Raw genomic sequence first — 72,089 nt, 5'->3', positions numbered from 1 at the left:
ATTTTCCTGTAGCATAAATCAGTTGAAGAGAGTGCTTTTTCCTGAGAATATCCTGTATTTTACAGGATACTCTACAACCTCACAAGGTATTATCTCTCAGGTAAAATAACTGAAGCTCCAGTAGGTCATTCTTCCGTTTTTTTAGGGCAGCTGCTTCTGGATGACACAGTGCATAATAAGAATAGTGAATCCCTGGGATGCCTGGGTGGCTCAGTTGGTTAAGCAGCTGCCTTCAGCTCAGGTCATGATCCCAGGGTCCTGGGATGGAGCCCTGCATCGGGTTCCTTGCTCAGCGGGGAGTCTGCTTCTCCCTCTGTCCGCCGCTCCCCTTGTTTGTACACGCACGCTCTCTCTCTCTCTCTCTCTCTTTGACAAATAAATAAAATAAAATCCTTAAAAAAAAAAGAATAGTGAATCCCATGGACATCAGGCCATTTCTATGTTTCTTTCATAATAAAATGAAAGCAATATTGGGTGAGATGCCCTGGTAATATATAGGCATTCTGGAAGTGCACTGATGGTGGTGCAAACAGAAAATGGTGAGTAGGGAATGTAAATCCAAATCCTGAGTGTGTGTTTATTCCAGCGAAAACAAATTGCTGCCCTCAGTAACAGTCAGGTGGTGTTAAAAAATTGGACAGCAGCAGTGGTTATAGCCAGTAAAATACATTCAGCCTCCTACCAGGGAGCTCAATGGTCTTATCTAGTCTGACGTCACAATGGGGATACCTGCTGCTGGACTTTGGGTGATCACTGGACCAATAACCAGATTATCCTTGGGAAGGGGGAGTCTATATTATTGGTCTCATGGACACTATGTATATGGCTCTATTGAGCGAGCACCAAAATTAAGAGACTTCAATAGGGAAAGATTTTAATGAGCATTTATATAGTACATACATATATTCACATCCTGGAGCTATTCCAAAAGATCTATCCATACACATTTTACCTAAACCTCCATGTTACCTTTCATTTAGATCCATGACCATCTGGCCAATCTACCAGTCTGGGTCCATCACTTGATTTAGATTCTTACTTCTGGGCACCTTTCCTACCTGTAAATACAGACAAAAAAAAAAAAATACAGACAAATAGATACCTATTTTGTTATGCATATTTACCTGGTGTGCCACAATGAATTATTCTGGACCAGTAATGAGCCAAAGGGTATTTCTCAAATGATAGATTGTTTCTTATAGAAAGGATATAGCTTTACTCTGAAATTCTAGATCATATCACTACCCCTATATATCATATCTTATTTTGACTTCACTCAGGCAAAATTAGATCTACTTGGTTATAAAGTTGCTTGCATTGTCTCTGGCCAAGTCAGAGACCCTTCTTTTGTTCTGGGACCCCACAAAGTTGACAGTTTTCTAGTCATCCATTCAATGTACCAGACAACAATGCCCAGATCAGTATATGATGCCTCCAAAATCCAATAAATTCCATCATCTGTTGTGATTATTCACCAGCTGTAGAGGCAGTTAGGTACAGAAAAGTGTTCTTTGTTTTGCAGGTAATATCCCAACATGTCTCCACTGGATCCTGGAAACTTCACTGAAGTGGACCTTTGTGGTCTTAGGAAATTTATATTCTGCTCTCTATGACAAGGCTTTCAAACAATCTCTGTAATGGAAGAGTATTTTTAATTTTTACTTCCTATCTGTCATGGACTGGTGTACCTTGTTTAACTCAACTACATGAGACCACTCACCTCAAGCTTGGATGCTGCAACATTGTCAAGTTGCTATAAAAGTTTCTAAACTCTTCTCTCATTCTGGACCAGTAACAGAAAACTTGCAAATTGGGTCACTTTGAGTATCACTGCTCCAACATTAAGGTGAATTACCAAAGCATATTAGATACTTCCCTTTTCTATTCTTCACATCCTATCAGGATAATAGGATCACGTCAGTGACCAGTGTTATATCTTGAAGGATGCTGATATTGTTAAGGTATCAGGTGACTAAACTGTATCAGAAATGTGGACAATTAATGTTCTGACTCAAGATAGGGAAGTTTTGCCAGTGCCTTGACCATGTGAAAGAGACAGTGTTTGGTGTAGTCTGAATATTAAAATAGGGAAAATCCTTTCCCAGAGCAACAGGGATATGTTAGATGATAGATTCTGGATTGACTCACTCCAGGAAGAGAAGTCACACTTTGAACTTCAAATTAATCACTTAATAAGTTGCTGTGTAAGTGTAAAATAAACCACAGCAATTAAAGGTTCTATCTTCTACACTTGGTAAACTATAGAACAACATAGGGATGTGGTTTATAATCTCTGAACTTTAAAAATCTTTAAATCTGAAATTACCCCAGGGCTGGACTGTGCTATTGCTTTTGAATTGCAATTTCGGTGGGACATGGGAGCTTCAGAGGCTTCCTTTTTGCCTTTTCTACCATAATAGTTGGGACACCAATATGAGGATTCTAGCAAGTTGATGAGCATTTCTATTCCAACCACATGCTCAGATCAGTTTTCTACTGGGCCTACAATGAAGTGTATGCAAATTAAAATTCTATTTATTTCTTAACTCTTATTAACCTCACTCTGACTTCAGTGACATTCAGCGACTCATGTTAGTCTCTTTTCATCAGACTAGGAAGATTTTATTTGGTTTTATTTGCTAGCATAAGTATGACTTTTCTGAGATGATCAATTCACCAGTAATAAAGATCTCTCTGGGCCCACCAATTTTCATAGCTGTACTAGCTTTGCTATCTACTACAGTACCAAAAACTAAGTTAGCCTCGGCAGGATGAATGACACTATTTTGCCTCTGCCATTCTATGCCTTTCCAATCTCCATGGTAATCAACAAGCTCATTTCAACTGCATTGTCTCTTACCAGCACTCCTCATGCAGATGTGTTTAAGGCCCTAGAGAAGAACATGTATACATTCTGGTCCTTCCCAAGGAACATAGAGGATGGGCAAATAAGTCATGCATTATAAATCCATGCCAACATTCACCTCTTTCAAACATATTACATTTTCCCCCACATTTTAGAAAAATCTCTGACATCTCACATTCATTTAGAATAAGCCACAGTTAAGACCAGGTTATCATAAACCATTCAAGTAAACTATTAGAATTATATCCAGAGGCTAATTTGGTGTATGAGCCTTCTCCTCAAGTCTTTTATTTAGTAACAGGCCCTCCAGGGCATTCATGGATGTAACTCAACTGAAGGCTGAAAATAGGTGGAAAAGTAAAATATACATGAAAACTCCTTGAGGCAAAGAAATTACGATGTTTTCACCTAATGTCATAATTGATATCAAAGTTCAATTTAGGATACAGAAACTACTCTATATTTTAAGCAGAAACAAAACCATACAGGACGGGAACTCAGGTCTTTGGTTTTACGTACATAGTAGAAAGAGCCTCTCTGTGATCCAGAGATCAGGAAGTGGCTCCTACACCTGCGCTCTGCTGTGGCTGCTATCTCAGCTGCCCTCCACCCAAAGCTGGTGGCAGATGATGGAATCCCATGTCCAGCTGCTGCAAGGAGTCATATCCATTGGAGCTAACTCATGTGCCTACCCCATCTTCTATAACTTCTGTGCATCTGCTTAGTAGAACCAGGGATTTGGTGAGATGGCTTTTAGCTTTCTAATGTGAAATATCTCTCTATCCCCTCCTTGCGTTCTAGGACTCTGACCTGCATTAATAATCTTTCTTGTCCAATGACTTACAAATAGGTTTGAATAAAAAGGGGTGCCAGGAGTAGATAGAAGTGAGGGAGGGTAGTGAGATCGGAGTGCTCTTTTACTGTGAGGTTGTTGTAAATTGACTGCATCATTTTTACCAAAGGCTGCAGCTCCCATCTGGTGGTTCTCTCCGAATAACTTTTTCTGACTCTGGATTCTGGTAACTTCTCCATCTCCTTATACCTTCAGGCTTTTGAGTGATAACAGCACCCAGTTTTGTGGTACTGTTTCCTTTCACCCTGCCCACACGTCTGTCAATAATCACTTTATTAAACGTTCCTCAAATTACTCAATTTGAATGCACCATTCATTTCTTGCCTGGCTCCTGATCGGTTTATTCTCCAAATTCAAGTATAGTAAAACAGCATGTGAAAGAACCAATGTAAGTATTTTTCACACTTGACCCATAAGGTCAAACTTGGAGTTTTGTCTTTGCTGGAACAAAATTTACAAAATCATTTAGCCATACAGCTGGAAAAGACAGAATTTTTAGAATGGACATGGAAAGTTGTGTGGTCTTCTCCTATGCCTTGAATTAAAAATGGGTTAGTTCTCTTTCTTAAGCTGTCCAGAGTTATTAGAAATAGGTCTGCCCACCTGCAGATCTTGAATTCCTCATGCCCTTTATGCTGACATGTGGCAGTTTCAGGAGAAGCCCCAAAGCATTGTCCTCAGTGGGCAGGCTCTTCCTGAGATACAGTGGGCCTCAGTGCATGGCAGATATGGTTGTTGTTGGAAAATTACTCTAGATCTAAAATTTATACTAGGGGTTAAACTTTTTCTAAGACTGAAACTTAAAAAAGATAAGGCAAAATTATAATCATATAAATAGACCTACAGGGTATGGAGACAGTCTCAGAATATGAACAGTATTTATTTGCCAGAGAAAATTGTGCAATTTCTGTGGAATCTGCTAGGAAATTCTTTTCCTTTCTGGCTGAGATTTCTTCCTGGAACTTATAAATAAAACACAACACAAAACAAAACAAAAGAGCAGGAATTTTTTTTTTAGATAGGTAATTAATTCATTAAGCTAGTAGTTATAATTTTTCTACTTTATGTATAATAGGTATAAGATGGGACATAAACAGAAATATATTTTCCAGAAAAATATGCAAATATCAAGAATATAAGGCAATCAATGCTAAGAGTGATATGAGTAACTCAGATAGTAACTACTTGAAGACGTTTTTGTAAATTATACCTTATTGGTTTGTTTTACGTCGTATGCCCATAGTGCATCATTGGAATGCATTGACAATGTTTTTAAATCACCACAAAGCTAAAATAGGAAAATAATAATGATAAACAATATGCCTACCTTAAAAAATAAGAAAACTTAAGAAATTTTTGATAAGGCCTTGCTAAAATGCAAGACAACATTTGCCCAATATGAGCTAAAGGTCAGTGTTTTTTCTCTCTGGTAAATGTTGCTTTGGGAGGAAAATCAAGGAGCACTATCCACTGCACTTGCTTTGAACAAAATTTCCATTAGTAGAACTATAACAGTACTTAAGTAGTTTCCTTCCCCTTGCATATTGCCACTAGGTTTAACAGCCTTAGACATTTTAGAACATGAAAACAACTTTTAAAAGCAAAGCCTGCCTTGAACTTTGTATTTCATCAAATGGAAACTCTACGTGCATTTCTAAACCCCCTTGGCTTCCACTTCTTAAAGGACAAAGAAGATGAAGATGCTGGTCTGCTTACCAGGTGTTTTTGTTGTTTATTTTTTATTTTTATTTTTATTTTATTTTTTTTGACCCAGTAAGTTGTGCAGTTCTCATGGCAAGCTTCTGGATCTTAGCTAACCAGTTCTAAAAGAAGTCATCACTGAATTCTGGATTTGCCTTCATACCCTCACACTTATGTCCTACTCTTTGCTTATCTCAACCCCAAAACTAACCTCTTCTGAGATCACTGGGAATGCTCTTCTGATGAAATATGGAGAGGTTTCTCACCACTCCTTCTAACCTGGGGTCATCTTCTCTCTTCTGGTTCTTCCTCTGTTGGTATTTAAGTATGCCCAATTCTCTCCCAAGTTAAAAAACAAACAAAAAGAAAGAAAGAAAGAAAGAAAGAAAGAAAGAAAGAAAGAAAGAAAGAAAGAAAGAAAGAAAGAAAGAAAGAAAGAAAGAAAGAAAGAAAAGAAAGAAAGAAAGAAAGAAAGAAAGAAAGAAAGAAAGAAAGAAAGAAAAGAAAGAAAGAAAGAAAGAAAGAAAGAAAGAAAGAAAGAAAGAAAACAAAACAAAACAAAAAACTCTCCCTCAACCCTGTATATACCTCTAGCTACTCCTCCTGAGGAATGTTGTACAGTGTCTTCCTCAACACCTCAAATCTCACTTAAGCTTCCACCCCTTGTAACTGCCTTCATTCTCCCCTAAATTTAAAAGCACCAAGGTCAATGATGACTTTCTTACTGTCAAGTGAAATGAGCCTTTTACAATCCTTATTTAGTTTGACTGATTAGGAGTGTTTGAAACACTGACCACCATTCTAAGATTATTAGATTAATATTTTTGTCTTAGTTTGAAATATATCACATTAAAAGTTGTGGTGTTTGGGTTTCTTGTTTGTTTGTTTGTTTGTTTGGGGGGTTTTCTGGGTTTTGTTTTTTGGTGGTTTTTTTTTGGTAAAGATCCAGAATGCCTGGTTTCAAACTCTACTCCTCCACTGAGTAGCTATGTCATCCCAGGAAAGTTACAAAATTCTTTAGCCCTTCAATTTCCTCTACCATGGGGAATATGTTAGGTTTATGGTGATGATTAAGACAGTTAAATCAAGCCTGGAACAGTACTCACCAGGTTTGTTGTAAACACTCAATAAATGTTGGCTCTTGTTATGTTTGATCATTTGATTTCGTCATTAAAACTTGTTCCCTCAGCAGTCTTCCTGAAATCCTGGCCAATGAGATTGGATGACACTTGTAATTTGAAAGACAGATTTGGTGGCATAGACCACAGTTTACTACTTAAAGGAGGCCCAAACAAGAAGAGGAGGTGAAGGAATCCCAGTTCTATCAAAGAAGACTGACATGGAGTTGAAGGTAGGAGAATAAAATAATTAAGGGTGTGTTTAGATTTCTGAGAGAAGGAGTGTTAGATAAGTTAGAAGGAACATTATTTTGGTGGAGTATCGACTTCACTTCCTGGCCACTCTACGTTCTTGAGTGGTGTGGCAAGATTCTATGACTTCTGCAGCTTCAGTCCATCCCCTGCCTGAGGACTGAGAAAGAGTTAAGATGGGAACAATTGGGCTGGTCATGATGGGAATTAATGAGCGCCTCCCAGAGGCTGGAGTGTACAACCCAGCCTCAGATATCTGAGGAGGACCTACAACAGCCTCAGGAATTTGCAGTGTCACTGAGAGCGCTAAGGAGGGCTGTCAATCCAGATGGGTTACCAGGTTGATCAAGCTAGGAGAGACCAGATATTGAGGTATATTAGCTGCTGACTCTAGCTTTGGAGCGAGAGCAGTACCAGCAACGGACGAGCAGGAGGGCAGGGTGGACACATTGCTTAGATCCAAAGACTTTTTCGTTCTGAGCTCATAAGGTCCCTTGAGACCTGATGATTATCTCTCCTACTTACTTCTTAAATTTCTCTTCTTTAGGTCTGGAATAGGAACCTTGCCTGAATTCCTATAAAAATAACTATCTCTCTTCAGGCTTCAGCCTTTTCTGCTTGCAACCTTTTATAACACTAGCCAAACTGAGCTTTCCTTCTTTTCAGACGATCTTTTAAAACCACAGATCTGATTTTGTGACTTTCCCACTAAATACACTTCAGAAGCACCCTTCATTTTCCTCAGAAAGCCAGATCCCTTGATATGGTTTGCAGGATCCATCAGAACTTGTGGGCTCCTCTAGACTCACTCCCTTGCCTCTCCTCCACTTTTCTCTGCACTCTCATTCTTTTTAGCCTTTAAAATTATACTGGAGGACATAGCTTAGGTGAAGGCATATGGTTTTCTAACTCTCCCTTGAAATAAATGCATCCTTCAAAGTATCATTTGTTCCCCCACATGTGGCCAAAAGCAGAGGATGACAGTGGGCAGTTGAATCCCCAAGGACAGATAAGGAGGAGGAGCCAACGTGTACTTTTCCAGGTTCTTCTCAACAATGCACCAATCAAGAAAGTCACTGTACTCCCCTGGGAAAAGATAGTGAGGGGAAGGGACCAGTGACCAGGAGTATTATACTACTACTAGAACCATAAAGCCATGGGCTAAGACAGCCTTATCCCCCAACCTCCTAGAAAGAGGGAGGACTCACCCTGTTCGATGTCCTATTTCTACCAGCTAGCATAGTGACTGGCATGAGTTGACACTTAGAGTAAATGTTCATTGAATGAACATCTTCAATAGTTTTGATATACACCCACCTTTATAGAAGATCTAGGCCAAATGACCTCTTGAGATGTTCTTTCAGTGTCATGAGCTAACGGGTTAAATTCTGAGTGGTTGCACTTTTTTCATAATGAGTTACTATATGGAGATCACAACATAGTGCTCTACAGTTCAATCTAGTCAGATTGCTTGTTTGTCTTGTCCAGTGGTTTAAAAGATTTCAAATTAGGATATCAAGAAATTTCACATAAACCTATGGATCTTTACTGTGTCTTGAAATTTTAGAAGATATGATAAAATGGGCTTATATTCCCAAATACCATATACAGGGTGTTTAAGATTTGAACAGCAGTTGCCTCTTTACACGGGGTATGTACTTTCATGCCTGCCTTAGTGTCTAACCCCCACCTCCTGCCCCACTTCCTGCCCCCACCTTACTGTCCTATATCTAGCCTCATTCTATCTGATCATGTTTCCTTCCTGGCCCTATAAACATTGAAATTTGTGACTCTTGTACAAGGTGTCAAAAAATTGCAAATTTAGGTTTTCCTTGCCATAGTCAAAGCACATTTTTTCTCTAAAATAGGTAGTACATGTTTTATCCCCACTTTTGCAAACTCAATGGCTATAATCAACAGGCTTCATTGCTCTGGAATAGGGCTTCATAATGAATTAAAGTTTCATTTGATTTGAAAACAAATCTTCCTTTATTAGAATCTCTTCATTTCTCTTCATTTATAAGAATCTTTAAGGAAACTCATCTATTGCCTAAAGCAAGGTGTATTTGATAATGGAAAAATCACTTGATTTCCAGAACTCAGACCTCTTGCTGTTTAGAGTTTGTCCATGGGTGTGAGTTAAGACCTTCCTTTGCCTAACAATTTGTCTGAAAGGTGGTATTGCTATCCTTATAAAATGAGGGCAGTGATTCATATTGGCTGGGGTAAATGGTATGTTTGCAAAACACTTTGAGTTTTTCTTATCAAAGGGGCTATACAAATTTTCTGAAAGGAGTAAGGAGATAATTGTGATCCTATGATCATAGAAATTCACATCACACGTGAGGAGGCAAGATGAGTATTTATAACAAAAGCATTCACAAGGATTCGTGTAATTCAGAACCAAGGTAAAAGGGTCTCATGTCAGAAACGGCACTATTAGAAAACAGATCATTATAGAGATTGTTTAATTAATTCTTTACGGTGAGGAGAAATGCCATAGACACTTCATTATTTTGATACTGAAACCACAATTGGGAGCTTTCAAAATGTGTATGTGAAACCACAAATAGATTGCCTCAGTTCTTTGTGAAGGGAGCTTCTATTTCTCTATTCTAAAGCACTATCTGCTAGGGATGTCCTTGTAGTTCTTTCTTAATACATTTTCACACTTTGTTCCTGTGTTTGGGGGTCTGTGTTTGTGTGAATTACTAATTGTATTTTTCATAATTGAAGAAGTCATATCCTCAGAATAGGATGGGGAAATAGGATGAAAATAACCAATAACTTATCAAAATTATTTCATTCAAACCAAAGTGGTGCTCGTTGCTGGGAGAAAAGATTCTTAAAATAAACTGCTATTTTATAGAAGAAAAAACAAGCTCAAGTCCAAGGCTTTGATAATTTTTATAGTTTCTACTTATTTATTACTTTAGATATTTTATGTGATTCATGCTTGAGATGGTGATTTTTCTATAATCTTTCCATTAAAAAGATGAATACGTAGAACCAAGAAGGTGATTTTAAAATTGTAAATGAATTTTCTTAGCTCTCTTTTTTTAAACTTATGTTTAAATTATTCACTAGTCTGGAGTGCCAGGTAGATCACTCAGTTAGGCTACTGACTCTTGATTTCAACTCAGGTCACGATTTCAGGCTCATGAGATCAACCCCCCTCTTTGGGCTCTGCACTGGGTATGGAGGCTGCCTAAGATTCTCTCTCCCTAGGAGGGGAAAGATGGCGGAGGAGTAGGGGACCCTATTTCAACTGGTCCCTGGAATTGAGCTGGATATCTACCAGACCACTCTGAGCACCCATGAAACCAGCCTGAGATGTAAGAAGATCTGGATCTCTACAAACAGAATATCGCAGGCGGTTGGTTTTGAGGTACGAAGCGGGGAGCCGTGATTGTGATTCTGCGGGCGGAGATCAGAGGATAAATGGCAGAGGGAGGGTGCCTGGCTGTGGTGATCCTACACCACCAGTGAGCGACAGCCTCGTGCGCTGGGGATGGGTGCAGACTCGCAGACCAGTAGTGGCGGGAAAGGACTTTAGGGCAGCCCCCGGGGTGGGACCAGACCGGCGGGGTCGCGTGCACGCAAACCGCAGCCAGCCGGACAGAAACCGGAGCAACGGTAGCGCGCAAGCGAACTGCAGCCTCAGAGACAGAAACCCGGTGCGCCGGGGTCCTGCGGGTGAACTGCAACCCCCGGGCGTGGAAACCCCAAGCGGTGGAGTCGCGCGCACACGCGAACTGGGAGCGGCTGGCGGTTTTAGAAGCACAAAGGGCAGAGACGCGCCCCGACCTGGAGGCAAGACTGGGGGCGCTGCAGAGGGGCACACAACCCAGGCTGCTGCAGTTTATAGCAGCACGGACAGAAACGGAGACGGTGTGGCCTGGAGAGCTCACTGAAGAACAGACTGTGATCTCTCTGCTCTGAGGCAGAGGGTTGGAAACGGTCTCTTCTGCTCTGACTCGTGGAAGAGACGCGGAAAGCCACCAGGGAAAGCCACCAGAGAACAAAGCCCCCAAAACTGATTCCCGCTGAGCCCATCCCCCGCCACAGGGGCGCAGGGCAACTCCGCCCAAACAGGGTTGCCTGAGTAACAGCGCGGCAGGCCCCTCCCGCAGAAGACAGGCTGGGAAAACAAGAGGCCAGCAACCCTAAGGTCCCAAGAAAACAGGTGCATCTTGCTTGGGTTCTGGTCAATAATTTCGACTCTATACATTCCCTCAAACACCCATCAACAGAATGACTAGGAGGAGGAGCCCCCAAAACAGAAAAGACTCAGAGATTCTGACTTATGCTGCAGATTTACAAATGGATGCAGACATAACCAAGATGCCAGAGATGGAATTCAGGCTAGCAATTGTGAAGACAATGGCTAGAATGGAGAAATCAATTAATGGCAACATAGAGTCTCTAAGGGCAGAAATAAAAGGGGAATTGGCAGAACTTAAAAATGCTATCAGTGAGATCCAATCCAATCTAGAAAATCTAACAGCTAGGGTAACTGAGACAGAAGAGAGAATAAGCGATCTGGAAGACAGTATAATAGATAAAAAGGGAAAAGAGGAGGCCAGGGAAAAACAACTCAGAATCCATGAAAATAGAATCAGAGAAATAAGTGACACCATGAGGCGTTCCAATGTCAGAATAATTGGAATCCCGGAGGGAGTGGAGAGAGAGAGAGGGCTAGAAGATGTATTTGAGCAAATCGTAGCTGAGAACTTCCCTAATCTGGGGAATGAAACAAACATTCGCATCCTAGAGGCAGAGAGGACCCCTCCTAAGATCAAGGAAAACAGGCCAACACCCTGGCATGTAATAGTAAAACTTGCAAATCTTAGCACCAAGGAAACCATCTTAAGGACAGTTAGGGGGAAGAGATTCCTTATGTACAGAGGGAGGAACATCAGAATAACGTCAGACCTATCCACAGAGACCTGGCAAGCCAGAAATGCCTGGCAAGACATATTCAGGGTACTAAATGAGAAGAACATGCAGCCAAGAATACTTTATCCGGCAAGGCTTTCATTTAGAATGGATGGAGAGATGCAGAGCTTCCACGACTGGAAGAAGTTGAAAGAATATGTGACCACTAAGCCGGCCCTGCAAGAAATATTAAGGGGGGTTCTATAAAAGGAGAAAGACCCCAAGAGTGATCTACAACAGAAATTTACAGGGACAATCTATAAAAACAATGTCTTCATAGGCAACATGATGACAATTAATTCATATCTTTCAATAATCACTCTCAACGTGAATGGCCTAAACACTCCCATAAAATGGAACAGGGTTGCAGATTGGATAAAAAGACAGGACCCATCCATAAGCTGCCTACAAGAGACTCATTTTGAACCTAAAGATACATCCAGACTGAAAGTGAAGGGATGGAGATCTATCTTCCATGCCAGCAGACCTCAAAAGAAAGCTGGGGTAGCAATTCTTATATCAGACAAATTAGATTTTAAACTAAAGTTTGTAATAAGAGACACAGAAGAACACTATATCATTCTTAAAGGGTCTATCCAACAAGAAGATCTAACAATTGTAAATATCTATGCCCCCAACATGGGAGCAGCCATCTACATAAGCCAACTGTTAACCAAAATAAAGAGTCATATTGATAACAATACGTTAATTGTAGGAGACCTCAATACTCCACTCTCAGCAATGGACAGATCATCTAAGCAGAAAATCAACAAAGAAACAAGAGCTTTGAATGATACATTGGACCAGATGGACCTCATAGATATTTACAGAACATTCCACCCTAAAACAACAGAATACTCATTCTTCTCAAGCGCACATGGAACTTTCTCCAGAATAGACCATATACTGGGTCACAAATCAGGTCTCAACCGATACCAAAAGATTGAGATTATTCCCTGCATATTCTCAGACCACAATGCTCTAAAACTGGAACTCAATCACAAGAAAAAATTTGGCAGAAATTCTACACTTGGAAGCTAAAGACCACTCTGCTCAAGAATGTTTGGGTCAACCAAGAAATCAAAGAAGAACTTAAACAATTCATGGAAATCAATGAGAACGAAAACACATCAGTCCAAAACCTATGGGATACTGCAAAGGCGGTCCTAAGGGGGAAATACATAGCCATCCAAGCCTCACTCAAAAAAAATAGAAAAATCCCGAATTCACCAACTAACTCTACACCTTAAAGAACTAGAGAAAAAGCAACAAACGACACCTAAGCCATGCATTAGAAGAGAAATAATTAGAATTAGAGCAGAAATCAATGAATTAGAAACCAGAAACACAGTAGATCAGATCAATGAACTAGAAGTTGGTTCTTTGAAAGAATTAATAAGATTGATAAACCACTGGCCAGACTTATCCAAAAGAAAAGAGAAAGGACCCAAATTAATAAAATTATGAATGAAAGGGGAAAGATCACGACTAAAACCAAGGAAATAGAAACAATTATTAGAAATTATTATCAACAACTATATGCCAATAAACTGAGCAATCTGGATGAAATGGAGGCCTTCCTGGAAACCTATAAGCCGCCAAGACTGAAACAGGAAGAAATTGACAACCTGAATAGGCCAATAACCAGTAATGAGATTGAAGCAGTGATCAAAAACCTCCCAAAAAACAAGAGCCCAGGGCCTGATGGATTCCCTGGGGAATTCTACCAAACATTCAAAGAAGAAATAATACCTATTCTACTGAAGCTGTTTCAGAAAATAGAAACAGAAGGAAAACTTCCAAACTCATTCTATGAGGCCAGCATTACCTTAATCCCCAAACCAGCCAAAGACCCCATCAAAAAGGAGAATTTCAGACCAATATCCCTGATGAATATGGATTCCAAAATCCTCAACAAAATCCTAGCTAATAGGATCCAACAATACATTAAAAGGATCATCCACCACGACCAAGTGGGATTTATCCCTGGGATGCAAGGGTGGTTCAACATTTGCAAATCAATCAATGTGATAGAACACATTAATAAGAGGAGGGAGAAGAACCATATGGTCCTCTCAATTGATGCAGAAAAGGCATTTGACAAAATACAACATCCTTTCCTGATTAAAACTGTCCAGAGTATAGGGATAGAGGGAACATTCCTCAAGCTCATAAAATCCATCTATGAAAAACCCACGGCGAATATCATCCTCAATGGGGAAAAGCTGAGAGCCTTTCCCTTAAGATCAGGAACACGTCAAGGGTGCCCACTCTCACCACTATTGTTCAACATAGTACTAGAAGTCCTAGCAACAGCAATCAGACAACAAAAAGAAATAAAAGGTATTCAAATTGGCAAAGAAGAAGTCAAACTCTCTCTTTTCACAGACGACATGATACTTTATGTGGAAAACCCAAAAGACTCCACCCCCAAATTACTAGAACTTATACAGCAATTCAGTAATGTGGCAGGATACAAAATCAATGCACAGAAATCAGTTGCTTTCTTATACACTAACAACGCAACTGTAGAAAGAGAAATTAAAGAAACGATTCCATTTACAATAGCACCAAAAACCATAAGATACCTCAGAATAAACCTAACCAAAGAGGTAAAGGATCTATACTCTAGGAACTACAGAACACTCATGAAAGAAATTGAAGAAGACACAAAAAGATGGAAAAATATTCCATGCTCATGGATCAGAAGAATAAACATTGTTAAAATGTCTATGCTACCCAGAGCAATCTATACCTTCAATGCCATCCTGATCAAAATTCCAATGACATTTTTCAAAGTGCTGGAACAAACAATCCTAAAATTTGTATGGAATCAGAAAAGACCCCGAATTGCCAAGGAAATGTTGAAAAAGAAAAACAAAGCTGGGGGCATCACGTTGCCTGATTTCAAGCTATATTACAAATCAGTGATCACCAAGACAGCATGGTACTGGCACAAAAACAGACATACAGACCAATGGAACAGAATAGAGAACCCAGATATGGACCCTCAACTCTGTGGTCAAATAATCTTTGACAAAGCAGGAAAAAACATGCAATGGAAAAAAGACAGTCTCTTCAATAAATGGTGCTGGGAAAATTGGACAGTCACATGCAGAAGAATGAAACTCGACCATTCTCTAACACCATTCACAAAGATAAACTCAAAGTGGATGAAAGACCTCAATGTGAGACAGGAATCCATCAAAATCCTTGAGGAGAACATAGGCAGTAACCTCTTTGACATCGGCCACAGCAACTTCTTTCAAGATACATCTCCAAAAGCTAGTGAAACAAAAGCAAAAATGAACTTTTGGGACTTCATCAAGATAAAAAGCTTCTGCACAGCAAAGGCAACAGTCAACAAAACAAAGAGGCAACCCACAGAATGGGAGAAGATATTTGCAAATGACACTACAGATAAAGGGCTGGGACCCAAAATCTATAAAGAACTTCTCAAACTCAACACCCAAAAAACAAATAATCAAGTCAAAAAGTGGGCAGAAGAAATGAACAGACACTTCTCTGAAGAAGACATACAAATGGCTAACAGACACATGAAAAAATGTTCATCATCATTAGCCATCAGGGAAATCTAAATCAAAACCACACTGAGATACCATCTTACACCAGTTAGAATGGCCAAAATGGACAGGGAAAGAAACAACAAATGTTGGAGAGGTTGTGGAGAAAGGTTGTGGAGAGGTTGGTGGGAATGCAAGTTGGTACAGCCACTTTGGAAAACAGTGTGGAGTTTCCTCAGAAAGTTAAAAATAGAGCTACCCTATGACCCAGCAATTGCACTACTGGGTATTTACCCCGAAGACACAGATGTAGTGAAAAGAAGGGCCATATGCACCCCAATGTTCATAGCAGCAATGTCCGCAATAGCCAAACTGTGGAAAGAGCCGAGATGCCCTTCAACAGATGAATGGATAATGAAGATGTGGTCCATATATACAATGGAATATTACTCAGCCATCAGAAAAGATGAATACCCAACTTTTACATCAACATGGATGGGACTGGAGGAGATTATGCTAAGCGAAATAAGTCAAGCAAAGAAAGTCAATTATCATACGGTTTCACTTATTTGTGGAACATAAGGAATAACATAGAGGACATTAGGAGAAGGAAGGGGAAAATGGGGGGGGGAATTGGAGGGAGAGATGAACCATGAGAGACTATGGACCTGAGAAACAAACAGGGTTCTAGAGTGGAGGGGGCGGGGATTGGTTAGCCCAGTGATGGGTATTAAGGAGGGCACGTACTGCATGGAGCACTGGGTGTTATACGAAAACAATGAATCGTGGATCACTACATCAAAAACTAATGATGTATTGTATGGTGACTAACATAATATAATAAAATTAAAAACTACAAAAAAAAAAAAAAAGATTCTCTCTCCCTCTGCCCCTCCCCCCTGCACACTTCCTCTAAATAAGTAAATAAATAAATAGTCTGATCATTTCCATGAAATAGTTCTTCAGATGTATTTTTGGTCCTATAATTTAGGAAGGCAGCTAAAGATACCAAGTATTCTTTCTTTGGTATTTGCCTTTTTTTCTCCTCTTTCCTTAGATCCAATTTGGCTCTTAAGAGAGTCTTTACTAGTTGCATGACTGGTAGAAATACACTGTATAAAACATTGCCTTAAGAGAGATGTGGACAAGCATTAATAAGTGATAGTAAGAAGAAAGTAATAAAAATTTTTGGTACACATTATCACCCCTTCAATCATGAGATATATTTTAATCTTACATTCTGTGTTCAGTGTCTGAAACTGGGCAGAAAGTATTAAAAATAGCAGAAAAGTCCTGGCAAGAGCCAAATTAAAGAGTGAATAGTTAATGAGTGACTTTTGTGAAGTTATTCATATCCTGTAAGTATAGCTCAACATAACATAATATACAAATAACTTTGTTTGAAAAAATACTAAAATAACTAAAGGAAATATATATCATTTCAAGTGCCATATTCTATGTGTTATGTTGACTTGCCCTAGATGTCCTACAAATTCACTCTACCATTGTTGATAAAATTAAATGAATTAATAATACACAACATTATTAGAAAAGCTTGAAGATTGTTTAAGTCTTAAATTATTAACCAGGGGGTTCTGACTTATGTTCCTTTCAAGGGGTTCTGACTTATGTTCCTTTCATGGGGTTCTGACTTATGTTCCTCCTCCCACCACATACCCATATATTCCATATATGCCATAGTTTGGGGTATTTCATTGAATCTAATTTAGCAAAACACCCAATTCATCCTTGTAGAAACTAATAGTAACTCAATTAAAGTCCATTAAAATTGAATACCTCCTGTGTACAGCCATGTTCCCTATCTTAGGATACGAGATAAACAAGACAAGATACCACCCTCAAGGTGATCCAGGATGTGGGACAAAGCAAGCTAGAGCATAAAGAGGAACGATAAGTGCTATGGTCATAGCCAAACTGTCTTCAAGAGACAATGAAGTCTTCCATGGAAGAAACTCCTGAATGACTCACAAAGGTTATGAGGAGGTTAAAGAAAAGGCAGAGAGAATAGCAGTGACAATGGTCAGAAATGGGAGAGAACTTGCCAATTGTTAATTCTGGGCAATAAAACTGCTTCAGAGGGTATTGGGAGTGAGAAAGCTGGATTCTGGCCAGGTCATGGAAACCTTTCCCTCTTGTATCCTCTGAATCGGGGAACAGGGCAAATCTCACACATCTTCCAAGCCTGAAATCCTGGGGTTATTTTGGCTCCCCACTTGCTAGCACTTCCCACACCTAATGGATTAAAAGATGTTGTCAGTTCTACCTCCTTGAGTATGTGCACAGATCTGATTTCTTTTCTCTCACATATTTCTGTTGCTTTAGGAAAAAAAAGTTAATTGTTGGTTTTCTTTTCTTTTCTTTTCTTTTTGGAGGTAGTTTTCTCTAATTACTTTTTAAGATTGTCTCCTATTCTTTGATTTTTCAGAGATTCTATTATAAAATGCCTAGATGTGACTTTCTTTGTAATTTTCCTACTGGAGGTTTATAAATTTTCTTGAATTTGTGACTCAATTGTCCTCAATTTTAGAAATTCTTGGTCATAATCTCTTCAAATATTGCTTGTGTGTTATTCTCTAGCTCCTCCTCTTCTGGGACTCCAATTACATGTATGTTTTTCCTTTTTACTGTGACCCACATGTCTCTTATGATCTTTTCTGTATCTTTTTAAAAAATTCTTTATTTAAATTCAATTTAGTTAATATATACTGTATTATTAATTTCAGGGGTAGAATTTAGTGATTCATCAGTTGCATATAACACCCAGTGCTCATTACATCATGTGCCCTCTTTAATCTCCATCACCCATTTACCCCATCTCCCCACCCACCACCCCTCCAGCAACCCTCAGTTTGTTCCCTAGTTAAGAGTCTCTTATGGTTTGTCTCCCTCTCTGTTTTTATCTTATTGTCTTTTTCCTTCCCTTCCCCTACATTCATCTGTTTTGTTTCTTAAATTCCACATATGAGTGAAATCATATGGTATTTTTATTCTCTGATCTTTTCTGTACTTTACATCCTTTTTCTTTTTCGTTATTTAGTCTGGGTATTTCCTACTGAACTTTTTTGAAGACCATGAATATTCTTCAGCTGTGACCAATCTATTGTTTTACCCACTTTTTGCTTTCTTAATCCAGTTTTGGTTTTACTTAGTTCAAAATTTCCACTTGATGTTTTCTTGCAGACACCAGTTCTTTGATGAAATTATTCTTCTCTCTGTTTGCTTGAGCATAGTAATCATAGATAATCATAGATATAAAAATTTCTGGGATGCTTGGCTGCTCAGTCAGAGGAGTGTGTGACTCTTGATCTCGGGGTCATGAGTTTGAGCCCCATGTTGGGTGTAGAGATTACCTAAATAAATAAAACTTTAAAAAGTTTAAAAAAACCAAAAAGTTCTAATACTGTTTCTTTTGTCTTTTTCCACCCTCTCTTGTTCATGTGTCTTGGTTTTCCTGATAATTTTTTATTAAACCCTTAGACATTGTGTATGAAAAATTCTAGAATCTCTAAATGTTAATATTTTTCTCTTTAAGAGATTTGTTCAATTTCGAGAAGGAAGTTAGTGTAGGTATATATTATCTTAATTTAATCAAGGGTTGAGACAAGTCAAGACTGGCTTCCAATCTTGGTAAGACCTTGTCTATATTTCTGATTTGCTGTTAGAGAGTAGTCCTTTGGGGATCCCAACTGAAAGGTCTGGATGTTTACCCAGGCTCTCTCTTTTTTTTTTTTTTTTTTTTTGACCGTCCCTGAAGTCCAATTTTTATCTCTCCAGGACTGTGATATTGCCAGTAGTTCTGTTCAGGTTCTCAGCCTCCTGACAGCTGCTTTATGTTTTCCTTCTCAGACTCTCAGTCTGCACTGCTTTTGATTTCAATGAATGCCTCAGTGGATAAAGAGGCTCAGACTATTTGGCTTACTTGTCTCTTCTCCCCTTCTCTCTTGTGTCTTGGACCCTCTCCATACCCATTATGCCTACTGATTCCTTTGAATCTCATCTCCCAAACAAACTTACTACTTCCCATTGCCAAACATTCTCCTCACATCCCTCATATTTCCCTCACATGGCTCCCCACACTGACTCAACTCCTATGCCAGTATGTTAGTCTGATTGTTCAACATGTAGTGCTTGTGTTTTAAGAAGGGTGAGTGATAACTTCTCTGAGAATCTAACCCCAAGTAGACACCCTCTGTGAGCTGTCCTCATACCTAGTGTGTATTTCTTTCATAGTGATTCACTGAGATATTTGTATAGATATAGATATAAAACCATCCTCTACTAAGGACTTTACTAATCTGCAAAATCCTTGAGGGAAGGACTGTTTTCATCTTTATATCCCCAGTACCATAGTACATTACATGACTTATAGTGAAAAGTCAATAAATATTCATTGAATAAATGAACAAATTTCTACTGATATTTCTATTCTAATATACTAAGTTGTTTCTACTGATGTTTGTACCTCTATGATAGTTACCTGATGACTTGCGGACTCAAAATGCTCCTTAGGTCAATTTGCCAATTCTATTCAGTATAGTCAATCTAAATAATCCATCAAAATCCAAAAGCATCTTGCTTTTTTAAAAAACTGCAAGTCTGACTCTTTAAATCCATCATCCTATATGAGAAACAGGGAGATTTTACACACAACTCTTTTGCTCTTGATAATTATTGTGGCCTATTTCACTAATTAGTAAGATTACGGAACAATTTAAAATTTTCTGCAGAATTTGTTCATTATCATGAGATACTACCTCCGTAGAGAGGAACCATATATAGGTTGGGTTTAATGGATCTCATTATTTTGAGGCCTTTTTCCTAATATCTTTGTAAGAAACTAGTACTAATATGCTTTTGAGGAACAACTTCTGATCCTAGAACCTGAAAATCCAAGCCCTATATATTCAATTCCTCCAGTGCCCTGAGGATAGTACAGATTATACCTGTTACATTCACCACTGAATTCCAAGATGTTTTCACAAAGCTTGGCATATAGTAAGTTCACAATATACTTTTGTTGAATATAGTAAGTTCACAATATGCTTTTGTTGAATTGATGACTAAATCAATGATAAAATATTGGATACAAGTTCTATAGTTGTTAACACAGTGGAAATAAGAATTTTCCTCTAACCCATCAGTTACAGGATTATTAAGAGTCCCGAAGAAGCAACTGAATGTGATGAATAGTGACTTTCGAAAGCAAGATTGAATATAAAATCCAAATCATTGTTTTAAGCAGATATAATTTAGGATTTTTATAGACAATTCCAAACAACCTTATTTAACACATTATTTCATCTTTCAATAACATTCTTGTTCAAAATTGAGCTGTTTGCAAGAAACTTACCAAAGCATTTACAATAGAGCTAATTGATTGGTTGCTCCAGCCATCCAAGTTTTCTGGGCCGAGGTCAACTGTTCTATGCTCTCTGGTACATAACTTTGGAATTTTAATAGAATACTTAATGAAACATCTGAGGAGATCCCTAAGGAAATATTCATTAGAAAATTTTGATCTATTCTATAAGCGCTTCCTTAACAAAGATATAAATCAAACTAGTTTATTGTCATAACAAAAATTTCAACTTATCCTTTAATTTATCTGGAATCTAAAAGCTATAGATGTTCAGTGAATAGCAGAACACATTTCTTGCAAGAACTTAACCATCTCAAACTGTCAGGGGCATGGCAGGTGCTGCTGATGGATATTAGGAGTGTTCAGAAGCTGGGCATCACAACCACCTGTGCAGTGATCTATATCAATATAGAGCTCAATCACTCTGTATCAAGATAGATTCTCAGACCTCCTCTGCAGATTCTGATCAAGGGTTGCACAGACCTCTCTGCCATCACAGAGAGGTAAAACTCTGTCCTTTTTGTAAATCCTATAGAAACCCATTAACCAATTTCTCTTTACAATATATCTTGTTTACCACCCACTTTAAGATTAGCACCTTATATATTTGCATACTCTACATTACATGCTTTCAAATGAGATCAGAACATTTGAAATTAAAGGATGAAAACCTTTTTTTCCAGATATATTCATTTTAGTCCATGTCCACGGAAATGGCGAGTTCTGACCATTTTAGGTCTGCCTACGAATATCCTCAAACACGTGTCAGTCAATAAAGTACAGATTTGGGAAGAGCTTTTTGCCTCTTTGTTACCATAGTTGTTTTTGTCCAACACAAACCTGTGAAAGCATCTGCGCTTTAGCTTGTTTACTGTGCATTCTCAATGCCTACAAATGCAAACAGACAGATTAGGAAAATAGGCAGCCATTCCTTTTAGCAGGGCTTGTGAGTACCACACAAATTGCACCTCAGATGCCTTCAGGTGTGGAAAGAACTGCATCTCCTTTTGTGTAATTGTGAGGCCAATAATTAGCTTCAAGCTAAAGAGGGACTAGCAAGACTTCCTCTCTGATCAGACAGAGAGATAAGAGTGAAACACTACCTGACGGAGTTTGTCCATGGTCCTCAGACAAAATGACGATTTTAATGGACTATGGTAAGCTCATTTACCTTAGAGGTGAAGGAAAACCCTTCACAATGAAACATTCCCAAGAGCCTGGGAATTTAAAGCAAGTATCAAACATATTTATTGCACTTACTGAATGACAGGGAAATTGGCAGATAAGGGGCAGTGAGCCAGCACTGATACATTACAAAAGGAGTGCTTTTTTCCCTCTGTGCTTTGGAACACAGAGGGAGGGGGAAAACCCTGCTAGCGTTAGGGTTGAAGAGGGTACATTGAAAAAGGAGTGTGGAGCATGGTACACGGATTGCAACTGCTGGCTTCCTTCCTTGGGGCGTGTCTACAGGCAACATTTGAAGCTTGCACTGGGGAGGGGCTGTCTTGAAGCTGATGTGAGACACCTAAAAAGGAGGCTCCAATGGCTGTCATCCATGCTTGTGTTGGGGATGCGTTGTTGAAGTGCCCCGTCACTAGGTTCCCATCAATAGCTTTCTTGGTCTCACACTCAGAACCCTACAGTGGAAATAGAACACCTCTGCTCTTTTACGCTGCACATGAAAGAAACAGAAAAGAGGTAGGAGTGTTCTGATCCTTTAAAGCAAGCTCCCAAGTACTTTACCGTCTTGAAAATCCTTGTGAAGTTTCCTCCTGACGCACACACCTCTGAGCGGCATTGTGTGCGGTGCATTAACTCGGTGCTTGCTCTGCACTTCACTTGCTGCCTGGTTGAAACAGTCACTTTTCTGAGCCCTTTGTGCCAGGAGCCCCACGCTCCAGCCTGGCAACAGCATGTCCACAGGGGCAATGGAAGCCAGCACTTAATGTGGATTGTTGGTAGTCAGAGAGAGTCTCAGGTTGACTCTCTGCTTTTCCATAAATAGTCTTTTGTCCCAAGCAAGTCACTTGGCCTCCAGGCCCTCTGCGTCTCTATCTGGAAGTCAAGGGTGTTGGACTGGTTAAATTTTAAGGTGCATTCCATCTCTCTAATTTTAGAATTCTACGTGGCAAAATCATATCGGTAGGCAATATTTATATTTGAAATCCTCCCTTGTTCCTTTTGGCAGTCCTTTTATATCCCTTCATGGAAGAAGATAACTTTCCATGTGTTATTTAATTTTTTAAAGAGTTAAACAGATTCTGTTCGTGTGTAATTTAACATTGTAATTGCATACAACTCGGCTTTCACATATTCCCAAGAATTTAGTCAAGTTACCACTTAAATCTCATCAGGCTTAAACCAGCTCTGATTTTATTTCCAGAATTATTTACACAGACCAGAATACTTGGATCAAAATGTAAATGACAGTTTTGAATAGAGATTTGAAGTGTGTTTTGGTCACCCACACCAGGAGAGACTGGCTGAGCTGTTTTGGGGAAGCAAATCATTCCAGTATCCCTGCAAGGTGTTCTCCACTGTTTGGCAAGACAGCCCAGGGAGGGGAGGTCAGCATTTAAGCTGAATCACCCAGCTAGCCAGCAGCAGAGTGGAAGGACAGGCCAATTGCCTCCCACTCCTCATTTCTCGCGCCATCTGCCTCCATTTGTCCATGGAAGTTTTTATGGCTATAACTTGATTATTCAGCTGTGGACACCTAAAGTTTGCTGGTACTGACCATACTGGTTCTTCTCTTCTTCCTGGGTTCATGGGGAAGAATGCCAGTCTCCCTGGGGGTCACATTAGGACCAAGAGAGATCTCATGTGAGCAGAAAATGATAGAGCAGGTAGACGTACCCTTTTTCAAGATCTTTTTTTCCCCTCAGACACATTCCACCACCTTGCCCCTGGCTTGCTCCAAGCAGTACTGGCTACTGCCCTTCCGACTTGTTGCGGCCATCCTCATGCATCCTTCCCTATCGTCCTGGAATTTGCGTCACCTCATTCCTGGGCCAGATGCCCTGATTCCAGAATCTCACGCCATCTTCTTGAGTCATCCTCTCAATTTGAGGGTTAACACGCTCAAGTGGCTCCCTGAGAAAGGTGCCCATTCTCTCGGCCCTTACAGATTTAAGCACTTTTTATTCTTTTTGCCCTCATTTTAGTCAAGTTTCAGAAGGAAACTGAGATTAGTATGTCTATCAATCTGTTTTGCTCAACCAGTAAGAGGCAGGCCAGTGATTTCTTTCCAATATCAAACTCAACTTTAGATAAACATCAACATTAGTGTGAAGTGAATAAGGCTTATTTACCCGTTGGGGATATGGCCATGTTGATTTCCTCATAAACAATGGTACAGTTTTGTTCACAGTTATTTAGATGTTAGATTCTTTCCTGTGTTTTCTAACCCCACACCAAAATTATACTCAGTGCTTTCTGCCCTCAAACCTATTCCTTCTCTCTTATCTTACTGAGATTGATAGCAGTCATGCATACAATCAAGCAGATCAGAAAGCTCAGACATCTTTGTTTTGGTTCCTCCTGCTCTCTAACCCTACATGTTCAGAAGATTCCTTTCTATCCTACCTTTTTGTATTTGGTCTCACATTTTTCTTTTTTTTTTTAAAGTTGGAAATATATAAATATATCAAACACCTTTTCTCACAGGTCGTTTGTAGAATCAGTTTTTAACCAAAATGATGTAGATGACTTTTTTGGGCAAACAGTCGTTTCAAGAAGCCATTATAAGGCCATTTTCAGAGTAGTTCTCTCTCTTTATTTATTTATTTTTATTTGAGTATAGTTGAAACACAATGTTACACGGGTTTTAAGTATACAACATAGTGATTTGACAAGTTTACACATTACACTATGTTTACCACCGGTGTAGCTACTGTCTGTCCCATTACATCACTATTACAGTATCATTGACTGCGTCCCTTATGCTGTGCCTTTTAGTCATGTGATTTATTCATTGCATAATTGGAAGACTATGTCTCCTCTCTTCTTCACCTTTTTTGCCCAACCTCCCCCCGCCTCACCTCTGGCAACCATCAATTTGTTCTATTTGTAGATCTGACTCCACTTTTTGTTTGTTTATTCATTTGTGGTATTTTTTTTTTTTTTAGATTCCACTTATGAGTGGAATCATATGGTATTTATCTTTCTCAGTCTGATTTACTTCACTTAGTATAATACCCTCTAGGTTCGTCCGTGTTGTCTCAGATGGCATGATCTCATCCTTTTTTATGGCTATGCAATATTCCACTGTGTGTGTGTGTGTGTGTGTGTGTGTGTGTGTGTGTGTGTACCATATTTTCTTTTTCTTTATCCATTTGTCTATTGATAGGCACTTAGGTTGCTTCTATGTCTTGGCTATTGTAAACAATGCTGCAGTAAACATCATTAGGGTGCATATATATTTTTTTTCAAATTAGAGTTTTCATTTTCTTTGGGTAAATACCCAAAAGTGATATTATTGGATCATATGGTATTTCTATTTTTAATTTTTTGAGGAAACTCCCTACCATTTTCCACGGTGGTGGCACCAATTTACATTCCCACCAGCAGTGCAGGAGGGTTCCTTTTTCTCCACATCCTCACCAACACTTGTTATCTCTTGTCCTTTTGATTTTAGCCATTCTAACTGGTGTAAGATGATTCTGAGGTTTTTGATTTGCATTTCCTTGATGACTAATGATGTTGAGTATCTTTTCATCTCTCTATTGGCCATATGTACATCTTCTTTGGAAAATTGTCTATTCAAGTCTGCTGCCCATTTTTTAGTCAGATTTTTTTTTTTTTTGGTAATGAATTGTATTCGTTCTTTATATACTTGAGATATTACCTCCTTTCTATTTGTATTGCAACCCCTACACGTTGTTCAACTCTTGTTACAGCTCAGCCAGATTTCTGGGCCCTAACAAAAAAAGTAGAGTGATTTCAGTTGCAAGAACTGAAGGATGGACTGAAAGAGGTGTTATCTTAATTACAGTTTAAATTTAATTAAAACTGATTAAATTTTTTATCTTCCCAATCAAGAAAGAAGTCCAGATGTAGGCATTTGCTGGATTGGTTAGCTGCTCAATGATGTCATCAAGGACCCACAAGCTCTTGCTACTTTTATTCTGCTATTCTCAGTGTCAGTAATATCTTCCTAGAAGTCACAAAATGGCTGCCACAGTATCATCATGTATTCTTCCCGGTCCCCTGCTCCCAATTTGACTTATCCCTCCTGTGTTGAGGGAACTAACTGCATTCTTCCTTCTATTATATTTCATAGTGGATATATTTACTCTTTGGGATCATGAGTTTTTTAATGGCATCAACTTATAACTGTATGTATCCTCACAGTGTCTTGCTCACAGGAGGTGTTCAATAAATGTACACTGAGTTAGATTAATTTATATTGTTGAACTTAAGGTACTTGAAAAGAACTATAACTCCAGACATTCCACCAATCTTCAAAGTGTCCTAATGAACTTATCTCTCACTAACATGAGCTAATCTCATTCTTCTTGGAGGGATTTTACTCTGTGCATGGTATATTGATGTTTGGCTGGAATGCAATTTACAGATTTGGAATTCCAAGAAGTTCAAAGTAAACAGAATAGACCAATTGAAGTGATTTAAAACAAACAATATTAGAGATGTGCTTGCATTCTGAACAAAGTCAAGTGCTGAAGGAACACTTATGGAAGGTGTTGATTTCTCATTCTTCTCATGCTTAGATAGCTTTAAATGTTGAAAACAAGAACTGTTCTTTCATGTTACTTTACTTTTATTAGGTCATTCAATTAATTTACTCATTTACTCAAGGGGCACTAAACACATACAAAGTAAAAACAATTTATTATTTTTAATACAAGGACCATGCAGACAAGTGTATTAATAGCTATGACAGGTGCACCAATAGCTATAACTTAAGTTTATTTCTCCAGTTACTTGAGTAGGGTTGGTATAAGATATGAAGGAGAGTCATGAAACATTTCTTCAATACGGGTCTCTTGGGCCAGGTACGAGGTCTCAGTTTCTTCCTGAGCTTCCTCTATCCACAATGGATCTTTCGACATGGAAAATTAAGCACCACAGAGTTAGGTCTTTTGTTTGGTTCTAGATATTTCCCACCAGTGACTTTTGACTTTCCTGAGCCAAAGAAAAACTGGTGTTTGCTTTCCTATAAACCTTTTTGTAGGATTTTCATAGGATTCTCCTGGTCTGCCATTGCTGCTTGCACTTGTCAGAAGTAATGGCTCACTTCTCAACCTCTATCTAATTAGAAAGACATCTACTCTATGAGATCATAAGGGTTTTGGGTTTTTTTGTCTTTATTCCTAGCCACTGATCATTTACAACAAATCATTTTCTAATTAAATATTATTTAACAGGGAAGATATTTTTATTCAATGTTCTTTTATTATATAAACTTTCTTTGCCTCAGTTTTCTCCTCTGTAAAATGAGAATAATAGTCATACCTAGGCTAGAGTTATTGAGAAATTAATATATGTAAACCATTAGAACACTTCCTTGTAGATAGTACATGCTCAATAAATGCTGGCTAGTACTAGATTTTAAATCATAATTAAGATATTTTTAAAATGTCTAATTGCCTACAAAATTAAAGTCAAACATCACTGAATTAATGAGACACTGAATAGATTTTGTATATTTGTCCCATCTGAAGATTTAGAGTGAGTTATTAAGAACTTGAAAAATAATAGTTTTTTTCCAAAACTTTCTCCTCTCTGAAGGTCCTTCTGGTCTTACATCATGGTTGAAGCTAGCATACATAACCTTCTTTTTTTTTTAAAGCACTAATGTCATTTTCATTTTAAAAATCACTATTAGTATTTTATATGTTTAAGATCTCAGGTATATTTATACATAGGCTACCAAAAATATAGCCAAATTCAGCTAAGTTTTTTAATCAGTTAAATTTATTTTTCAAAGGGATACAACTTAGTTATTAAAAATGTTAAAAATGCATTTGGTTATTGTTAACATTTTTCATTTGATTCATCATAAGACTATTATTTAAACTGTTGGAATTCTGTAGTTTGGATTTTTCATAATTACAATTAGGAATTAATAGTAGATTTTTATATTGCAAACATCTCAAGTTCAGACATTTCTATCCTGATTTTATTCCTGACTTCTCTGCATTTTGAGTATTTTGTCATTTAAATAGAAATATTAAACTTTAATAGTTTAAAGTGCAAACTCCCAATATTGTTTGTTTTAAATCACTTCAATTGGTCTATTCTGTTTACTTTGAACTTCTTGGAATTCCAAATCTGTAGTGGTGCAGTGCAGAAGAAAGATATTGAGGTTGTCCACTAAAAGGAAGATGTCAGCTTCAGGTAAAATGGAAATTTTGAGAATGAATTTCGTCTACTTAGTGTAGAAAAAGGTATTTAGTCTTGAGCATTTAAAAGAACAGGATTGTCTTTCTAAGCTAGTCACATTCTTGTAAAATAGCCACTTTTTGAAACAGAAACATCAGGATTGTTTAGTTTTCTGTGAAGCAGCATGTTTGGTAAACAAATGGATAGAATGGGAACATTTTTCAGCTTCCTGCAAAACCTTTAGATGCATGACTGCACATCATCTCTCCAAAGAGAAAATACAAATGAGAGGAACAACTTAAAAACTGTTGAAACACACACATTTGTCAGAAACATGAAAATTATGGAAAAGACCTCTTGCTACTATGAGTTATTATCCTTCATTAGACTTTGACTTTATTTGAAAGGGTAAATTTTTTTCCTAGCTATTTCAGAGCTTCTTTGATGTGCCAGTGGAAAAAAAAACAATAAAGTTTAAAATTAATTTTTCTGATTCAGAGTTTTATCTGAGTTTAAAGTGCAAACTCCCAATTTTTTCAACAAAATGCAAATATACAGAGAAAGATAAAAAATCATATCAACACTAAAATTAAGATTGATAACCCATTTCCAAAAGATGGTCAGAAATTTTATTTCCTTCCATAGAGGGGAAGGCACATGATTAAGAAAAACAGCTGGGGAGCTTCCAGGTTGGTGAACCCAAGGAGGAGACCAGGCAGAGTGGTGTGCCTGGAGAGCAGGGAAGCTCCATGTTCTTTCCCCATGCCTTGCCCTGTGTATCTCTTCCATCTGGCTGTTCCTGAGTTATATCTTTTTATAATAAACCAGTAATCTACCTGAGAAATTGTGCCCTGACCTCTGATTGCTGTCAGGATATGGCCTCTGCTCTTGATAAAAATAAAAACCCAAGAAGTCTGGTTTTAATAGCTTGAAAGACAATACAGTTATCCTGTTGTGATGCCCCCAAGGAACCCTGACTCTGGCCTACAGATTCTGGAGCTGGGAAGGTACCTTTCACCTCTGTCTGCTGCCAGGGTATGACTTTCAGCTCCTCCACAACCAAAGTCTGAGATAGTTGGACTTAAGGAGGAATAATATTGGACTCAGTGGCACACTGCTCTACCACAAGGCCTTTCTGAAGTGGAAATAGAAAACAAAGGTCGTCTTGGAGAAGAAACAGAATTATTGAATGGATATGATGACTAGGCTGGAGTGCCCAGGCTGGAAAAACAAAATCGTGGAAGCACTACAAGATTGGAATTCTGAGTGTTTTGATGATCCTGCCTCATCAAAACACTCAGAATTGATATGGTGATCCCCTGGATATTTTTTTCCTAATAAAAAATTGAGAAATGATTGCCTATTCTGTGAGCCATTCTGAGTCTAGAATGGCTCAGTTCGTTCTGGAAAGTGGTGCAGTGCATGACCTCCGAACAGCTGCCTCAGAGATATTGAAGGTCCTGTAGACATAGATTAGTCACTGAATTGGGGACACTATGTATGGTAAGGAGAGTTACAGCTCACTTCTACTCCTGGCTTCTAGGTGTCTTTGAATATGTCCTGTTAATGTTGTCCCTGGGAAAAGTCTGTCTCACTTAATAGATTATGGGGAAAATTTAATTTAAAATGTACATGAATACAATTTGAAAACTGGAAAAAAAAAAAAAACAGTTGGAAGCTCACCCATCCTTCACTAAATAAAAAGATATACCTGCAGATGGAGACTTTCATACCACTCCCTGACTATTGGGATCTGCACTGACCAACACTGTAGACATCAGCCACATGTGACTATTGAGCACTTTTTCAGTGTGGTTACTAGAAAATATAAAATCACATATGTGGCTTACATTTGTGGCTGTCATTATATGGGGACAATGCTAGTTTATAGTCTATATAATGGCTCAGATAACCATGGTCTGCACTCACTGTAAAACTAGGCAGCATATTTTGACTTGGTGGAGCTTCTGTTTGAAATGGCTAAAGTAGTTTTCTTCCTCATTCCCTAGTGACTTGGTCTCAGAAAACAAGGCAGAAACTAGGGATGGAATGAGGGTGGTGATTAACTACTGATGGTTTCTTACATCAGGAAGTTTGTGGAAAGGGATAACAAAGAAAGAGTCCTGATAGCAGTAAATATGTTGAAAATGGCAGTTTTTCATTTATGACATCACTGCAGCATGTTTGAGAACCAGCTAGGGAAATAGAATAAGAGCCATGCTGCATAAAACACTTCTACTTAATGGGAAATAAAGTGAGAGCTATGCCTTTCAACATAATTTTTAATTATAAATCTGAGAAGTAGGCTTATCAGTTCCTACAGAGAGAATAAGAACTAAGGGTAATCCTGATGTTCTATCTGGTGGTAAATTCCAAGTAGATATTTCTTCATTCAAACATGATTAAAGATTGGAGAAAAAAGAAAAGAGAAGAAACAAACCACTTGGACCAATAGGAAAAAAAACCCCATAGAACAAGGGAGTAGAAGCACCATACTGAAGGCTTGGTGGAAGAGCATAATTCTGGAAAAAAAAAAAAAAAACTTGAAAAAGGTTTAAAATTCACTTAAAATACTTAAAGTTTCACTGGAGCACTTCAGGAACAAATGACTATGTGGGGTCTTTAAATTCTGAGCCAAAGACAAGGTAAAAAAAAAAAAAGAAAATACTGGAAAGTTTCTACATTAGCCCTAAAAGAGACTTCCTTCTTATAGTCACCCAGTTGATGTCACTGAAAATGAGATTCTGATCCTGCAGTTGATAATTACATGGTTGATTGATGTTATAGCCTTGTCAGTTTTCATGTGAAAATAAAGGCTTTGGTTGGAAAGAATGAAACATTGAGATTTGAAATGGCTAAGTTTTGAAATGGCACAGCTCAGAATGCCTCAGAGCTCAAATCCCTCTGAGCTTCCTATACCAGTAAAAGTAGTTTTTGTTGAGTGGCTGATCTTGCCCTGCTTAGGGACTCTATTATGACTTCATCCGAGGTAGCTAGTTTGGAGAGGATGCTAACTTTCCACATGATCTATCTTTATTACCCTTCAGTGTCATCAGATAGTGAGAGCTAGAGAGCAGCATATTTCAAGGGGCCAATTATAAACCAACCCAGAAGGAAAAGTCTTACATTCCAAGAGAACTGTAACATTTTTCTAATTTATTTTGGGTAGGACCTGGGAAGTATGGTTTCCAGTATGGAAGTATGAAAGTAATGGCTCCTAAGAATTCTAGACCAGATAGGATAAAACACAATTTTAGAGTTTATTGATATAGTTATACTTAACAGAGATTTTGGATTTTGTGTTCTAGCTTGAGGAGTTTGGAATTATCTTAATTGTTTGCTTAGTTGGTAAGCCAGAAGTAGACTCAACCGTGGTTTGAATTGAATAAACTTGAGATACCAAACTGTGCCCTAATGCAGAAGATGAAATACAAATGATTAGGGATATAAAGATGAATATAAGGTGGATTTATCATGTATAACCAGTTCACCTTCCAACCCCATCCCCTGAGAGGGCTTAGAAGACATATCCATCATCAAGACATGGAAAAATACATTAAAATACATTAGATAACAGGGACCAATTCCCTAGAAAAGTGCTGCACTGGTTCCCTTTGAGGCTAGAAGGAAGGGTGATACTACCTTTGAAATATGTTTTCAGATTTCAGTTGGAATAATGGGATCCTGGGGTAGTAGAAGCTGGGAATCAACACTTAACCTCAAGTATCAAAATGGGTATGAGTACCATAATAGGCATCAGGCCTGGGATTTTTATAGCAGCTAACTGATCACTAAGACTGAATTTCATAGATAGCCCTCCAAAGTCTAAATTAGTCCTCAAAACCAAAAGAACTCTAGATATAATGAACCAAGGCCTGACTTGAGTCATTACCTGAGTCAACTGACAGAGATTTCAGTAAATCCTCCTAGTCTTCCCGAAAGGGGTCTGAAACCACTTCCAGAATCAGAAAATACTGATGGTTAGATTAGGATCAGAGGAAATATCCAGAATTTTGGAGGATTACAGACTCCTAGTTTGGAGTTATTTCCTGGGAACCCAGAATGCTACCGGTGCTGGGCTATCCCATTTAGAGTGGAGGCTTATGGAATTCAGGTGATAAATAGAGAATAAATCTCATAGTGAGCTAAGAGAGTCCATGAAGCTATTTGGTGTTTGTTTCATCAGTTCCTAAATGTGTAGTTGGAATATACCTTCTCAGCATCTTTCAGAATCCCCAATTCCTGTTGTTGTCTCTCTAACACATGGAGTAACACAATAGTACTGATAGAAAGCATGAAGTGGAAGTCCCTGGAGTTCCCATTAATTAACAAAATAGTAGACCAAAGCAGTATTTATCCCTGAGGAAATCAGGTGATATTACCTTGTGAAGTAATTGAATGATGGATCTTAGAAAATAAGAACAATTATTAACAAGTTTAATCAAGTGTGACTTCAATTCTAGATGCTGTTGCATTGGAGACTCTGGCACATTGATAATCCTCAATAATCTCAGAAGTGGATTGTTTTATGTGGCAAGGGTAGCTATATACTTTTACCAAATTATTGCAGGGCTATATCAACACTGTGATTCTAGACATTAGTCTAGACTGAGGGACTTGATAATTTTGCCCTCCCATAAGACATCATGATGATAGAACCTGATAAACAATAAGAAGGTATCTTTGACCCTCCCTGCTTGAAATGTGGTTCTCAAACCACCAGCAGCAGCAAACACCTGGAACCTCTTTAAAAATGCAGAATTGCAGGATTTCAGGCCTCATCCTAGGCCTGCTGAAACTAGAATTTTCATTTTAGCAAGATCCTCAAGTGATTTGTATGTACATCAACATTTTAGAAGCACTGCACTAAATTCTTTAGAAGATGGCTGTATATCTGGGTATCCACTTTTCTTGAAGGGCCGTTGGTCTGAGGTACAAATCTGTATCAATTCATGAACAATAGCTAATAATTTAGGCACATTATGAGGGTGTCAGGAAGGGCAAGATTGGAGGATTGGTGACAAGGAGATCTAGTGAAAAGGTTTGTGGATGGATCTATTTGGATAGATCTAGAACATGGCAGTGTTCACCTTGCATGTGGACCCCCATTACAGAAGAGTCTCTCAGTAATCAGGTGAAAGGTTGATTTACTTGCCCAAGCTCACACAGTTCCTACATGAGGAAAATGAAATTCGAACCTAAGCATTTTGGCTCCAAAGTCAACATTAGACATGCTGATGCCAAGCACCCTCAAAACCTACCTATAAGAAATTTAGTAGAGCAGTCTACTGTTTGTGATGCAGATTCCTCAGTGAAGGGCATGGTGAAAAGAGATGCCTCAGAAAGGTAGAGGAAGAAAAAAAAAAAAAAGGAAGTGGGTAGGGAGACACTCCCTTTTGCTATGTATGCTTTGAGCACTTGGAAAATGTGATTAAAGAGTGTTTAGATGTGTGAGCTGGAGAATGGTCATATCACAATCCACATGTTGTTGCCTTTGCACCAAATTCACTTTTTGGACTCTAGATCACATGATGCCTAAAAGCCAGAATCAGGTAAGGGTTTGACCAGAGAAGTGGAGCCCATATCTGTACAAGTCACTATTGGGAAGAAAGAAACTAAAGTTCAAGGTTCACTTCCTGTTCTTCTCCTGGTGCTGGATTCAACTCCACGGTTCCTGGAGTTCAGCTAAGTAATTCCTTGCTGGTTTATCATTTGGGAGTCCAGCCCCAGAGTGAATTAAAGATTTAAACACAAAACATGACACTTCTACCACTCACAAAACTACAAAAATATATCAGAAAATATCTAACTACTCTCAGAATTGACAAGGAATTTAAAATCATAAAAGCAATGCAAGAAATAATAAGATGTATGGGATGGTGGGCGCCTGGGTGGCTCAGTTGGTTAAGCGACTGCCTTGGGTTCAGGTCATGATCCTGGAGTCCCTGGATCGAGTCCCGCGTCGGGCTCCCTGCTCGGCGGGGAGTCTGCTTCTCCCTCTGACCCTCCCCCCTCTCATGTGCTCTCTCTCTCTCTCTCATTCTCTCTGTCTCAAATAAATAAATAAAATCTTTAAAAAAAAAAAAAGATGTATGGGATGGTATACATGTCTCATATTTCTAAACATCAAAAACAAACTTCAAAAGAAAATGGAAAACATATAAAATGTATTCATGGCAAATAAGACAGCCAAAATGTCCTTAATAATAATAATAATAATAATAATAATAATATTTAATGGCTAAGAAAAACCATGATTCTCCAGAGGGGGAAAAAAAAAGGGAACTAAATCAACAGTTAAATGCTTCACCACAATAAGACACTCACATGCCCAAAAAATGTATTTTAAAGTAATCTCATTCAGGGCGCCTGGGTGGCTCAGTTGGTTAAGCGACTGCCTTCGGCTCAGGTCATGATCCTGGAGTCCCTGGATCGAGTCCCGCATTGGGCTCCCTGCTCGGCGGGGAGCCTGCTTCTCCCTCTGACCCTCCCCCCTCTCGTGTGCTCTCTCTCTCTCTCTCATTCTCTCTCTCAAATAAATAAATAAAATCTTTAAAAAAAAAAGTAATCTCATTCATAAGAAAAGAAATGTGATTAAAACACTGAAACTCTATGTTTAATTCATTAATCTAAGACATAAAATAATTCTCAATGCTGGCCAGGTTTTGGTGAAATAGGCATTCTTATTTCTAGTTGGCACAAGGATAAATTCGTTCTGTTTTTCTGGAAAGCAGCACATCCATGTGCTTCAAGAGGCTTTCCCCCAATTATTTGACCCAGTTATTTCATTTCTAGGATTCCATCCCAAGGACATTACCGTAAATAGGGACAAATATTTGAGTACAAGATTATGCGCTATGGAATTTTTACTGGGAAAATTATAGACAACTCAAATAGTAAACCAGAGGGAAATTGTTTAATAAATTATAGTCTGGCCATGTAATACAAAAACATATGAGACCATTAAAACTTATATCTTTAAATAGCATCCATAACATAGTTTGAATATGCTCGTGATAAATTGTTAATTTAAAAATCAGTAAATAATCTAAACAGATACAATTTAAGTAAGTCATATAGATAGATAAAAAGGTGGACATGGAACTGCATTTAAAGTTACACTGTTTATATCAGATGGTGGTATGCTGTGGACAATCTAATTTTTTTTATAACTCTCATATTTTTAATACCATAAACATATGCTACTATTATTACCAGGAAACAATATGAATTTTAAAATTACCAGACCTGTTTTATTCGTTGTTGTGATGTTCTTTATTCTTATCTTTTTTCCGCCTTATTCTTACCTTTTCCAGTATTTTAGAGTACTTTAGGGAATACCTATGAGATGAATGAATATGCAGAAGTGCTTTGAAATATCTTTGGAGAGGTCATTGGTGAATTACCTGTTTTTGAAATTTTTAAAAAAATAGTTATACTATTTTGACCTGTGCAATCTTTCCATTATTTGATATTTATTTTAAAAAATATGTAGCAACTTCTTTCCTAAAATATTTTAAGGCAATTGATAGTACAGAGTATATGCAATAAGTTATTTTGTAAGTAGATGGAAATGTTATAAGCAAATGGAAACTTAGGGCTAGGAGAAAAAGGAAGAAGCAAATAAGCTACTGATAGGCATTGCCATAAATTTCTGTGATTGAGCATTAGACATGACTCTGTGTGTGTGTGGCTAGGATAAAAGGAAAACCATTGAAAATGTCATAAGTCTTATTATCAGGAAGGAAACGGCATGCTTGGGGAATGGGCTAGGAGTGGGTAGGGAAAGGGTCATTAGAATGTTTGAGGAGTGGAGCATGTGTAGTTTGAAGTCCTCCTTCAAAGGTGATCATGGTTAATGCTTCTCTGCCAGACATTCTCTCCTAATTAATGTCTGGCAGAAATGGGTGTTAGGAGAAGACTCTCCATGGGCCTCTCATGTTTCTGCAAGTCCTCCAACTAGAGGTGCTGATTGCCTTTATCTTTACAAGGATTTTTGTGCAGAAGACAACCTTTAAATAGAGAGATGATGTCTCCCTCGAGAGTAGAAGACAGGTTTGCTTCCTGTCCAATATGTTCAAGACAGCTTCTTCCTCGAGCAAAAGTCACGTGGATTTGCTTGGTGCCCATTGTAGAAGATTAGGGTTCTTTAAATATGGGGCTTTTCAGCTGTGATTCAAAGTCATTGTGTGTGTGCAGCATCCACCTGCCATGGGACTTGGGAGGTGAAGAGGAGTGTGGCGGACAAGGGGCTAACGGTGCCTGCTATGTGTGGCGCAGTGAGGTTCTTGCGTGTTGTCCTAGGGAGCGTGTCTTTTGCCAGCATCTGTGAAACCAGAAGACTAACTAACTTATTAGCCTGAAAACAGGGCAAAATTGCAGACTCTCCACAGTTTTTGACAATGATTTGAAGGAAGAGGCTTTTCTTGAAGCCCAAGGCTCACAGGCCTGGGCAAGTTTGGGAATGGATCCTTCCTGAAGTGAAAAGAAGAGAACAGAGGAAATCCCTGATAGCTCGTGAGGGCCCCCAATAGCTTTACTTAAAGGAAGCTAATTACAGTGACATTATATGAGTTAATCAAACAGGTCAACAAGGCAGGTAATAAACAAACCCTAGCAATTCCTAAAGATCCTTTACTACTAGATATTAGTTAATTGTTGAAGCAATGGCTCAAAAACTTAATTATTTTTAAATAACTTCTTATTCATGCTGAAGAAATCAAGCTAAAAAGATGTCTTCTTTTTGTGTAACATTTGTACATAATGACACCAATGCGCGGCATGCTTAAGTCTTCACACTTCAAAGAAATGACCTTTAAGCCACACTTAGGGAAAGTAAGCTAAAATCAGTGGGTATTCCAGTTGCCAAGGACACTTGTAATCATTTCCTTAATTGTCTTTGACAATCTTATCATTAAAGATGTGGGACATTAATTAATGACGGAACATCTATTCCTGGAAAAAGAGGCCTTGGAGGCACAATGGAGAGCTTATTCTCCGTACATTCTTTGTGAACGCTGTGTCTACAGCGTGGGTCATCCCTGTTGCAAGCGTTGCCCGGATGGCATGTAAACATGTGGAGCACTCGCTTGTATGAGAATTGGATTGAATAAAACCAATGCTGACAATGCTGAAAATATGTTCAAAACCAATGGTTCCTAAAGAAGCTTTTATGCCTAGATTAGTATCAGTGTTTAATTGACAGCCTCTTCACTTGGTTAATTACTTGGTCTATTGTGGCAGGGAGAGGGAGAAAAGGACAAAAAGCATTTGTGTTATGAATAGTTGCCAATAAGGGAATCAAATGAGAGAAAGCTGAACACCCTGCTACAGAATACTGTATTACATAAAGTCTTCCTTGTATACCGTATGAATTTTGTTGAATGACTGTCCTTAGAAAAATGGGAATTGTTGAAATAGGCCCTGTCTTTCAAAACACAAATTAGTGCCTTTGTGTTTTTAAGATACCATGGGGGACAAACTCTGGGGCGAACTTTTTGCCTTCAGGTATCTTCTGCCGTAAATAAAGGGATACAGAAACTGAGATATAAAAACGTACTGAGGATTAATTCTTTGTACCTTTGAACTTCTTTATAAATTAAATGGGTTTTTTTTTTCCACAAAAGGAAACAAAAGAAGTTGAGATACTGTGAAAACATATGCACACACTTATTCTTTATACCTTTAATTTATAATACTAGAGTTTGTAATAGATGTTTCTTTTCTAGATTTTTTTGAAAGAATTTATGGGAATCCCTATATATTCTGCAATAGTACGATGATGTTCAAAGGCATTGAAAATATTAATAGATTCAGAAAAGGAGCCAGTTTTAGTTGTCTCCTTTCATGGTACATCCTCATCAGTCTGACCTCCAAATGAAGTTGCTCCCAAGACTGAGTCTAGGGCTTAGCCTATGGTCCTCTGCTCTTCTCTTTTTCCAAGTATTTCTTTGGTGACCTCATTTAGTCTCATGGCTTTAACCATCATCCATATACTGATGATGTCCTTCATTGTATTTCCAGCCTGTGCCTCTTCTCTGAGCTCCACTTGGATGTCTGTTGAGCTGTTGAGTATCTTAAACTTACTGTGTTCAAATCTAAAACCTCCACGGTCCCCTTCTGTTCTGCATCTCCCACTGCCCTCTTGTTTATTACTCCATTTTCTCTCTACCCCCCTATCATCCCGACAACTGGAATAGATCCCAGAAAATTGTGGGTTATTAAAAAAATCTCTCACCACTTTTTCATTTCTTACCTATATATTACTATAGTCCTCTAGCTGAGACCCCTCTTCTATTCTCTTCTCTTTCATACTATTTTCAGTTGCCTTTCTTTAAAACCTAAGCACTTTACATATGCTACCTCATTTTAATTTTCATAAAACATTCTGGCATGAATACAGTTATACCAATTTTATAGATAACCTGAAGATCAGAAACATTAAGGCATTTATAAGGAGCAGAACCTGACTTTAAGCCCAGCCGTCCTGATTCCTATGTTTATGTTCTTTCTATTAAACTACATTGTGTATAATATTCAGGATATTAAACACCTGTTAACTTAATGAAAACATTAGTCAGACCAGTTGTTTCCTGTCATCAGATACTGATGGAATGAATACTTCATTTTCAGGCATTGGTTTTGTTAGGAACAAACCTGTATCTAGACTTTAATAAGCCTCTTGCTTCGTGTGGGCTGGAAGCTGAGCAAGTCACTGTTCTCTGTGGAAAAAGCAATGGGAACATTGGACAGGGAGCCAAGGAAAAGCAGAGGGAAAGAGCATGACTTGGCTCTACCAGTCAAAACTTGATCTGTGCCACGCATACTCATTCAAATGAATTTATGGGCTTTTTAAAAAGATCATCATTAGTGCCAACAGTCGAAGCCAAAGAGTCATGCCATGCTGACGGATGTGAGGGACACTACAGAACTAAGTGGTCAGGCAAGTCCTACAGTTTTATCCCAAGAGGCATCACACTTGGATTAATATTTAGGCAAGATGTTTTTCTTTTTGTTTCAGTTGAAAAAAGAAATAGACCTCACAAGTCATCTAATTTGTCCTCTTTAATTTAGGCCTAGATTTGTCTGTGTCCAAATGAATATCTTCTGTGTGCTTAAAGATTTCTAGACCAGAATTACCCCCCGTTGCCTTATTCCACCAGAATGGCAGGGATCATTACACTGATTGTATGCTGATCTCTGTACATAAATGTGATATCAGCCCAACAAAAGTCAAGATTAGAAGACATTTGCTGAGTGCTTATTATATGCAAAGTAGGTATTATTATTCCCAGTTTGCAGATGAGAAAATTAAGACTCAGATGGGTTAAATAACTGGCTAAAGTCGCAAACATTCTCTCCAGGCTCTCCACCTGCAGCCTAGTGTTCTTGATATTAAAATGAAAATCTAGGACAACAACAACAACCACCACAACAAAAGTAAACACCCTGCATTTTGATAATGACTTTTTATTTACATTGAAATCCAATCATTCTACCTATGTGAACACAGGACCTCATACACAGTTGACATTATATCATAATGCCACTTCTGTGGACTCATTGCTGTGATTTTATCCATAGAGAATATATTATTCAGACAAAATAATCGTTGAATATGCTTAATTTGTTTATTTTCTGTGTATCCCCACTCAGAACATTCTTTTTAATCCATAAAAATGAGTTTATTATTACTGAAAGTGTAGTTTCATATCCATTATGCTTAAAGTCCAGTTTAAGAATTGGAACCACCAGCCACTTTAATAATAGAGACATAGCAGAATGTTATAGGACCAGGCAATTCTCTAAAGAATACATCGATACCATAAGATATCTTCTTAAAACTGGTCGGTGCAAACAAAACCGCCTATCTAATTTGTTTATAATCCCTGCGTAATACATCCAATTTGACTCTAGGATGTACTAGGATTTAAGATTTATTGTGCCAAGATTACAGTGAGATTTCCTAGATATTTATCACCAATGAAAGAAACGCCTGTAATGTTTATCCCAGAAATTCACGCACAGAATTACAGTAACCTGCTGCTCATTACAGGTTAAGAGGCACGTACATGGGAAATTCAACGCCTCAGTGATAGTCAGGGTTTGGACAGGCAGTTTGACAGACATGGCTGTGTTCCTGCCAGAGGCACAGGTCTCTATTTCAAAGCAGGCAAAATGAGAAGACAAAAGTAGAGAAAGAAAAGAGCTAGGTAAGAAGTCAAATGAAAAAATGATTAATGATGTTTTGTGGATAGCAAAACCAATCACATACCAGTTCTATGATTATTCCAAGATATAATTTAAATATACTAGTGGGTATCTGACTAATGTGACTATAATTGTCTACATTATTCATTATATAAATCCTTAAGTCTAGAATTTTATTCCATTCCTACACATACATATGTACATAAACACACACATATAACAATTAAATAAAATTCTAGATTTTAAATATAGAATTCTCACCTCCTGGTCTCTCTTTAAACCTTACAAATGAGCTGATTTTTTCCATCTGAGGAACTGAAACTGTTCATGTCAAGGTCACCAATGTTCTCCATGCTGCCAATCCCAATGGACACCCCATCCTCATCTTAATTTGATTTATTAACAGTGTTCAACACAATTGACTAGTCCCTCTTACCTGAAACATTTTCTTCTCTTAACTTCTGTGAAACATATGCTTCTGATTATGGAGATGTCCTGTGACAAGGGAATTGAGACTGTGGTGCCAGACTGCCTGGGTTTGAATCTTAGCTCATACACTCACTGACTCCTGTGCAAATTAGCTTTCGCTGACTATAACAATCCTCATATGCAAAATGGAATGATACTAACGTTTACCTGGTAGGGTTGTTATAAGGATTCAATGAGCTAATATTTATAAAGCATTTAGAAAATTGCCTGGCACATAGTAAGCACTGTAAGAATGTTAGCTATTATTATTATTAGCTGTTCCTGACTACTTTCTCTTGGTCTTCTTTGCTGATTCAACTTAACCTATAAACATTGGCATTCCCTGATGCAGGATCTCTATCTATGTCCTCTTCTAGTCCTGGAGCTTCAAATTTCATTTATTTGTTGATGACTCTCAAATATAAGCTCTCCTCTGGACTCCAGACTCCCATATATAACTGCCTAACTCAAAATAGCCTAAACTGTAGACAAATATAACAAGAAGTCCTAAGGCAAAGTTGTTATAAGTAACAAGTTGGATTTAGCAGCTGAAAGATACCAGTACAACCTCAGAGTCTTTACATTTTTTTCACTTTTTCATCTTTAGCACATTAGCTAATTTCCTGGTCACAAGATAGCCATCACATTTATATCCAACAATGTCTGATGCAGGGTTTCTCAACCTTGGTGATATTGACATTTGGGTCTGGATAATTCTTTGCTGTGGGTACTGTCATATGCATTGTAGGATGCTTAGCAGTATTCCTGACCTGTAATCACTAGGTATCAGTAGCATCCAGAAGTTGCCCAATGTCCTCTGGGGTACAAAATTGCTCCCAGTTGGGAATCTAGACTAGTTTAATGAAAGAAGAAACTAACTCCTTTGTGAGTCTCTTTTTATAAATAAGGGAACCCTTCCCAGAAAACTACCCCATAGGTCTCATTGTGTGGGTCTCTGTCACTGGCCTTTTCTTGAACCAGTCACTAGCCAGATAGATTGGATTGCTATAATTGGTTTATAGAGATTAGCATTTACTCTGGGGGTAAGAGTAGACACTTGAACAGAATTGGCTGGGCCTTCCAGAGAGAAGAGAGTGTTGGTAGGAATGAACAGTGGCCAGGTCTCACCTACCTTGTGTTTATACTGAGATTAAAAGTCAGTCTATGCCTTTCTTATCTTGGCTCCCACACCTGTCCTCATCGCTCTCTATTCCAGCCACACAGTCTTCTTTCTGTTCCTCAGATACACGTTTCCAGTTCCCATTTCAATCCCTATGCTAGTTGCTCTTCTTGGAATTCTCCTTCTCCAGTGCTTTTTATTGGTGGTACTTTCTTGTCATTTAGGTCTCAGATCAAGTGTCACCTCCTCAGTGATTCCTAAACCTAAATTAGCATCCTTCTGTCCAGTTACTATTTATTTTCTACATGGTACTTGTTACTTTTTAAAATGTACTTGTTCATTGTTGGCTTCCCACCAACAAAAGGTAAACTGCTACAAGCAGGAAAATCATTCTTTTTGTCTTTCATCATATCCCAGCACTGACTACAGGACCTAGAATATTATAAGCACTCAATGAATATCTATTGTGTGAATAAGTGAATCAATGAATGAGGAACCTGAGAAATGTGTTCTGGAGCACATGGGAGGAATCACCTGAGAAACTCTCAGAAATAGTTGAGGGACACTTTAGTGTGATAATTTTCAGTACTCAGTTTGCAATGGGCCCATTCTATAGACTTTGGAATATAAAATATATATATATATAAAGTGACCTCCACTTTGTGCCAAGAAGGAGTAATAAGGACAAGATTTACTATCCTACCTTAAACAACTAGAAACCAGGCAAAACATAGGAAACAATTGTTTTCAGACATTGGACACCAGGCAGCACAGGACAGCAACTCTTAATAGATGGGAAACAAACCAGAGGAGCCCTACCATGCCCAGCTTAATGCCTGGGGAGTCCCCAGGCCACCTTGCAGAGAAAGGGAGCCCAGGCAGACCCCAGTAGTTTCCCACAGTTTTAGAGACGGAGTTGGGAGTTCAGGGATACCAAGGTCAGTAGAGTTTGCAAAACAAAATACTGGAGAGGAGAATGCTGCATAGAGACAGAATTTGGGAAATCTGCAGAGTGCCTCTGCCCACCATCTATACCTGAGGACTGATCAGCACGTGCATGTAAGGAGACTGAAGCCTGGCGGGGGGCGGGGAAACACCCTAAAAGAGGCAGGTAGAGCAATCCTAGGAGCTGTCATTCAGAATAGTATATGTTCCAACAACCACAGTGTAAAACCTTGTAATATATACGGCATCTGATAGACTACTCTGAAGGGTATTGCCGCAGTAGTGCAGAAAACTTGCTTGAGTCTGAAGGCTGCTCTAACTTGGGATGACAAGACTCAGTGGCAAGCCTTGAAAGGACAAAATGATTTCCAAGTAACTTAAGTGCCTATCAGAATGGAAACTGAGAATGCTTAATGGAATACAAGAATATCTAACACTCAATAAGGTGAAATTCACATCTAGCATCTAATAAAAAATACTAGGCATGCAAAGAAGTAAAAATGTGACTCATAAGAAAAGCCATCAAAAAGAATGAAATCTTGCCATTTGCAATACCGTGGATGGAAGTAGACAGTATGCTAAATGAAAAAAGTCAGAGAAAGACAAATACCATACGATTTCACTCATGGGTATAATTTAGGAAACAAAACAGATAAACACAGGGGAAGGGAAGGAAAAATAAAATAAGATAAAAACAGAGAGGGAGGCAAGCCATAAGAGACTCTTAACTACAGGGGACAAACTGAGGGTTGCTGGAGGGGAGGTGGGCAGGGTATGGGGTAAATGGGATGGGCATCAAGGAGGGCACTTGTGATGAGTACAGGGTGTTATATGTAAGTAATGAATAACTAAATTCTACTCCTGAAACCATTACTACACTATGTGTTAGTTAACTTGAATTTAAATAAAAACTTGGAGAAAAGAAAAAAAGAAAGAAAAGCCAGTGAATACAAATAGATTTCGAAATGTCACAGATAGTAGGATTAATAAGTAAGAACACTACATTTGTTATTACTATAGTCCACATGTCCCAAAAGGAAGAGGAAAGCTAAAGATGTTAAGAGAGACCTAGAAGATATTTTTTAAAGGCAAAACTGGAATTTTTTAATGAACACTATAATGTCTAAGATGAAAAATACAATGAATGGGACTATTAACAGATTAGAAACTGCATAAGATTAGTAAATTTGAAGAGATAATAAAAAAATAATTATTAAGAAGGGAAAAAATCCTGAAAAAACTCTACAGCTTTAGTGATCTTTGGAGCAACTTTTAACAGCCTTACATACATATAATTAGCATGCCCAAAATGGAGGGGGCAGGGTAACAGGAGAAAAAGTTGTGAGCAAATAATGCATGAAAATTTAAAAATTTGATGATGAAAGTAATAAACCCACATATCCCAGAATTACAATGAAATGTAAACACAGGAAACTTGAAAAACTGCACCAAAGTACAACACAATCAGATTGCTTCATACCAACCAAAAAAAAAAGACAGTCAGTGTTTTTTTAAAAAAAGACACATTTGCATTCAGAAAATAAAAATAAGACAGTGCACTTGTGATGGGCACTGGGTGATGTATGGTACTGTTGAATCACTATATTGTACATCTGAAATAATATAAACTGTATGTTAACTATACTGGAATTAAAATAAAAAATAAAAAAGTGGAACAACATTTTTAAAGAAACTTTAAAAAAATTATGATATAATTCACATACCATAAAATTCATCCTTTTAAATTGTAAAATTCAGTGATTTTTAGTATAGTCACAATTCCTTGCAACCATCACTACTATCTAATTCCAGAACACTATTATCACCCCCAAAACAGTCAGTCTCTGTTCCTCATTAGCAGTCAGTCCCCCATTCTCCACCCCCAGCCATAGCAATTACTAATCAACTTTCTGTCTGTGGATTTGCCTGTTCTGGGCACTTCATATGAATGGGAACATACAATATGTTACCTTTGGTGTCTGACTTCTTTCACTTAGCATGATGTTTTCACAGTTCACCCATGTTGTAACATTTATTAGTACTTCATTTCTTTTTGTGGCTGAATAATATTATTGTATTGATATACCATATTCCGTTTCTCCATTCGTCAGTTGATAGACATTTGGATTGTTTCCACTTTTTGGCTACTATGAATAATTATTCACACTTGGTACTACTTTTTGTGTGGATATATATTTTCATTTCTTTTAGGTAAATACCTAAGAGTGGAATTGTTAGATCATTATGGTAGTTCTGTTTAATTTTTTAAGGAAGTTCCAAATTGCTTTCCACAACGGCTACATCATTTTATCTTCCCACAAACAAGTATGAGGGTTCCTATTTCTCCACATCTTTACCAACATGTGTTACTGTTTATCTTACTAATTATAGCCATCTTTATGCTGTGCAATGGTACTTGTGGTTTTGAGTTTCATTTCCCTAATGATCAGTGATGTATGTGCATATTTGCCATTGATAGAAATTCTTGGGAAAATTACCTATTCAAATGCTTTGCACAATTTTTAAATTGTGTTGTCTTTTTATTGTTAAGTTGTAAGAGTTCCTTCTATATTCTGGATACAAGTCCCTTATCAGATATACGATTTTCTCTGAATATTTTCTCCCATTCTGTGCTTTATATACAAAATTTTTGATGTTGTCCTTTGAAGCACTAAAGTTTTAAGTTCAATTTATCTATTATTTTTCTTTTGACACTTCTGCTTTAGGTCATATTAAAAAAACCATTACCAGGGTGCCTGGGTGGCTCAGTCAGTGTCCGACTCTTGATTTCAGCTCAGGTCATGATCTCCAGGTTGTGGAATTAGGTCCCACATGGGGCTCCGCACTGGGCGTGGAGCCTGCTTAAGATTCTCTTTCTGTCCCTCCCCACCAGCCTGCCACTAAAAAAAAAAAAAAAAAAAAAAAAAAAAAAGGAGAGAGAGAGAGAGAAAACAAAAAACGACAACATCACCTGATCCAAGGTAATGATCATTTACACCTATGTTTTCTTCTAAGAGTTTTAAAATTTTAACTACTATGTTTAAGTCTGATCCATTTTTAAATTGTGGTAAAATACACATAACATAAAATCTACTACCTTAACCACTTTAAATCTACAGTTTAGTGGCATTAAGTACAGCAACATTGTTGTGTAGCTATCACCATCATCCATCTCCAGAATTATTTTCATCTTGCACAATCAAAACTCAGTACCCATTAAACCATAACTCCTCATTTCCCACTCTCCTAGGCCTTGACAATCACTGTTCTACTTTCTGTCTCTATGGATTTGCTTACTCTAGATACCTCATATAAATGGAATCATGTAATATTTGTACTTCTTATGACTGGTTTATTTCACTTAGCATAATGTCCTCAAGGTTCCTCCATGTTGTAGCATGTACCAGAATTTCCTTCCTTTTTAAGGCAGAATGGTACTGTGTGTGTGTGTGTGTGTGTGTACCACATTGCATTTGTCCATTCATCTGCTGATGGACACTTGAATTGCTTTCATCTTTTGGCTATTATAAATATTGATGCTATGAACGTGGGTGTACAAATATATACTTTAGTGTCTGGTTTCAATTCTTTTGCTTGCTCATATGGTAATTCAATTAATTTTTTTGAAGAACCCTGTACTGTTTTCCATAGCAGCTGTATCATTCTTCATTCCCAACAACAATGCACAAGAGTTCTAATTTCTCCACAACCCTGTCCACGCTTGTTATTTTATTGTTGTTTTTTATAGTAGCCATCCTACTGGGTACAAGGTGGTATCTCACTGTGATTTTGACTTTCATTTGCCTAATAATTAGTGATGTTGAGCATCTTTTCATATGCTAGTTGGCCATTTATATATATCTTCTTTGGAGAAATGTCTTTTCAAGACCTTCACTCATTTTTTATTCAGGTTGTCTGGTTTTCCTTGTTGAGTTATAGAAGTTCTTTACATATTCTGAATATTAACCCCTTACTGGATGTATGATTGCAAATATTTTCTCCCATTCTGTGGATTACACTTTCACTTGATTGTGTTTTTTGATGTACAGAAGTTTTTGATTTTTGATGTAGTCCAATTTATCTATTTTTTTCTTTTGTTGACTGTCGTAGTAAGTCTGGTCCATTTTGAGTTAATATTTTATTATGGGGTGAGACAGGGTTTCAAATTCATTCTTTTTCGTGTGGCTATCTAACTGTCTCCATTTCATTTGTTGAAAAGATTGTTCTTTCCCCATTGAATTGTCTTGGTGTTTTTGTAGAAAACCAATTCACCATAAAAGTAAGGGTGTATTTCTGAACTCTAAATTCTAGTCTATTGATTTATGTATCAATCTTTATGTCAATACCATTATAATGGTATTGTAATACCATTATAGTGGTATTGTAATACCATTATAGTGTTCTTGTAATAAGTTTTGAAATGTGTGAGTCTGAGTTCTCTAACTTGGTCCTCTTTCAAGATTGTTTGCCTATCCTGGGTTCTTTGTATTTTCATAGGAATTTTACAAAATCTTGTCAATTTCTGAAAAAAGGGTAGCTGAAATTTTGATGAGGATTGCATTGAATCTGTACATCACCTTGAAGATTATTGCCATCTTAATAAATTTGTCTTCCAATATATGAACATGATATGTTCCCATTTATTTAGATTTGTTCTCATTTCTTTCAATGATGTTTTATGGATTTAAATGAATGAGTCTTAAATTTATTTTGGTAAATTTATTCTTAAATACTTTATTATGTTTTGAAATTATAAATGGAATCATTTTCTTAATTTTAAGTTTGCTCACTGCTACAGCAGAGCTGAGTGTGGAGCCAGACACACTGGGGGGCTCAATCTCATGACTCTGAGATCATGATCCCAGCCAAAAACCAAGAGTTGGTTGCTCAACCGACTGTGCCACCCAGGCGCCCCTCTAAGAAGTTTTTAGATTGCTAACTCAATATCTTTACTTGATACAGATCTATTCTGATTTTCTTCTTTAGTCAGTCAGTAGTTTTTGTCTTTCTAGTAATTTGTCTGTTTCATCTAGGTTATATAATTCATCAATTTCATCTAGGTTATATAATCATCTATGTTATGTATTTATACATAAATACAGTTGTTCATAGTATTTCCTTTATAATCCTTTTTATTTCTGTAAGGTCAGTAGTAATGTCCCCTCTTTCATTCCTGATTTTTAGGAACTTAAGTTTTCTCTCTTTCACCACTTTAGTTAAACTTACATAAACCTTGTTAATCTTTTCAAAGAAACAAACTTTTCGGGCGCCTGGCTGGTTCAGCCAGTGGAGCATGCAACTTGACCGCAGGGTCATGGGTTCAAGCCCCATGTTGGTGTAGAAATTGCTTAAACATTAAAAAGAAAATCTTTAAAGAAAAAGAAAAAAACAAACAACTTTTGGTTTCAAATATAGCCATTTATGGCTAAACTTCCCTCTAAGCACTGCTTTAGCTGCATCCCATGGGAGTTGGTGTGTTGTGTTCTCACTTGGTTTATCTAGAAGTTCTTCCTAATTTTCCTTTTGATTTCATCTTTGACCCATTGATTATTTACATGTTGTTTAAGTTCCCCATATTTGTAAATTTTCCAGATTCCTTTCTGTTACTCTTTTCTAATTTTGTTCCACTGTGGTCATAGAACATAGTTTGAATGATTTTAGTACTTTTAAATTTATCGTGGCTGTTTTATGGAATAACATATGTCCTCTCCTGGAGAATGTTCCATGTGCACTTGAGAAGAATGGGTATTCTGCTATTTGGGGTGGGGTGTTTTATAGATGTGTATTAAGTCTAGTGGTTTATGTGGTAATGAAGTCCTCTAATTCCTTGTTGATCACCTGTCTAGTTGTCCTATCATTGAAAATGGAGTACTAAAGTATCCAGCAATTGTTGAATTGTCTGTATCTCTTTTCAGTTCTGTCTATTTTGGCATTATGTATTTTGGGACTCAATTGTTAGGTGCTGTGCTAATAATTATTATATCTTCTTGATGAGTTAAAGAGCCTTTTTTTGTTTTTTATTATTGACAATTGGGATACATAAAATATGTAAATTCACACACAGATATATCACTATTTGTAGTTTTGACAAAAGCTTATGCCCTACCAATATAAAAATTCTAATAAGTGCTATTTCATGAGATTCCCATCAAAAAGAAAAAAAAATATGTGGTGAATTTACAATATTCTGCACTACATTACCGAGCACATTCTTCAGGGGAATATCTTCTTTTTTGATTAGGTATTAATGAAAATTGAAAACCTGGCTTATAATTTTACACATCAGATAAGAGGAAAAGTTTTCTAAAAACTAGCTTCTACCTCAAAATGGTTAAGACTCCATTTCTCCTCTACTGCACATTCTTTGGGTATTGGGGTTATAAGACACTATCAGAGAATTTTCTCTGCCAGCAGGCTATTTTGTTTAATATTTCCTCTGTTCCTGGTCTTTTGTGTCACAATACTGCGTGAGTTGCCCCAACAGGCAGAAGGAGTATTCCCAGGACTTTGCTACACTCAAAAATGACTTCAAATCCCATAACTGTATCTCAGTAGACCACAGCTAATTGCATCTTCAATTCAACTTTCTGTTAGCCAGATTCCAAAAAGGATCACATCTACGCTATAATGCCACCCCCAACATGAAGGTCAGAGTGATCGAGGGAAAGTCAGAGTGGAAAAAGGATAGTAGTCTTATCTATTGTTGTGAAATTACCTTTCTTTTGATGATTTTACAAAAAGAGATGACACATATACACATTGCTAGGGCCTTCCAGGATCTTAGAAGGAGACCTGCACAAAAGTGAGGGACCTGAAATTTAAGCTTATGTAACTTGTTGTAAATCCACCTCTGGTCCCAACTCAAGAAGCTTTGTAATAAAAACTGTCATTCACGCATAAAAGCCATTCCACTGCTGAATGTTAGTGCTCTTCTTCAAACTACCACCCGAAACTCTTTTCTCTTACACCCTATGTTGTTAACCATATTTACTGAGCACCTACTATACACTATTGTTCTGTACTCAGCCCTGGACATGCAATGATGTGTAAGATATACATGCTGCTTCCACTCAAAGAGCTTAGAGTCAAAGGCAATACCTATCCCTCCCTAGCTAGAACACTTCAGGTTTGCAATCAGCCGTCTGCCTTCTTAGGCCTTGTCCCGCTGTGACTAATTCTTTAGGCTACATTCAGGCTAAGATTGGCCTGGATCACCACACCACAGCCCAGTTCACAGAACCAACGTGGCTTCCCATCACACTGGACTTTAGGGTCAGATTCTTTATCCTCAGTTACAAGGCTCCTATTGCACTCCCCTGAACAATTCAGTGAGCTCATTTCACTGTGTTCCCTATCCCATTACCCCCCTTCAGCTCATGAGAACTTCCTTCTGCCATTTGCCCTTTCCATCCAGATATTCCTCTTTTGGATCTTCATTGCCTCACTTGCAGAATTACCTCACTCTGTGCAGAATGCTCCTCACACCGGGTGACTATCTCACTCAAAGCTGCCCATCGCATGACCTAAATCCTACTTGGATCAAGTGAGATAGTTTATCTTCATCACTTACCATACACTTTTGGGGAAAAATTATAAATTCACTTTCTACATAAAATCAAATTACTAATTATCATTTAGTCCTGAACAGGAGCATGATACAATGCAATTAGTGATCATTTTTTAAATATGTGGTTTTAGGTAATACTTTCAATGCTCACTTTCAGCAAGAAATCATTCTTTTCTAAGTGGAATTTTGGAGGAAAAAGACTTAGAATGATGAAAACTGGTCGCATTCATACACAACAGCAATCTTTATTCTATGATTCAGAGCTAGAGTTCATTGAGGTGGTGTTTGGCTGGCTTAGTTAGGCTGTCTCCCCAAATTAGCTTTGCTTTCCAATCCAGATGTAGAAGTGTGAAATGGTCACCAGCCCAATGCAGAAGGACACACAATCTGGCTGCAAAACATGGTGACCTATCTAGCAGAAACATGAAACTCAACACAGACCTGGAGATGGGCTCACACTCCACGCCAGGTGCTTAAGAATCTGGTAAGAAGCACCTTTAAACCTTGAGGGGAAATGGTGAACTTGAAAATGTACTAGCTGAAAGGTGCAAAAGGCTCAGCCCAACCTTCTTTGGGAAGGCAGTGTCTGTCCTTGAGGATTTCATAGAGTAAATCTATTATCACTACCATGGCCTTGCTAATGATAATCGGGGCTCATGCAGACTGAGCCAAAATCAATTACACGCAAATCAAATATTCCAAGTGCATAAACAGTCTCTGTGAATCGATGGAGGCATGTGTGGCCCGGAGGATGAGGGGATAACAGGTGTATGGTCGTTGTTTTCTCAGGGCTGGTCACATGAAAGGAGAAAGCAATGATGCGTGCAGCTGTATTTATATCCTGTATTCAATCATGGAAAATGCAGCATTCAATTTCATTGTCCACCCATTGAAAGTAAGTCTGGAATAATTCTTTTAGGAATCTCACAAGTTATCTGGACACAGAATTTAGCCCTTAATTATTCAGCTCTGTTGGCTTTTAAAATGTAATCCTGGTCAGTAAATAAATACTCTGAAATCTGTGAAGTGGAGGAAGTTAAGACACATATATTTTGTGAGAGTCTCTTAGAAATAGTGGCACCATCCCATCTGAGCAGGCACAATGCCTCTCTTAACAGATGGCTGGGAGAGAAGGCAGCCAAAAGACCATGTATGAACAACAAATGTGCTTGCTAAGGGCGGGAGTCCAAGTGGCGAGTGTCGAAATTGTTTTCCATCCTAAGCTTGCAGCCTGTGGCAAAGGGAGTGAGGAGTCAGTTGACTCTTGTACGTTAAAGTAAAATGACCAAACAGCTCCCATGACTATAGGGAAGGAGACCAGCAGACTTGGGAGTGGCAGAGTGTTTTGAACATGGCATTACAAACGCTTATCGTCTTTGTACCCTTATGTGGAAGTTCCTCTTGCTCTCTGTTAGCATAATATTTTATCTGGTTTTCATTTATATAAGCTAAAATATAAGTGAGACATGTACACAGAAAGGCACTTTGGCATCTCTAGAGATGAAAAGTATTTCCACTAGAGGGATTGGGTACAAAGTTACGTTGCTCAAAAGAGAGAGATTATTCATAGGAGGGGAGTTGTCTTCGAGGGTTTCTACCTTTCTTAATGTGCTCTAAGCAAACTTCCCACCAAATAAATGTGGGTATGACTAGTTTATTATCTTCTGTCTTCTTCGGGTGCTATGAGGATGTAGTGAAACATCTTAAGTTTTGCTTGCATATGTCAAGACCTCTGGATTAAAAAAGGTGCAATTTATGTGAATTTTAAGGTTATGTTGTTGAATGATAATTTTTACATGAATGAGAGTTTTTCAATATAGTCTATGGTTGGAACCAAAATTGTAATAGAAACACCACTTTATTGAAGTCCAGCGTCAATGGGTGAAGGGTGTGTAAGATGTACATGTGTATGTATGAGGATGGGCACTATATGCAAATGACTATCTACGTACATATATGAATAGGAGAAAGTGTTAATTTTGCTGAATTTAGTTATGTTAATTCTTCAAACAACTAGATTGATTGATTGATTTTCAGTATTCACCCGAAATGGTACCAAAACGTGACAAAAGACAGAGCAATGAGACAGATAACAGGTCCCATTGTAAAATGACACCCTTTATTTTTAGACTTCTGTTGTGAGACTTTTTAGTTCTTAGAAGTGGTCCTGCTTTTTTACATTATTATATATTCACAATGAGTGAAGGTAAAAGGGAAGGAAGATCCATTTGGTGCCATCTGTGTAAGTCTGGTGTAAAGAAGCCTAGTACTGCTTCTCTAAGAGTAACCCTCCCAGCTGATGCCTACACCCCATCCTCCTCAAGAGCATTTAGGGAATAATCAGTTTCAACCTATTCTTTATCAGATTAAGTACACTCTCTATTATATTGTTATCCATTCATGTTACATACAGTGTAGAGATAAAGGCATTTATAAAATATCGTGAACTTTCCTGTGTTTTAAATAAATGAGAATCTTTACATAATACAGGATTGTTATCAGCTCAAGAATTCTCCCATCTGCTGATTCTAAATAATGCAGCAGACACTTCTTGATTATCCTAAGATACTGGGGCAGTTTTGTGAAATACTTTCACAGGAATTCTTTCCTGATCTTATTGCCGCATTTCGTACTTCTAGGATTGAAAATCAATCATACTGACAACTCATGTTATTTAAAAATATTTGATATAATTTACCCAATCCAGATATTTTCTCTAACTTTTATCAAAACCTAAATGTTATTTATTCTGGTAACGTTATTGAGCTGCTCATCTCTGGTTTAAAATAATGTGGCTTTAAACAATGCAGTTTAAAATGACCTCTCAGTCATTGTTGAAATTGCTAACTTCTGTTCAGAATCTAGATTAGAAGTTTACATTTTTAGTTACTTTAAATTTTATAGAACTATAAAATAGAGTTAAAGCTTACATAGCTCTGGAATAAGAATAGTAGTTTAATAAAAGTAGAATATGTAATTTAAAATGCTGAAAAAGTCTGTTTAATACAATGAGACATCAATGACCAGTTTGAATTATTTAATTATTGAGGCCGTGCTGCCCCCTACTGATAGTATTAGAAAACTTGATTCATTAGTTTATTACTGTCATTACCTAGCACAAAGCCAGTTATATAGGCTCAAGTTCTCAATCCTGCTTGCACATTAGAATCACCTGGGAAGCTTTTTAAACAATCCCCATTCCCAAGCCCTAAAAAATACTCTTATTTATGCACGTATGGCCTGGCATCAGTCACTTTTGCGAGCTCCCCTGAGATTCGAATACGCATCATGTTAAGAAATGTTAGTTACGGCACTGAGATCAAGTATTCACAGTTGTACCCCTGCCCCGAGAGCGTTTAACACAGCCATGAGCGCCAGACTCTGCAACCTGTTCTGCACCGTCATTTTCGGAGACATAATTTCTGGTCCCCAAATCTCCTGATGAACCATCGGCCAGGTCAGCACACACGCACAGCAGCATCTGCAAACACGCACGCAGAAACACGTCTACATTCACAGTGGCAGAAGCCGGCTTCTCCTTCGGCTTCCTCTGCCCCTCCTCTTACTGCCAACTTCCAACCGGAACACGGCTTTATTACTGCAACTCAGAGGGCTCTAAGACGGATGCCGGTCCTGCTGGGAAGAAGAGGGAACAAAAATAGGAGGATGGTATTGAAACTGAAAACAGGAGGAGGTGTTTTTTATCTTGAGGTGTGAGTGTGTGTGTGTGTCCACTTCTGTGTGTGCATTTCTGTGTCTGTGTTTCCTGTTTTCTTCACTGGGAAGGTAATTCCAAGAAAAAAGGGATTTTTATCTGTTTTAGGACAAAGCTTGGCTTGCAGTTGTCACTTAACAGGCATTGTTTTATAGTCAAAAAAATAAATGAATGCATGACTGAGTAGGCTTATGAGATGGGGTGAGACACAGTCGGATTATAAATAAATGTCCAAGGTTGTGCAAGAAGGAAGAGGGAAACCCAAGCTGAAGGAAAGAAAACACCTATCCAACTGAAAGATTGAAAATACATATTGCTGTTTGAAGAAAATGATAGAATGAAAAGAACAAATCTATAATTAATTTGTGGAACTCTGTGAATTATGTCAAAACCCAACCATTCCAAGACTGGCCTTAGAGGTTATTTAAGAAAGCATGGCGTGGGGTGCCTGGGTGGCTCAGTCGGTTAAGCATCTGCCTTCGGCTCAGGTCATGATCCCAGGGTCCTGGGATCATGTCCCACATCAGGCTCCTTGCTCAGCGGGGAGCCTGCTTCTCCCTCTCCCTCTGCCTGCCGCTCCCCCTGCTCATTCTCTCTCTCTCTCTGTCAAATAAGTAAATAAATCTTAAAAAAAAAAAAACAACGCATGGATAGGAAGAAAACTAATGGGTCACCCCTGGAGGATTCTAGAGACCAATGCATTATTTTGATAACTGGTATTAAGAGAGAAATAATCAGTCATTTATCTTGCCTTTCTGATCCAAACTCTATCACTGGGTAACCAAACACTAGTATACTTCTACAGAACTATCCCAATTAATAAATGAATAAGATGTTATAGAATTAGAATATCATTATTTTTCTACCCACAATGAATGAATGGTTTAAGCACTAAGCTTCGACAGCTGGTAACAGGACAAAAGCGTGATAATCAGATATTAGATGCCTCTAGATGGAAGAACACACCATTACTTATGAAGCAGTCTTGCTAAAAAGAATTGAGCCTAAGTCTGCCAACCTCTGCATTTTTTTTCCAAAAATGCAGTATTTTATTTTTACCACAGGTACACAATATACAGAAGTACAGAGGAACAAAAGCACCCCTAAACCTATGAAACTATACCACCAAGATGCAATCAACAAAATCCTATCCTAATTGAAGGAAATTCTGTAGGGCAAAAACCTGGTTTCATAGAACATAAATTACAAAAGAAAAGGAGAGTCAGTGGAGAAATCTATACATTAAAATCTCTTTAAAAACATATCAGCCGGGCGCCTGGGTGGCTCAGATGGTTAAGCGTCTGCCTTCGGCTCAGGTCATGATCTCAGGGTCCTGGGATCGAGTCCCACATCGGGCTTCCTGCTCCTTGGGAGCCTGCTTCTCCCTCTGCCTCTCTCTCTCTCTCTCTCTCATGAATAAATAAATAAAATCTTAAAAAAAAAAAAAACAAACCCTATCAGCCAAGCACAGTGTGTGCACCTTATTTGGAACTTAACTCAAACAAACTGTAAAAAAGTAAGGACATTTATAGGCCATTGGGATTTAAACACTTACTGGATACTTATATTAAGGAGTTATTAATTTTTAGGTTTAATAATGACATAGTTATGTTAAAAAAATCCTCACCTTTTAAAATAAATACTGAAATATTTATGGCTGAAATAATATGTATGAAAGTTATTTGAAAATAGTACCACTGAGGGAAGCTAGTGGGGGTGTAGACACTTTGGATTGGCCCCAACCCTTGAAGTTGGATGGTAAGTATATGGAAGGGAGTACTATCTTTTAATTTTTGTGCAGGTCTGAAATTATCCATAATAATATTTTTAAAAATTATCTCATGAAAAAAGTGCTTCCTCACGATGATAGGAGAGACTGGGGAGGGATGTTCATCCCAAAACTATTTTAGAAATGGAGAAGAAAGAAGGTAGAAAGAAGGAAATATTTTTAATAGATTATACTGTGTCCATGGTGGGCTATTTATTCTTACTGTTTTTCTCTGAAAATCCATTTAAATAATGTAATATTGCCATTGACGTCAGCATACCAAGAGCATTTTCATTTGCACTGAGGGAGAAAGAAGTACTATCCTTGCTGGGGGGTCTGGGAAAGAAAAAGAGGAGTGGAAGTTACAGAAGTGTTTCTTCACTAGCACGTGGAGAATATTTATTCATTCTTTCCGGGAATATTTTGGTACTGTTGCTATTTAGAAGGTGTTCCTACTTGAGACCCTTATATTTTTCTTTCCAGGAAAATGACTTAGGCTGTTGTGCTTTTTCGTCCTATCCTGTGACATGAACTGTCAGCAAGATGCAAGAAGGCTCCGCCCTCCGCATCGCATCAAAATGCCAATTTGTACTTCAGAGCAGGTGCCTGGTTCATAGAGGACCACATAAAATGGCTGAGCTGCAAATTAGAAAGCTGGTCATCCGAACCATGAGAGATGATGGACTCTGAAAAACAAACTGAGGGTTCTAGAGGGGAGGGGGGTGGGAGGATGGGTTAGCCTGGTGGTGGGTATTGAGGAGGGCATGTTCTGCATGGAGCACTGGGTGTTATGCACAAACAATGAATCATGGAACACTACATCTAAAACTAATGATGTAATGTATGGGGATTAACATAAGAATAAAAAAATATATATATATGAATAAAAAAAAAAAAAAAGAAAGCTGGTCGTCTACTGAGGTGGATCCAGCAGAGGGAGCAGTGAGCATGGATTTGCAGCCTCCGGAGAGGATGCAGCTGCTTCCATCGGGTGGATTGTAGTTAGACACGCTGTTCCTGCCGGTTTCCTGCTTCACCTCTCTTCTGCAGACCCCAGAGCTCGGGTTTGGTAAGTGAGTTATCCACAAGCAGATTCTGTTCAGTCTTCACCCCACAGTCATGTAAGATTCTTGTGCTAGGGGGAGCCAGGGGTCATAAATCCAAGATTCTCTCTTTGTGTGTGATTTTAATTCTTCTTCAGAGCTAGAAACTTCAATTCTCTCCCTTTAATTCTCCCATACCCTTTTCCTCTTTTCTATTTCCGTTTCCTCACAGCCTGGCCGACAGTGAGGCAGGTACTTATTTTTGTACTGCCCACTTTAGGTTAAGGACAAAGGCTCTGATGGGAAATAGGCTCTGTTGTGTCCAAGCAGGTGTCCCTTTACAGGCCCCCATGATAAAGATTGGGGGTATAAACCTTTCCCAGAGAAGCCCGAGGACAAGTGGGGCAGCTGCTTCTCCATTTACATTCAGGCAGCAAAGGTAAAGCCATAATGGGTGCTTTCTGTGCAGAGCTGTGGGCTGATTAGCTCCGGTGGACAGGCTGAGACACTTGGCACCTTTTCCACTCCCTGCCTTTGAAAATGAACCAAGCCACAGAAAGAAAGGCTTAAAGGGACCATGCTAGCAGCTGATCCACTTTGGCCTCGCTGTAACACTCTAAGAACACACCAGTCCAGCTCTGTCAAATCCTCACTCTATAAAAAGCAAGGGAGACCGGCACCAGCTTAGCTGCTTCGGTGACAATGCACGTGGTTTAACTCCCGGGCATCAGCTGCCTCCTCCATTGACCATTCTTCCCACAGAACCCAGGGAGAAGAAGACGCGAGACAATGTGCCCCATTAAAATCATTTTGTTGTTGTTGTTTAGGGCAATGTAAATTAGTCTTCATAATGTCTCTTAGAGAAAGAGCTTTCCCTCTTGCACCAGAAAATCTGTATTCGAGGTTAGTGCTGCTCAGACTTCAGTCAGCGTACACCGGAATCCCTTGGAGATCTTGTTGGACTGTGGTTCTGGAGGAGGACCCGAGATTCTGAAAGGGTCCTACCTGGCTTCTCACGGTGTGGTCCAGAGACCAGTCCCACTGGCATCATCTAGGAGCTTGTTAGAAATGCAAAAGTGAAGACGTGCAACCATTTTCTCCTCTGTATGTTCGAAGATCTCTGAAGCTGAGATGCTGCTGCTGGTGATAATGATAAACAATAATAATAATTTAAAAGTAGCTCTCATTGGGTGCATATTGCATGCTAGCAACTATATACATATTTACTCTAATGCAAATAACATTGTCTTTATTTTACATACGAAAAACTAGAGAAACTAGAGTTGGGGCGTCTGGGTGGCTCAGTCTGTTGAAACTTCAACTCTCGGTTTCCCCTCAGGTCACGATCTCAGGGTCGAAGGATGGAGCCCTGAGTTGGGCACCATGCTCAGTGCAGAGTCTGCTTGGGATTTTCTCTCCCTCTGCCCTTCCCCCCACTTGCACACACGTGCACACTCTCTCACAAATAAATAAATCTTAAAAGCAACAACAACAACAACCAGAGCTCAAGGAGGATAAATAATTTCTCCAAAGTCACATGGCTGATAAATGCCCCCATCCAAGTCTATCAGTGCCAAAGCTAGAGCTGTCTTTACCACTCCATTTTGCAATAACTGAGATCCTTTACCTACCCCCCACCACTGACCCCCATAAGATTCCCTGACTGCTTGCCTCCCCAGCCTCACCCATTGCTTGATCTTCCCACTAATTTTTTCTGTTACACTTGCTTTGTCTGCAGCATCTGCCCATGACCTTGTGCAACACAGCTGGGTAAGAGCAGTCATTCACTCTTGGGGCATTCTTTGTACTTGGTTCGGTTGGGAGAGATCACTGTGTCCCCTTGAGCAGTTGACCAATGGTCTAAGCTTAATTTTAGAGGGAACAAGTTTCTTTCCCTAGAGTTTTACTTTTTTTTATTTTTTATTTTATAATTTTATTTCCTTCACATTCTAAGTAATTCCCTCTATATGTATTCTCCCTTATATATGCAAATTCTCATGTTGCAATGTCTGATTCAAGACAATTTTCCTATAATCTATTTGCTGAGGAGGGGTTTGATTTTCTTGTAAAAATAGAAAATCATTTGACTGAAGACTTACAGATTCTTATGGGCTAGCTGCAACACTTCTCCCTAGTCTCTCCCCAAATGCCTACATGCATTCATCCAATAAATATTTTTTGAGCACCCAGTCTATGCCAGACTTTGTGCTAGGCCTGAGGATATAGTTTTTTGTGTGTGTGTTTTTTTTTAAGATTTTATTTATTTATTTGAGAAAGAGAGAGTGAGAGAGCACAAGAGGGGGGAGGGAGAAGCAGTGAGAGAGAGAGCACAAGAGGGTCAGAGGGAGAAGCAGACTCTCCGCTGAGCACGGAGCCCGACATGGGGCTCAATGTGGGGCTCAATGTGGGGCTCGATCCTGCGACTCCAGAATCATGACCCCAGCCGAAGACAGACGCTTAACTGACTGAGCCACCCAGGCGCCCCCTGGGGATATAGTTTTAGTAAAATATACATGGTCTTTGCCTCCATGGAGTTTTGTTCAGCTATGATTTCCTGGTAAGTTGGCTTCTATTCTGGTGGGTCTTTCTGTATGACAGTGAAATTAAAATCTCAAGTGTAAAACCTGAAAAAAATGGGACATTTTAAGTTTTGGATGAAGTATAGTATAGTAACAAGAATAGAATCATGGAACACTACATCAAAAACTAATGATATAATGTATCGTGACTAACATAACAATAAAAAATTTTTTTTAAAAAGAATAGATTGGGAGTTTACCCACCTCACCTCTCTCTCTTTTCTTCTCTTCCTTTCCTCCTTCTCTCCTTCCTTTCTCCTTCCTTCTTTCTATTCATCTCATTCTTCTGCCCTTCCCTTACACCTCCTCTCTTTACCATTAAACATGTGCCCAGCACTGTGGATACAGCAGGAATCAGGTCTAAGGGACTCCGGTCTTCACAAAGCTCTGAGCCCAGTGGGGAAGGCAGACATGGCCCTGGGCTGGATAAAGGAGAAGCATAAGATGCTGTAGGGCACAGATCGTAAGCAGAGCTGACTTAGTTTGGGTCTCATATGCAGGAAAGGTAGGTCCTGGTTAAGCTACCAGAAAGTTGTGACGAGTCATTCAGTTTCTCTAAGGCCTTGTTTGTCCGTCTGTTTTTAATTGTAAACAGTGTGTGTGTGTGATGGAGTTGAATTTAACAGTCCTTTTAACCCTTAAAGTTCTAATATTCTATACAAAAGCTTTACCACAAAATAGATATATTGTTCATTATAGAGAAAAATTGTGTTTTTCATTCATATATAAAAATTCAATCAATGTATAACATTATAAATAGGAATGCTTGTAGTTTAGAACTCTTCAGAGTTGAGAGAAGACACCCTGACCCAAGATAATCTCCCCTTCAAATTCAGAAATTTTATTTTATTTTTTTTTATTTGAGAGAGAGAGATTGAGAGCAGGGGGAAGGGCAGAGGAGGAGGAAGAGAGAATCTCAAACAGACTCCTTGCTGAGCACAGAGCCCAATTCAGAACTCCATCTCACAACCCTGAGATCATGACCTGAGCTGAGACCAAGGGTCAGAGGCTCAACAGACTGAGCAGCCCAGGCTCCCCCAGCAATGTTCTGATACCACAATTTTCTAAGTAGTGCCATTTTCCCTTCCTTCTCACTTACATGACTAGAATGTAATCACCTGTGTGATGAGGATAGCAGTCAAAAAGAACAGTAGAGTTGCCCTTCTGAAACTTGAATTATAAATAAAAGTTATTCTTAAGGACTCCCTCCCCAGTGTTAACTTAAATCGATTTTTTATATTATAACATGAGTTATGCGTGTCAAGCCACAACACTAGATAGAAATCTTAATAAACAAAATGAAATTGCAAATCATACATACATAAAATTACAAAACCAACGTGATTCATAGTAACATTTAATTTAATGCGACAGATGGTTTTGTTTTGCTGAAACCTAGTGTCTACTTGACAAATGAAATGACGCTGGCGCCTGGGCTGTGGGTTCTTGCCCTGGGCTGGCTGCCACTGCTGAGCGCAATGGGAAGACTCGGTTCCCCACGGCTTTTGGATTTTGATCAACTGTGATACTGTCATTCATACAGCAGGCACATCGTTTGGCCTTCACTTGGCATGAATGAATCATTCAGGCCTCCTTTTATTCTTTTCTCATTAAGACATAGACCGTGGAATCATATACATAAACTCAGCCATAGGCACGAAAATCCAATGACTATTAGATTAGACAATCTTGGTTAGAAAGTGAGCATCCAGATGACTCAGAATAATTTTCTATTATATTTGAAAGATATTTATAAAATCATATAATTTTATTATATATTATATATTTAAAATTTCATATATGTATAGTTACATATATGTATACATACACATATAATTAACATGTATGATTTATAATTTATATAATTATGTTTGTAGATGTATAATTTTTTATATACAACATGGTATGATTTTATATATGTGAACATAAATAGTATGTATTACAGTATATATGTATAGATTACATGTGTTTAACTTCCATGTGTGTATAATTATGTCTATATGTGTATACTGTATGTGTTTATAATTATATTATGATTTTAAATAAGTAAATATGAATATAGAAGTATATATAAATTTTATATTTATGCATTTACATAAAACACAGAGCTTGTTGATACTTGAAGCCGTGTCTGAAATTGTCAGTGTAAAAATAAACAGCAATAGAAAGCACTGGACGATGTTAGTCAGTGCGTGATTCATAATGAGAGTGAGATCAAATGTACAAATTTTATCTTTGGAAAAATTAGAAAAATGAGGACCATGAAGATAGATTTCTTTTTTTTTTTTTTAAAGATTTTATTTATTTATTTATTTGAGAGTGAGAATGAGAGAGAGAGAGCATGAGAAGGGGGGAGGGTCAGAGGGAGAAGCAGACTCCCTGCTGAGCAGGGAGCCTGATGTGGGACTCGATCCAGGGACTCCAGGATCATGACCTGAGCCGAAGGCAGTCGCTTAACCGACTGAGCCACCCAGGCGCCCATGAAGATAGATTTCTGTTGAAGTGATTTGCTATACTTTCTGGGCAGGGAAGGCCTTTTATTCTGAAATCATTTGCTTCCTAACTTTTTTGGCGATGACACATCCTTTCAGTTGTAAGATGGGAGCGCAGAGTAGTTTCTTTAAAGAGGCATCATCACTGCTTTGCAGAGTTTGAAGCCCACTCTGAATTGTTCCAGTTTAACCTGACAGCTCGGTCTCACTTCGGTGAAGTTAAAGAACCTGGACAACCGTAGGATTTTCGCCAAATCTAACATTGGTTCCTAGCGCGCTGCTGCCAATCCTAAATTACTTCCTCTCCCTAGGTCTGGGGTTCCTTACCGGTAAAGTGGAACCCCTTGAGCAACCTCATGGGATTGCAGTAGGATTCAGTGAGAGGGCATGTGGTATTAACGTCTCTACATGCAGCAGCAACTCAAAGAGTTTGGGCGGTCCTCCTCTCCGTGTTTTTAAATAAGCACAAAAAAAAAATCTGGTTAAAAATTGGTCATTGAACTTCACCTTGACAAATCCCAGACCTAGAAGATGGTATCTGTGACTGTACTGGAACTCTCACCTTCTGGTCCAAGTTCAAGTACGCTCAGGTTCCCCATCTGAACACCTCAATGCTTCTGCCCTCCCCCCCCCCTTCTTCCACCTACATTCCAGATGCTTTCTGAAATGTGATTACTCTTTTCAGTTCTGGTGATTTTCTTAGCTGATCTAAGTCAAGAATTGTGTTAAGAAGGTCAGTTGGCAGTACTAATTTACAGGTGTGAATGGTTACTCCACAGTACTTAGTGCTTGATAGAGTAGATTTTCAACATTATTTTTGTTAAACGAATTACCAATTTAATCAATTGAGCCATTATGAGAGGGAGAGCTGTTTAAAAAAAGAAGAAGAAGGAAGAATTTTAATCAATGTTGATCTCTATCTTGGGACATTTTGGACATTAAAATTAAATACAGATCTTCAGACATAGGTGAATGAAATAATTTGAAGTCGAGGATTCTCTCACGGTCCCTACCAAGAAGTAGGGAATCAGAGCACCTGAGTCTCCCCCAGGTACATGGGACATTTTTCACACATTTCTGCACAGCCACTTCCTCTTCCTCACTTATTGGATCACAGAAGTGTTCATACATGGGTTTCTGTACAAGTTCCTCTGTTCTTGCAACAAACCTAGCCCTTGTCTTGATTGCTCTTCTCCACAAATTCCATCATGACCTCCAGGCTCAGAATCCCTTGGTGGCTCTTGATTGTTCTTGTGATGAAGTCTGAGCCCCTCCGTGTGGTACATAAGACCTTTCAACATCTAGTTTTCTGCCCATCTCTCTATCCCCTGTCTTGTTCCACACCCTTCCCACACATAAGGACGTCCCAGGATTCCAGCTATCTGGAATGAATGGCAAGAATTTTGTAATTCTCTGACTGGTTTTCTTTCCCCCCCTTGCCAGCAATGTCCTTCACACTTTGTCTAATGAACTCCCAATTAATCTGAAAGACTTAGCTTAGGCACCTCCTCACCATAGGCAGAGGAGGTGCCTAAACTCTTCCCTCAAAGATGTCCATGCCCTAAGCCCTGGTACCTGTGAATATGTTACCTGCCAAGAGGGACTTTGCAGATATAATTTATGTTACAGACTGTAAAATAGGGGTATTGACCAGCATTATCCGGGGGGGGGGAGGCCACTGTAATTACAAGGACTCTTAAAAGCAGATAACTTTCTCTGACTGGAGGCAGAAGAGAGATGCAGCAGAGGGGAGTTGCGGAGACTCCAAGCGTGAGAGAGAGTTGAGCTCCCGATCCTGCTGGAAGGCTACAGGAAATCCTGAGAAGAAATGGAGTACTGTCTGGAAACAAAGACCAGATCCTGGTTGCCAGCCAGCAAAAGAGGGCCATCTTCAGTCTGATAACCACAAGAAACTGAATTTGGCCAACAATTGGATTGAATTTAAAAGCGATTCATCCCCAAAACTTCCAGAAAAGAACACTGTCCTGCTGACACCTTGATTTTGGCCTCTGAGACTCTAAGATGAGAACCAGCTGAGCCCAGGGGGACTTTCAAGGTACAGAACTGGGAGATAATAAATGGATGTTGTTTTAAGATGATAAATTTGAGGTAATCTGTGATGACAGCAATAAAAACATAATAAATCTTCTTCCAGAAAGTCTTTCCCCAAATCTCCTATAGCTACCCCAAGTCTATGTTACATGTCTCACCTAGGTTTCTGTGGTTTCCATGTGTTCCTCTTCAAGAACCTGGCCCACCCTGCTGCATTTTTCTGTTTACTTGGTTGTCTCTTCCACTACATTTTTGAGTGGCCTGAAAGCAGGGGCCATATTTTTCAGATTTACATCATTAGCACATATACAATGGCTGCTCAATGATTGTTTGCCAAGTGAATAAATAAAGTAGACGTTCAATTCGTTCAACAGATATTTGTTGAGCACCTACTATGGGCCAGGAATTATTTAAATGCCAGAGTTACAAAAACAAACAAACAAAAATTAAAGACTGATTAGAGGAGGCAAACAATAAATGTGAAAATGAAGAAATGAGTAATTCCTGACAGTGATCATTTCTAGTAAGAATATAAAATAAAATAATGGGATGGAGTTATAGGGTGGGAGACAGGCTACCTTAGCTAGAATGATCAGGGAAGGTCTCTATGAAGGGACATGCTGAGGCATGAGTGGCAAGGAAGCAGCATGTGATGGTCTGAAGGAAGGAGTGTCCCAGGCAGCTAATAATGAGAACACCCTGTGGGAGCAAAGTCTTTCAGGAAGAAAGCACAGAAGATGAGCCAGGAGACTTAGATGGAGTCCAGAGCTTTGCAAACCATAAGGGAAAGGTTTTAGACCATATTCTAATCCAATGGGAAGCCTTTGGAGGAGATTAATTTACATGATCAAACTTATGATTTTAATATGAAGAGTGTGGGGAAAGGTGGGAGCTAGAAGACCCCTCCAGCCAAGTAAGAGCTGGAGGAGGCTGGGGCTAGCATTGTAGCCGTGGGGATGGAGAGAAGGGGTCAGACAGGAAGTATGTTTGCTGATGGATTAAGTGAGGATGTGAAGATTGAGAAGTACAAAAGATGGCCTCTAGATTTTTGGCCTAATCAACCAGGGGCGGGGGGTAGGGACGGGGATACTAACCAGATTTGGGAAGGAATGGAAGAGAATCAAGAATTTTTCACTGGACATGTTTGAGAATGACAATTGGTCATCCTAGGGGAAATCTCAAAGACGAATGGATATATTAGTCCAGAATTCATTGGTCAGAATTCACTTTGAGCTGGTGATACAAACACGGGATTAATAGCATATCCATGGTGTTTAATGCCATCAGATAGGAGGATATCATCTAGGCAGTGTTAGTAGAGGGGGTAGGAGTTAAGGACTGAGGTCTGGGATGTTATAGCATCTAGAATAGAAGAAGGGGAGAAATGTAGACATAAGATGGAGAAATAATAAAGTGGAAGGAAAGGGAGAGTGTGATGTCCCCAAAACCTACAGAAAAAAAGTGCTTCACAAAGTAAAGTGATCAGTTGTATTATATACTGTACCATCAAGAAGTCCTAAATATGAAAAATTAAAGAGAATCGGCCACAGAACTTGGGAAGAGATAAAAAGGATATTTTGATTTTAATGTAATAATGTTCTGATCCAGGTCTCTTCGCTAGCCCCATTCAATTAATTCAGTTCAATTCAAGAAACTTTAGTTTTTTAAAATACTGTGCTAGGCAGTGTGGGGGATGAAAAGGTGACCAAAACAGAACTTTTTTCCTCAAAGAACTTACAGATTAATTGAAGATACAGACTTAGCAGAAGCTAACAGCGTGATATAAAACATGGTAATTAAGCAATTAATTCTGAAAGAGAGGAACAGAGAGAATAGGGAAGTCTTTAGGGAGAAAAAACATTTCAGCTGAGTCTTAATTAGTAGTAGTATTTCAGCCAGCTGAAAGAAAGGAGAGGGTTTTTGTTGGGGTTTTTTGGTTTTTTTGTTTGTTTGTGTTTTCTAATCGACAAAATAGAGATAATGTAGATAAGGCATAAAAGTTTCTAAGCTAGAGTGATGACATTGGGAACAGGAAGGAGGAAGAACGTGAGAGATGATGCCATCGATGGCCGTTGTTTATATCCACACTTCGATGGGGCATCATCTTCCTCATTTTACAGAGAAGGAAACTAAAGCACAAATTATCCAAGAAAAACAGTCTGAAAATGAACACAGTAACTAGATTGAATTGTCAAAGAATGTCAAAGACTTCAACATCACCACAATACACACCATCAGTGCACACTAAGAATGGAAAGTAGATGCCTCTGATATGATTGCAACTGGGAAACTCTTCCAACTACCTCAAACTGAGGTCCAAGACACTTCTTTGAGGCATAATATTGAAGCTGTTGTTCAACCAGAGTTCTACAGTATCTAATGGATAATATTGAGGACCTACATAAGGAACAGGTGGAAGACTTTTTTTTTTTTTTTTTTTTGGAGTTGAGGAGAACAATTTCAAGGCACATCACATATCTATGGTATGTGGTATTATAGAAGTAGTTGCACAAAACAATTTAGTCTGAGTGAGGATGGCCCAGGGTGATCTCTTTTAAAACTCAAGTGCATTGGGCGCCTGGGTGGCTCAGTTGGTTAAGCAACTGCCTTCGGCTCAGGTCATGATCCTGGAGTCCCGGGATCGAGTCCCGCATCGGGCTCCCTGCTCGGCAGGGAGCCTGCTTCTGCCTCTGACCCTCCCCCCTCTCATGTGCTCTCTCTCTCTCATTCTCTCTGTCTCAAATAAATAAAATCTTAAAAAAAAACCCAAAAACAAAAAAAAACTCAAGTGCATCACTGACCATCCATTCCATAAACATGAATAGACTGAGGCCTTGAATTTCAAATGGCCATGCTGGGAGACGAGGCATTTAATAGAGGAGGTAGAAAACGAAAGTCTGGTCTCTTATGTCCCTGGAGGCACCTCTGCAAACAGTAAATCTCTTTGTTAGAGAACAACATGGTAATATGGAAGGAGTTGAGATAGCAGCAAACAGGAAGCCTGGTTCAGCCTCACAGGGGCCTTATAGACCTTATTTTATAGAAAATTAGGGATGAGTGGTTTTAAATCAGGCAAGTCAATGGTCCTTTTAGCAGAGAATTTTTATGCCATTTTTGGACTCCATAAATGATGAGACTTCAAAACAAGCATTTGTTCACATGCCTTTTCCAAATAAGAATAATCAGTTTAGGCTTAACATCTGGGGAAGATGGAGACTTTTTGTGTGTGTGTGTGAGATCCTGTTTAATTTAACTCTCTGTCCGTGATAAATCTGATGTTGCACTTGAAAATAACCCATAGACGTGATAGAGGAAGGAGCTGAAATTCTCCTACCTGAATAACGTGATTATACAACGCTATCTCCATCACCTCCATGTGCTGTTTTAAAGACTTCCTCTTGTACAGATAGTAACACAGCCAGCTTGAGATGCTAAGTGATATTTAACCCTTGGCATTTTCTTATTGGTATTTGATTTTTGTGATAAGTAGGTCTTTTTTCTCTCAATGAGAACTGATTGACACTTATGTTCCCCCTAATGCAGTAGTAAAAGATTTAATAGAAGTGGAACATGGTTGCTACAGTATATTTTCAGGCACTAAAGTTCAAGCAAAATGGAATAAGGGCCAGGTGGTGGTGTCTACAAACTGTGCTGATAGCTCCATCAACAGATGTTTAATGTACTTAGAGTTATTCTCCACATCCTACTGTTGCTAATACATTTCCTCCCATACCTCCTCTCAACACAAAAATTTTGAGAGGAAAGGAAACATTAATAACCCCAAAGTGTTTAATTTTAAGGGATATTTAAATCTTAATATGGGTCATAGGTGACCTATTTGACCACTGGATGGCTTATTGCAGGCTCCAATAATTTTGTTGCCATCATTAGTAGAAGTTGTTAACCAAGGGAAAGCTTAAAAATGTATAGGTCTTCTCCTTTATTTACCCTTGGATTGCACACTGCTTTGAAGTTATTTTTTGATGGATCAGAAATCTAGAGGTGATACAGAGTGATGTTTTAGCCTTGGGTGCAGGCGAGGCCAACCACCTGCTTCACCATGTGTGAGGAGGGTGCTGGCCTGCCAGGGAGAACTCCTGCTTTTTATCCGGAGTTTTCAGTTCTATGGTCAGTCCATCAAGTCAGGCAACCAAGATGGAGTAGACAATTTTAGAGAGTCCCAAGTCAATTATCAGGGCATGCATTTATTCTTTTACTACAGTGGGAAAAAAAGGGTGAAGAGGTGACTCCCAGCTGGTGCAGCACCATCCGTGAATACCTTGGGAGGTTTATTTATGTGATTATCCAGGCTCCAGGTTGCTAGATACAGAGAATAGGGGCCTCCAGGGATGGGGGAGGAGGGGGCTGATGAGCTAAAGGACAGAAGAGATGCTGTGAGAGAGGAAGGTAAGCAGGCAGGATAGTTTGGGAGCATGTGGGGGTGGCCTTCTAAAAGCTTCCTAGAGCAATTCGAGGAGAATGTGGCAAGGGAGGGAGTGGAAAAATGTGAGCCAGCCCATAGAGGAGTCCTCTACCCAGGCAGCTGCATGGACAGAGCCTTGTTGTCATGTACCCCATCCTTGTTTCTCCATTTCATCTCCTTTCTTTCTTTTCCTCACCTGATCAGATTGTCAAGATTTTCCATTTTTAGTATTTTTATATGGAGGAAGAGGCCTAAACATAATACCTCAGGCTCATGAAAGTCATGGTACAGCCATGCTTGAGCATTCCCATTTGACAAATTTTAATCTGTTCTATAATTTAAAGTCTTCTCCAGGTAGGTTAGATATAATTTGGTTCATTGGTAAATGAGCACAAGAAGAGAAAGGCATCTTAAAACAAAATGATAGCATCTGGGTTTTCTATAACATTTCTTTTAAGTTAGATGTCAACAACAATAGAAAGAATAACTTCCTCTCTAAAATTAGACTGAAAAGGAAACACCATAGGGTGGTTGAAAGAGCTTTGGAAAGGAAGCCAAGATGCCATCTCTGGTTTGTTACTGATGAGGCCTTAAACAGTTATGAAAGTTTGGGAAGATCACCCCAACCTATGTGGTCATCAGTACAATTCAATGACCACTGCTGTCCTTTCTAAAGTGGGAAATGTCTCCCGATCCTAATCATTAGGTTTTGTTTCTGCTTGAGGGAATGCCCACTGACATTTCTGCTTATAACCAAGAACAAAGGACAGGTTAAAGTAGAAGCAAAATTGAGTAACATGAATTCTTGTTCTAATGCAGATTAAAATTGTAGAAGTGCTCTGCTTTATGTGAGATCCTATTTCTATTTAGTAACAACATTAGCAATTATAATGTAAAATATTTTCAATGTAGTGTAGACATGATTTGTCTAATTAAGGCATGAACTTGAGAAAAGACATCTTAAAATGAAGCAACAGGATTTGGTCTTTCCATAATAATTTAATTCCACAATATGAAAAATATCAACAATTGGCTTGGCAGGAAAGGCTGTTCCCTTGAGAAGCGAGGGATGTGCTGACTCTGAATAATGAATTTTTCTAATGACGAAAGGCGCAGAGTAGAAGTAGAAGACCAAAGAGAGTGGAAGACAAAGATATTAAAACAAAGTAGTATTTGAAGAGATTACAATATGATTTAGCTCAAACCATAGATAATAGTTCTAAAAACAGTAATGTGACAATAGCCAAAGTGTGGAAGGAGCCAAGATGTCCATCGATAGATGAATGGATAAAGAAGATGTGGTATATATATATATATATATATATATATATATATATATATACACACACACACACACACACACACACACACACACACAATGGAATATTATGCAGCCATCAAAAGGAATGAGATCTTGCCATTTGCAATGACGTGGTTGGAACTGGAGGGTGTTATGCTGAGCGAAATAAGTCAATCAGAGAAAGACATATATCATATGACCTCACTGATATGAGGAATTCTTAATCTCAGGAAACAAACTGAGGGTTGCTGGAGTGGCGGTGGGGTGGGAGGGATGGGGTGGCTGGGTGATAGACACTGGGGAGGGTATGTGCTATGGTGAGCACTGTGAATTGTGCAAGACTGTTGAATCACAGATCTGTACCTCTGAAACAAATAATGCAATATATGTTAAGAAAAAAAAAAAGAAGAAGAAGAAGGTAGCAGGAGGGGAAGAATGAAGGGGGGGGAAATCAGAGGGGGAGACGAACCATGAGAGACGATGGACTCTGAAAAAACAACTGAAGTTTCTAGAGGGGAGGGGTTGGGGGGATGGGTTAGCCTGGTGATGGGTATTGAAGAGGGCACATTCTGAATGGAGCACTGGGTGTTATGCACAAACAATGAATCATGGAACACTACATCAAAAACTAATGATGTAATGTATGATGATTAACATAACAATAAAAAAATTTAAAAAATAAAAACAGTGATGTGAAATATAATGGGAAAACACAATTGAAATATAAAAAAAAGAATCTTTTCTAACACTTTTAACTCATGTCAATGAGACAGAATTCATAGGTTACATATTCTCTTTTTTCACTTACCTTTTTCTGATTGTAATATCCTTGAAAAATACAGAAAATATAAAGAAAAAACACCCTAAACCCAAATCATAGTAACAGTATTTACATCTGGTGTATTTCTTTTCAGATATAACATTTAAAAATAAAATTTGGGTCATACTTTATAAATGGTTTTATATACTTCTTTTCCTTATTGATTTTCATGGCTATTTCCCCACAAGATCAAATAGTATTTAAAAACCTGGTTTTAAGTGGGCCTATAGCATTTGTTGTCTGGATGAAATCATTCCCCTATTGTTGTAAAAATGTCACTATTTGGGGCACCTGGCTGGCTCGGTCACGGTCACGGTCTCCGGGTTGTGAGATCAAGCCCCGCATCAGGCTCCATGCTCAGCATGAAGTCTGCTTGAGACTGTCTCTCCCTCTCTCTCTGCCCCCCTCCCCACCAGCTCATGTGCTCCCTCTCTCTCTAAAATAAATTAATAAATCTTTAAAAAATAAAAGTCACTACTCATCATCACATGGTATTGGGCAGTTGGAAGCAACAGACTCAATATTCACATAGCAGCATGAACAGATCTTAATCCTAAGTGGGAAAAAAGTAGGAAACACAATAAGGTATATAACATAAAACCATTCATATAAGTAAAAACATGTACATTCAAAACAACAGTTCACAGTGTACAAGATCAGGGCTCAGGGGCACCTGGGTGGCTCAGTCGTTAAGCGTCTGCCTTCGGCTCAGGTCATGATCCCAGGGTCCTGGGATCGAGCCCCGCATCGGGCTCCCTGCTCAGTGCAAAGCCTGCTTCTCCCTCTCCCACTCCCACTGCTTGCGTTCCCTCTCTCGCTGTGTCTCTCTCTGTCAAATAAATAAAATCTTAAAAAAAAAAAAAAGATCAGGGCTCAGCACACACACTCATTCTGTAACACAGCCTCAGCCGCATTGACTAATGGTGAGCATATTGTACCCACTGTGACTTACGGTTCCACTCCTGGGCAAAGACCTGACAGAGCTGTGGACATATGTTCACCAAAAGATGAACCAGAAGGTTCTCAGCAACACTATCAGCAAGTGCAAAACCAGAACCTACACAAATCCCAACAAGAGAATGGAAATGAACAGTGAATAGTCACAAACTGGGATGTTACACAGCAGTAAAAATAAACAACTTCACTTGCCCACAAAAACATGAATGAATCTTAAAAACACAATGTTGAGCTAAAGAAGCCAGATATGCAGGAGTGCAAATGGTATGGTCCTGTTTATAGAATGTACAAAACAAGCAAAAGTAATCTCTCCTACTATGTCAGGAGAGAGGCTCCCCTTAGCCGACAGTGACTAGAAGGTGCCCAAGAAATGCTTGTGGGGTGCTGGCCACATCAGCTCCTTGATCCCAGGGCCAACGGCACAGGTGTGTTCAGACTGTGAAAAATCGACAAGCTACACACTGAGGATAAGTGGAACTGTCTATACTTTTATGATATTGCAGTACAGAAGGTTTTTTTTTAAGTTCTACATTAAATACGTTAGAGTGGTTGCCTATCAAGGAGGAAGCGAAAGAATGAATGAATCAACTTTTTTTTTAATCAACTTTAAATGTATGGTTTTCAAGAACTTATTGCTGAGGAATAACAAAGAAT

This window comes from Mirounga angustirostris, unplaced genomic scaffold (assembly GCF_029215605.1).
Source record: "Mirounga angustirostris isolate CCGP_5_RB_7025 unplaced genomic scaffold, mMirAng1.0.hap1 SCAF_8, whole genome shotgun sequence".
Classification (NCBI taxonomy): domain Eukaryota; kingdom Metazoa; phylum Chordata; class Mammalia; order Carnivora; family Phocidae; genus Mirounga; species Mirounga angustirostris.
Note: the sequence above shows the minus strand (reverse complement) of the source record.